The 62009-nt window shown below is 34.5% G+C and overlaps 3 protein-coding genes across 6 annotated transcripts; 2 read left to right on the forward strand and 1 right to left on the reverse strand.

Annotated features, from left to right (window-relative positions):
• The first annotated feature begins 10836 nt into the window (after positions 1–10836).
• Positions 10837–20008, forward strand: LOC120345147 (uncharacterized). Its single transcript, XM_039414567.2, has 9 exons — positions 10837–11084; positions 11433–11568; positions 13053–13243; positions 15625–15748; positions 16045–16134; positions 16887–17831; positions 18479–18581; positions 18702–18821; positions 19257–20008. The coding sequence occupies exons 1-9, from the start codon at positions 10932–10934 to the stop codon at positions 19441–19443; spliced, it is 2049 nt and encodes a 682-aa protein (XP_039270501.1). The 5' UTR covers positions 10837–10931; the 3' UTR covers positions 19444–20008.
• Positions 20009–24135: 4127 nt separating this feature from the next.
• On the forward strand, positions 24136–29392 carry LOC120325373 (uncharacterized). 2 transcript variants are annotated; one of them, XM_039391476.2, is made up of 7 exons: positions 24136–24548; positions 24807–24995; positions 25147–25289; positions 26006–26088; positions 26217–26294; positions 26571–26657; positions 27240–29392. In XM_039391476.2, the coding sequence occupies exons 1-7, from the start codon at positions 24546–24548 to the stop codon at positions 27401–27403; spliced, it is 747 nt and encodes a 248-aa protein (XP_039247410.2). In that variant the 5' UTR covers positions 24136–24545; the 3' UTR covers positions 27404–29392. The 2 variants fall into 2 exon arrangements, with proteins under 2 accessions (XP_039247410.2, XP_077967276.1); XM_078111150.1 differs by having other exon boundaries at positions 27226–27418.
• Positions 29393–38262: 8870 nt separating this feature from the next.
• On the reverse strand, positions 38263–59636 carry LOC120344451 (putative vesicular acetylcholine transporter-B). 3 transcript variants are annotated; one of them, XM_039413680.2, is made up of 18 exons: positions 59580–59629; positions 59157–59246; positions 48875–48976; positions 48247–48441; positions 47898–48016; positions 47098–47151; positions 46663–46843; positions 46096–46279; positions 45548–45686; positions 45096–45218; positions 44482–44580; positions 44059–44214; positions 43681–43831; positions 43405–43515; positions 41697–41786; positions 41387–41609; positions 40933–41166; positions 38263–40692 (listed from the first exon to the last, which is right to left on the reverse strand). In XM_039413680.2, exons 3-18 carry the CDS (start codon positions 48956–48958, stop codon positions 40505–40507), a joined length of 2331 nt encoding a protein of 776 aa, XP_039269614.2. In that variant the 5' UTR covers positions 48959–48976; positions 59157–59246; positions 59580–59629; the 3' UTR covers positions 38263–40504. The 3 variants fall into 3 exon arrangements, with proteins under 3 accessions (XP_039269614.2, XP_039269624.2, XP_039269633.1); XM_039413690.2 differs by having other exon boundaries at positions 38264–40692; positions 40933–41142; positions 59580–59627; XM_039413699.2 differs by lacking the exons at positions 38263–40692; positions 40933–41166; positions 41387–41609; ... (11 more) ...; positions 48247–48441; positions 48875–48976 and adding an exon at positions 52596–55062 and having other exon boundaries at positions 59580–59636.
• Between the last annotated feature and the right edge of the window lie 2373 nt (positions 59637–62009).

Below are 62009 nucleotides of genomic sequence, written 5' to 3' on the forward strand. Positions count from 1 at the left end.
CACTGTACAGTAACATTAGTAATATCGGTGTTCAATTAGAAAACTCATAAGCCGGGATGTCCAATTTGAATTTAATGTCAATATCGCGACCTTCGAATATTGTTGTTCGTGTTTAAAAGAATATCGAATATCACCCACACATTCTAGCGCCGCCGTCCTACGTTCAAATTAAAAGCATTTTACAAATATTTTCCTTCGTGGCTAATCGTAATCGTTGACGCAATAAGTCAAAGCCAACATGAAAGAATATCGATCAGCACCGACAAAAAGAAGGCCTACCTATAACCGTCGAGGATGTTTTTTTACTTTACTATTTTATAATATTCTACAATTGCTATCATATATTTTGAGACATTCTAGTAGAGGGATAGGCGATGTCGACGGACTAAATGACACGCGTACTTGACGACAAACAATCAGAATTTATACCCGTGCCAAAAGTATATGTGCCGTTAATAGGATTTACGAATCGAATCGATTCGAATCGCATCTTTTCCGAATCGATTAGAATCAGATTTACGCGATTCGGAAAAAGAGAGCGATTAACCGAAAAAAACAAAACATTGAACGTTTGTTAATAAATCGTTGTTTTCGGCGGCTTTAAATCTGCCGAATGCGTGCATGCGCACTCCAAATAACACCAAATTACGGGACCAAAAGAAATACATTCAACATTTGTTAATCGTTGTTTTCGGCGGCGTTAAAACTGCCGAATGCGTTTATGCGGCACTCCAAATAACATCAAATTACGGGACGGAAATGAATGAAAATGAATTTTTCGTGATTGACTTTTTCACTTATCTGCCGTCATTTGTTTCAAATTCGGCACAACACACTCTTCTACGCATCACTCGAGATGATGTGTGGCGTAATTTCCACCAAACTGCAAGTTCAGTTTTCCACTAAATAGCCTAAGTTTCTATTATGCGCGAATTTAAATAGATCGTATACTTAAAAATTCGTGATAATTTTGATGAAAATTTTCAACAGCACACCTGCGCTGCGACTGAGTTATTGTACGCCCTGTCATGATTAGATAAAGAATCAGCTACCGACGTCTAGATAATATTTAATTTTGATTGAAATTTAATTTGAACTTTGTTATGAGTGAATTATTTTTCGTACAATTGAAGAGAACTATTACTGAATGAGTTCATCGACCGGCAATGTTAATTGACAATCATGTTTCTCATCTTAAAATATATATTTATTTTGTTTGCGTTTGTCAGGCTTCCACTCGAGTGGCGGTAAACGAAATCAGGGGGGCATAATGTAATAGCTAATACAAAAAAAAAGTAGTATATACTTACTTTTAATTCTGTTAGCGCGATACAAGCGGGAATAAAACATTTCGGATTATTTCTAGCAAATGTCATAACGGACAGGTGGGAGTAAATAATACTTGAGGTAAGGCAACCTGTGCACTGTTTAAATCAACACGTGCCAGATTTCATACCAGACCAAGCATACTGTGCGAATGTCGTCTTACTTTAGCCCTGTTTGATCGAGATGAAGCGTCGACCAATTATCGCTGGTCAGCGCGGCGTCCGTTATGCACATTTGGACTTTCTGAATTACGAAATTAAACGTAGTCCACGATAATAATGAAGACCTAGTTAGCCAATAACGCTGTTAGCCACAAATAACATTGTCTGCAATATTTATGGAAAGTTTTGTTCGCAATCGTAGTCGGGTGAACGATTGTTTTTCTCGAAATTAATGTAATTAATCGTGGTTAATTTTATTGTCTTCAGTCATATTCTTGCAAGCATTTCCCATTTATAGTAATTCAGATGCAATTAGAATGTTTTTGGCGTATTACTCTATGTTGCTAGCATAAATATAAAATATTGTACTGAAAATTTTGAAGATAAAGAATCGCTAATAAGGCCGGCCTCAATTCAATATAACAAGAAGTGAAACACCACATATACTGGTGTGGGACTAGGGAAAGCAGTGCTGTTATTGTGTTTATGGCATAACGGTACAACTGTTTCCTGCTTATTTTCTTATATGAATTCCGTCAAATTGCCTCAGTCCTGATACAAGTACAGCGTGTTTGGAGCTCAAAGATACACAATAATAACTCAATATTGTAAGACTCACAGATAAGTTGCAACAGCAAGTTTTTCCTCAATGCATTTATTGGGGATATCTATGACCTACATCTTTTTTTATCATGATGGAAATAAGTGTGGCTTATTCACTGAAAAACCCTTATCATCCTTGCTATATAGCTTATTTCACTTTCAAGTTTTTCTCTTCTAGATTTGAGCTTTTTTGTGACTTTGAGCAAACATACGCATTCAATAAACAAAAAAAAGTTTAATGGAATCAGATTCGGAAAGATTCGATTCGAAAATTTTTGATTCGAGATTCGATTAAAAAAAAATGTATCCAGAAGTGGCAACCCAAGCCGTTGATAAGGACCCCAATTCCACTGTATGATTTAAAACTGGGCGCCTATAGTTGCTTTTCGTTATGTGCTGTGTTGATATATTTCTTCATAATTACTACGTAATATTAAAAACGTCATTGCCGATACCGTTACCGATATATCTCTAGTTCTATTACGAGTTTGGGGACTAGCCAAATGACTCCTGTAGTATTTGTACCTGAAATTATGGCCTAACCCTAACCTGGTACACATACTACGTTACGGTGTACGCCGTCACGGTGCACATAATACGGGAGTACCAAAATAAATTTTATCTTCTTTAGTATTTATCGCGATTTCATTGTTTCTGGCTACAAAACTAATCGCGAGTGGCCTCAATTAATACCTATCACTTAAGTCGTCCAAAGACAGGTCGGGTGTAGAAATGCCGTATGCCGAAATCTCTCGTAAGCTATTTTCCATGCACGTTATCCAATAAAATGATTTTGTTGCTCATCCGCTTACTATTCAAACCAGGTAGATGGCTATGCAAACCATACGCATAAAAATGTTTGGCACGCAAAGGTGCTCATTATTCATAAACTGGCACGCCGAGTTCAAAAGGTTGCCGACCCCTGTGCTAGAGGTAACATGCATACTCTTCTCCCAACCCCAACAAAAAATTTTTAAAGCTATTCACCTGCTCGAATTATTATTATTTGTATTATTGTTTTATCAGAAAGTTGTTATTTAGGGCTGCGAATTCAATTTTTCTGTGTGCACGATCCCCGGAGGAAAACTTTCACATGGAATTGCTGAGATTTTACATGCCACAGTATTTAAAATGTGGATCTAATTATTTTGGCCCTGGGTATCAACGATTTGAGGGGGTCGTGCGCTTCTCATGCAAAGTTTATAGAATTATACTTTCACTTTTAAATGTCGTGGGACAAGTATCCGTCAAAACAAATATAACAAATTGTTTGTTATTAACCTTTGTAGCAAAATTTGCGATGCATATGTTAACGACCTGCCAAATGTTAGCCCTAACACTTTTGCTGCTACGGACCACTATAGTGGCCCAAGAAGCTGACTTCCTTTCTTGCACAATAAATCGACGTTGGATGGATCAATTTTAACAATATTCACATCGACAAAATCTGCAATCAATTACCTTGCTAACTTACAACAATTCTGTGAAAATGAGCAAAATAGGCACGGCACGGTTTAAATATATTTCCATCGATTCCAAAATGAATATTATATCTTTATTTGTCGCTGAGTTATAGTCAATCAAGTTTGCCATATTCAGCTGTTATTGGTAATTTTGATGAAAAGGGGTATCTTCAACTGAGGAGTACTCCCTTTTCTAAGTTCGAGTAGTTTTAGGTTCAATGTGTGTGGTAAATTTTATATATTCCACTTTGATATGAAATTATAAAATCCCGTGCCTCTTGAGCGGAAGATATTTCTATTAATATTTGAAAATTGCAAAATTTACCATTTTTACGTTTCACGTAATTTCGAGTAATAGAGGTATCTTCAACAAGGGAGTACTCCATTTTCTAAGTTCGAGTAGTTTTGTTAGGTTCAATGTGTGTGATAAACCTAATATATTCTACTTTGATATGAAATTATAAAATCGCGTGCCTCTTGAGCGGAACATATTTCTATTAACATTTGAAAATTGCAAAATTTAACCCTTTTTCGCTTTACGTAATTTTGATGCAAAGACGTATCTTCAACAGGGAAGTACTCCCTTTTCTAAGTTCGAGTAGTTTTAGGTTCAATGTGTGTGATAAACTTAATATATTCTACTTTGATATGAAATTATAAAATCGCGTGCCTCTTGAGCGGAACATATTTCTATTAATATTTGAAAATTGCAAAATTTACCATTTTTACGTTTCACGTAATTTCGAGTAATAGGGGTATCTTCAACAAGGGAGTACTCCATTTTTTTACTTCGAGTAGTTTTAGGTTCAATGTGTGTGATAAACCTAATATATTCTACTTTGATATGAACTTATAAAATCGCGTGCCTCTTGAGCGGAACATATTTCTACTAATATTTGAAAATTGCAAAATTTACCATTTTTACGTTCCACGAAATTTCGAGTAATAGGGGTATCTTCAATAAGGGAGTACTCCATTTTCTAAGTCCGAGTAGTTTTAGGTTCAATGTGTGTGATAAACTTAATATATTCTACTTTGATATGAAATTATAAAATCGCGTGCCTCTTGAGCGGAACATATTTCTATTAACATTTGAAAATTGCAAAATTTAACCCTTTTTTGCTTTACGTAATTTTGATGAAAAGGGGTATCTTCATCAGGGGAGTACTCCTTTTTCTAAGTTCGAGTAGTTTTAGGTTCAATGTGTGTGATAAACTTAATATACTCTACTTTGATATGAAATTATAAAATCGCGTGCCTCTTGAGCGGAAAATATTTCTATTAACATTTGAAAATTGCAAAATTTAACCCTTTTTCGCTTTACGTAGTTTTGATGAAAAGGGGTATCTTCAACAGGGGAATACTCCTTTTTCTAAGTTCGAGTAGTTTTAGGTTCAATGTGTGTGAAAAACTTAATATATTCTACTTTGATATGAAATTATAAAATCGCGTGCCTCTTGAGCGGAACATATTTCTATTAACATTTGAAAATTGCAAAATTTAACCCTTTTTCGCTTTACGTAATTTTGATGAAAAGGGGTATCTTCAACAGGGGAGTACTCCCTTTTCTAAGTTCGAGTAGTTTTAGGTTCAATGTGTGTGATAAACTTACTATATTCTACTTTGATATGAAATTATAAAATCGCGTGCCTCTTGAGCGGAACATATTTCTATTAACATTTGGAAATTGCAAAATTTAACCCTTTTTCGCTTTACGTGATTTTGATGAAAAGGGGTATCTTCAACAGGGGAATACTCCTTTTTCTAAGTTCGAGTAGTTTTAGGTTCAATGTGTGTGAAAAACTTGATATATTCTACTTTGATATGAAATTATAAAATCGCGTGCCTCTTGAGCGGAACATATTTCTATTAACATTTGAAAATTGCAAAATTTAACCCTTTTTCGCTTTACGTAATTTCGATGAAAAGGGGTATCTTCAACAGGGAAGTACTCCCTTTTCTAAGTTTGAGTAGTTTTAGGTTCAATGTGTGTGATAAACTTAATATATTCTACTTTGATATGAAATTATAAAATCGCGTGCCTCTTGAGCGGAACATATTTCTATTAACATTTGGAAATTGCAAAATTTAACCCTTTTTCGCTTTACGTAATTTTGATGAAAAGGGGTATCTTCAACAGGGAAGTACTCCCTTTTCTAAGTTTGAGTAGTTTTAGGTTCAATGTGTGTGAAAAATTTAATATATTCTACTTTGATATGAAATTATAAAATCGCGTGCCTCTTGAGCGGAACATATTTCTATTAACAATTGAAAATTGCAAAATTTAACCCTGTTTCGCTTTACGTAATTTTGATGAAAAGGGGTATCTTCAACAGGGGAGTACTCCATTTTTTAAGTTCGAGTAGTTTTAGGTTCAATGTGTGTGATAAACCTAATATATTCTACTTTGATATGAAATTATAAAATCGCGTGCCTCCTGAGCGGAACATATTTCTATTAATATTTGAAAATTGCAAAATTTACCATTTTTACGTTCCACAAAATTTCGAGTAATAGGGGTATCTTCAACAAGGGAGTACTCCATTTTCTAAGTTCGAGTAGTTTTAGGTTCAATGTGTGTGATAAACTTAATATATTCTACTTTCATATGAAATTATAAAATCGCGTGCCTCTTGAGCGGAACATATTTCTATTAACATTTGAAAATTGCAAAATTTAACCCTTTTTTGCTTTACGTAATTTTGATGAAAAGGGGTATCTTCATCAGGGGAGTACTCCTTTTTCTAAGTTCGAGTAGTTTTAGGTTCAATGTGTGTGATAAACTTAATATACTCTACTTTGATATGAAATTATAAAATCGCGTGCCTCTTGAGCGGAACATATTTCTATTAACATTTGGAAATTGCAAAATTTAACCCTTTTTCGCTTTACGTGATTTTGATGAAAAGGGGTATCTTCAACAGGGGAATACTCCTTTTTCTAAGTTCGAGTAGTTTTAGGTTCAATGTGTGTGAAAAACTTGATATATTCTACTTTGATATGAAATTATAAAATCGCGTGCCTCTTGAGCGGAACATATTTCTATTAACATTTGAAAATTGCAAAATTTAACCCTTTTTCGCTTTACGTAATTTCGATGAAAAGGGGTATCTTCAACAGGGAAGTACTCCCTTTTCTAAGTTTGAGTAGTTTTAGGTTCAATGTGTGTGATAAACTTAATATATTCTACTTTGATATGAAATTATAAAATCGCGTGCCTCTTGAGCGGAACATATTTCTATTAACATTTGGAAATTGCAAAATTTAACCCTTTTTCGCTTTACGTAATTTTGATGAAAAGGGGTATCTTCAACAGGGAAGTACTCCCTTTTCTAAGTTCGAGTAGTTTTAGGTTCAATGTGTGTGAAAAATTTAATATATTCTACTTTGATATGAAATTATAAAATCGCGTGCCTCTTGAGCGGAACATATTTCTATTAACAATTGAAAATTGCAAAATTTAACCCTGTTTCGCTTTACGTAATTTTGATGAAAAGGGGTATCTTCAACAGGGGAGTACTCCATTTTTTAGGTTCGAGTAGTTTTAGGTTCAATGTGTGTGATAAACCTAATATATTCTACTTTGATATGAAATTATAAAATCGCGTGCCTCCTGAGCGGAACATATTTCTATTAATATTTGAAAATTGCAAAATTTACCATTTTTACGTTCCACAAAATTTCGAGTAATAGGGGTATCTTCAACAAGGGAGTACTCCATTTTCTAAGTTCGAGTAGTTTTAGGTTCAATGTGTGTGATAAACTTAATATATTCTACTTTGATATGAAATTATAAAATCGCGTGCCTCTTGAGCGGAACATATTTCTATTAACATTTGAAAATTGCAAAATTTAACCCTTTTTTGCTTTACGTAATTTTGATGAAAAGGGGTATCTTCATCAGGGGAGTACTCCTTTTTCTAAGTTCGAGTAGTTTTAGGTTCAATGTGTGTGATAAACTTAATATACTCTACTTTGATATGAAATTATAAAATCGCGTGCCTCTTGAGCGGAACATATTTCTATTAATATTTGAAAATTGCAAAATTTAACCCTTTTTCGCTTTACGTATTTTTGATGAAAAGGGGTATCTTCAACAGGGAAGTACTCCCTTTTCTAAGTTCGAGTAGTTTTAGGTTCAATGTGTGTGATAAACTTAATATATTCTACTTTGATATGAAATTATAAAATCGCGTGCCTCTTGAGCGGAACATATTTCTAAAATTGCAAAATTTAACCCTTTTTCGCTTTACGTAATTTTGATGAAAAGGGGTATCTTCAACAGGGAAGTACTCCCTTTTCTAAGTTCGAGTAGTTTTAGGTTCAATGTGTGTGATAAACTTAATATATTCTACTTTGATATGAACTTATAAAATCGCGTGCCTCTTGAGCGGAACATATTTCTATTAATATTTGAAAATTGCAAAATTTCCCATTTTTACGTTTCACGTAATTTTGAGTAATAGGGGTATCTTCAACAAGGAAGTACTCCATTTTCTAAGTTCGAGTAGTTTTAGGATCAATGTGTGTGATAAACCTAATATATTCTCCTTTGATATGAAATTATAAAATCGCGTGCCTCTTGAGCGGAACATATTTCTATTAACAATTGAAAATTGCAAAATTTAACCCTTTTTCGCTTTACGTAATTTTGATGAATAGGGGTATCTTCAACAGGGGAGTACTCTCTTTTCTAAGTTCGAGTAGTTTTAGGTTCAATGTGTGTGATAAACTTAATATATTCTACTTTGATATGAAATTATAAAATCGCGTGCCTCTTGAGCGGAAGATATTTCTATTAACATTTGAAAATTGCAAAATTTAACCCTTTTTCGCTTTACGTAATTTTGATGAAAAGGGGTATCTTCAACAGGGAAGTACTCCCTTTTTTAAGTTCGAGTAGTTTTAGGTTCAATGTGTGTGATAAACTTAATATATTCTACTTTGATATGAAATTATGAAAACGCGTGCCTCTTGAGCGGAACATATTTCTATTAATATTTGAAAATTTACAATTTTTACGTTTCACGTAATTTCGAGTAATAGGGGTATCTTCAACAAGGGAGTACTCCATTTTTTAAGTTCGAGTAGTTTTAGGTTCAATGTGTGTGATAAACCTAAAATATTCTACTTCGATATGAAATTATAAAATCGCGTGCCTCTTGAGCGGAAGATATTTCTATTAATATTTGAAAATTGCAAAATTTAACCCGTTTTCGCTTTACGTAATTTTGATGAATAAAGGCATAATCGACACGGGATATTTATAAAAAATTAGTTGCTAACTATTTATTATGCTTATTTTACCAAGCAATTAATGCTTTTGCTTTGTAAATGGTAATTTTAGTTATATTTAATAAATAACTTTCCTTTTTTGTTATGTTAATTTTACCTGTCTACATTTTTTCAGTTGTAAATAATGACACGCCTATAATTCTGCCAAGAATTTTAACCTTTTCGCCTCGCCGCACACAAAGGTCAAATTCTACTAGCTTCACAGCGGTATAGAAATGCGTTTTTGATATTTTTAGTGCTCAAATGTTGAGAAAAATAAATAAACATGCTCTAGAAAGCATTTTTATTTGTATAAGTGGCTTAGTTTGATCATGTTGTATGGATACAAATACAGTCTACAGACAGAATTGGAGTAATGTTACCGTAGCGAAGTTAGACTGTTGACTTATAGGACTGTGTTCGTTTAATTTTTTGAACTTTATTGGTATTAAATGTTTTGAATGAGCACCTTCAAATATATTAAAACCTTTATACTTCACAGACACACTTAAATATTTATGAATGTGAGCTCAGTAGTCTATGGTTGCAGTAGTCTAAACTCGCCCTACGGCAGTCGCCCGACAGGCCGTCAACTCACCAGTCACCAGTCAAGCAAACGCTCTGCGACGTGACGTCATCGATGCTCGAGGTGAAGACAACTCGACTACCGAGCAACGAGAGGCAATACGCGCCGCAGGTACGGTACTTATAGTTGGCCTTTCTGGACAATTTTTGCATATTTAATTTCTAACCCCCACATGACTACCGGTGCGTCATCCGGAAATTACATCACTGCATCACCATCGCGTCATAGAGCTTTCTAAAGTATAATTACGATCGTCCGAAATGGCATCTGTGCAGCGATCTCTCTTTTATCGCTGTATCGATATCGTTTCGACGACAAAAAATAGGCTAGTTTGCTCAACTTCGGATGATTGTCTGTGCAACCATCGGTATACTTTTAAGGGCCGTTTTACGTCATTGCGACTTCGGTGTGATGTAATTTTTGGATGACGTAGTCATGTCTGCATGTGGGGTTTAGAAATTACATATGTAAATATTGTTAAGCCAGGCCAACTAGAAGTACTTGCGGCGCATACTTCAGGAGACCCGATACGGTACGGTAATGTACAAACAAGGGCTAAATAGCGGAAACAGTGTGCCCAGGTTTCAGAAAGACAGGGTTGTGTAGTACAGTAGTATGATAAGAAATAAGGGGTCTGGTATAGTTTAGTACCACATGCACTTCTAGTTGGCATGGCTCAACAATTTTTGCATATGCCAATCCTAACCCCCACCTGACTACGTCACCGAAAAATTAAGTCATTTCGACGTCACATTGGCGTAATAAGGCCCACCAAAGTATGCGAATGATCGTCCAAAACGCGCAGTGGATCGCCCGAAATCGAGCAAGCTATTTCTCTCGTTTTCCAGTCATAATGATCATGATAGGAGAGAGATTGCCGGCGTTAGCGAGTTCGTTATCGGCGCCGCAGATGCCATTTCGGGCAATCATAATTATACCTTGACAAGCCCTATGACGTGTTTGTGACGTCGTATTGACGCAATTTTTGGATGGTATAGTCAGGTGGGGGTTAGGAATAACATATGCAAAATTCATTTTGATACGCCAACTGGAAGTACTTGTGGTACTAAACTATACTAGACCCGAAATAAGATACGGTTTTATAACTGTACCCACCGTAATTAGGCATTCTTACTTATCCTATTTTGTCACACATAGTTTATTCATTGTGACATTGATAGAAAAGGGTCATTGTGCATGCATATAAAAACACGTTATTATATCATTATAAAGCACAAGAAATAAGAATGAGAGTTGCATGGAATTTCAAAATTATTGAATTACGTAAGCAGGGTATTTTTTGGATGATTTCAAATCTTTGGAGGGAATTTTGTCAACGATCCAGATCAAACCATATAAATGTAACCAATTTTTGATATGTCTGGTCATCCTTTTTGAACCAACTACTGTCGGACGGTAGTAACTATATTTATTTAATTTTCAGTATTTAAGTCTTGAGATTTTATTGCATCGTATCGTAGCCAGCTATTCATATTATATATTTATTAGTTTATTATTATGTCGAAAAAGTGGACAAGTATATTTCGTAAAAAAAACAGCAAGACTGACAGCCATGGTACAACTGCGGCAGATGAAGAATTACAATTTCAACCCGTTCCTCCTGAAAGTAAGCAACCAATTCGGTTGTCATCAGTTCAGTCAAATACACAGGTATATTTGGTATAAAATATCTTTTCACATAAATTTAGTCGTAAAATCATGAAAAATAGTTTTTTTGAATATTAAGGGTACAAATATACGTTTATAGTAAAAGTTTTTAAAACTGCTTTTCAACGCTGAGTATTCTCCAATAGCTGAAGAGTATCATCTTCGAAATCTTGTTCTTCTCTTCTATTCATTCGTGGTAATGGCGGAACCAATTGAATGATGCATCATTAATACTGGTACATCATCGACACATTGTGTATCCTCTGTCTCAATTTCTTAATACAATCTGTTAAATATTCTGTAAGATATCATGGATAATTTATTCGGATCTCACTTAATTCTCTCTTCTAGATGCAAGTAGCTCCTGCTCAATCAGGATCATATGGAAGAGACATCTCTGAGAATATCACACAAGACATGCACAAAGACAAGCCATCTCGAGGAAGTAAAAAAGGAAATAGAGATTTGGATAAGAAATTACCAACAAGTATGTACATGTAGAACTGTAGATGTAGATCTTGTAGAACTACTAAATTCTCATCACCCGATCCAAACCTGTATGAAATTATTTGACTATTTTGGTCAGAGGTGCACAACTTTTTTTCAATGGCTGGTCGCATTACGTTTTTGTAACAAAAGCACAGCCACCGGAGAGATCAAGATTTTTTTATGCGTTAAATTCAATTTAAGATTTAGTTTTTCTTGATAAATCTCATTTTCTGAATAAATTTTTAAGTCTTTCTTATTGACGGATAAGTGTGCAAAATCCAACAAGAATGAGGGTTTGCTTTAACTATTATGGTAGAGCTTAAGCGATAGATGTGCCAACTCAGTACTCACTGTAAGTCAATACTGCAAGCCGAAAAGTGTTACAGTCCTCTCAATAACATGTTTGGAGGGTAATCTGAAGGCGCTTTTTTGGAAAAATTACTGTATATTTTCTGAAAGGCAAACTTGCATAATAAAACCCTTCACAGACCAAACTTAACCCTTTATTTGACAATGTGTTGCGAATCATGATACATTACAAGTATGATGGATTATTATCGGTTATGATAAAGATATCGGTTATAGCGACTAGTTTGCTGATAAATTAGTATTGGTCACAAAAAGTGATATCAGTCGAGCCCTGAACTAAAGATTCATAACAGTCATGCATTGTCACTATCAGCATAAATTCCCTTATTAATCAAATAGCCTACCAATTGAATAATGATAAAATAAGTCAATCTTTTCTACAGAAATTTAAAAGGCATCATGTTTACTGGGTGTACTTACGGTAATTTTTATCAAATAAACAAACCTTTCGTCATTCAAATTTAACTTTTGTGGGGCTAGAGTCGGGAGTCTCTATTATTTTCATGTCAGAGTCGAAATATTTTATAAACCGGGAGTCAGGAATGGTAATTTTTTCCAACTTCACAGTCTTACTGGCCAAGAGTGTATATAACAAAGAGTTACAATCATATGGAAATTCAATGACACCAATTCATAATTATCATATGTAAATTTTAAGACAGGTGATTAATAACTAATGGGGTTGTAGTACGTATTCTTTCCCTGTGCTTAATTTGTTGGTAGAACTCACACCAGCACGGCCACAGATTTCATCTTAGACTGCTGTGTACGTGCACCTCTGAGCTAGATAGCTACGGTAGTTCAGGACTTGTGTATTTCTGCTGTTTCCTTCAAATTTGCAGTAGTATCTTTTGTTGTTATTGTAATTATTAATCTTTTGTAATGAAATTACTGTGTACAATAACTATTCAGTTTGGCATAACAATCAGTAATCTCAATAAAAGAAAACTTTCATTGGATATTTCATCGAGTTTCAGATATTTTGAAATGCTTTTACCAAATTGTAAAATGTACATATTTTTATTACAATTTCACCTATATTTCATTTAAATTGGAGTTCGAACCAATATTCAAGGTTTTTATCCTGCTGTTAATTCATTGAATATTTGACAGGTAATAAAGAGAATTTAACAGAAAATTGGATAGCAGATAGATTTCAAAATCTCAACTGTAAATCAGAGGAAGATCTTCATCATAATCAAGGAGGTAATGAAACAAACAAAAACGAAAATATCATTTCTGGAATTCAGCAAAAACCTGGAATATTAGAACCTCCAGCCAAAGATTTCCATTCCCAGGGAAAGGTAATTTATACCAATAATTATTTGTAATGATTATATTCAATGGTTGGTAATATACCATTTAACCAGCTGAAATTTTATATATACAGTTTCTTATAAAAGATCAATGACACATATTTTAAGCCTATTCTGATTGCTGAGCTGAAACATTTGCCAGCGCGACACTATGCTTGATATAAAAGTTGTTTTGTTTGTTTCCATGTCTTCACAATTGCATTTTTGCTATCAGTTTGGTTTCTTGTTGCAAAAAAATCAAATAGCTGTTATTGTGTTGAATATCGATATCTATCAAGATTATAATTTGTAAATTTGTTATTCTAACTTTTTGTACATAAAATACTGGATTGTGACTTGCAAATAAAAACGATTGAAACAGACAGACAATAAAATATTAGTGTAGTGTTTCGGAATAAAATATATGTCTGTTATGATATTTGGTATTCGCAGTAAAGCTTAGTGTTTAGATTTTTTTTTGTGTGGGTATTCAAATAAATTGTTCAGATAGAAAGTTAGAATATATGTAACATGGAAAATTAACGTTTGAATTACCAAAATACTATATGCAATAAAATACTTTTCACAGACTCAAATTATGCTTGATGTCAGTTTATGCCAGCATGCTGAAAAACATAAAATTCTATAAAATAATCTATTGTATTATGAATATTTCAGTCATTTTCTCAGTATATTTCATAATAATGACAAGCAAAGTCTGAGGTAATTTTTATAGCTATACCAATGAATGTTTCGTCTTCAAGTAAACCAGACATGTAATAAGGTGTCATTACTCGGTCATACAAGGGCGTACTCAATGTATCATGATTCATTCATCAAAATTCCTTAAGTATAGGAGAAAATCTCCTCTATATGTACTTTGTTGTTACAAAGGCTTTTTGCCTATTTAAGAATAATGAATGGCAGACGATAGGTTTTATTTCATACTCAAGTTACTAACAAACACAATAATCTATCAATGGACCATAATTGCTGTACTTGTTAATGTTATAATACGTTATTGACCTATATTTAATCATTCTGGCTTTTTATTGTTGTTATTAACTACCCCAATGAATAGATTTGCTCTTTTGAAGATCTATCTATAGTTCCGGTCAGCTTTTTGTGTTTTGTTTAGGGTTTACACAAATGAAATATTTCTTATTTCAAACTGTAAGTAGGCTAAATAAAATTTCAAACTTTCTAAACTTCATAAATCATAATGCCCAGTATTATTTTCCTGCTTTATTTGCTATTTTATTAAAATCTTAATTATATATCGAATGTAATACATGGAACAGGTTGCCAAGATAATCTATTATTTACACATAGTTCATTACATTATCACAATTATGTGAATGTACAAACATGATTATGTCAATATTTATTTGGAATGCCCATAAACCTATAATTTGTGTTGCCTGCTCCTACCTACTAAATAGGAAGTAATTAAATGTATACAGGAAGTTGTTAGGAAGTGGTTGTAATTATCTAATTGGCCCTTTGTTTATATAGGTTTAATTTTCGTGTACATTAAAATATATTAGGTGCGTTAGTGGGGATTAGATAATATATGTATATGGAACTATGTTGTACAAAATAATGGGTGAATTATTAATAAATTTTTGAATATAGAATTTACATTTGTTATATGTAGGTTTAGAACTTTATTATTAATAAAATTGTTTTTCTCCTATGGTATGTATAACTCATAGCACAATTTCCTCAATGTTGGTTTTGATCAATATTTTCAAATCAAATATTTCAAATCCACAAATCTTTCAGAACAGGGGTGAGCAATTATTTTTGTGGGTGGGCCAGTTACAGATAATAGACTTTATTACTTGGCCATGGGCTCAAACCTTAATATGAAAAGCTATGAATAAAAAACAGTATATTTACAAAAGCTAGGCTAACATTAATATAATAATAAAAAGCACAATGTAACAATTGGGGTCTTTATGACAGGATTTTTATCAAGGTTTTTAACAGAAATTTAATTCATAAAAACTATAGTCCTGATTTTAGCAGACACAAGTAGGTCAGATGAAACACTTCGAATCGCTGGATCTAGCCCGCTGGCCATAATTTGCCTACCCCTGCTTTAGAACAATAGACTATCAAGTGCGAGCCAAAAATAAAAATCCAAATCATAATTGTTCATCGAGCTGTGGTTCAAGTTTGATTGAGCACTCAACTTGTTATCTACAACTTATACTCTTAAGATTTTTAATATTTCCTGGGGCTTCTATTATATTATTATGCCATGTCTCTTTCATTGCCAAGAATGTTATTTATCACTTGCTTTACTCCATGAAAGCACAAAATGCATATCTATTATAAATTAAATATGTACAGCTTATTATAACTTATTATATTTTATTGTGCAGGATGTGTCAATATCTGACGAATATTCTGATCCGTTTGATGCGTTACAGCAGAAAGCACTTGCAAGAAAAAATAAAAGTGCAGATGGATATACTGAGCCATATAAAGCCCAAAGAATGCATTTGGGTATATTCATGTTATTAATTGAATTGAATATAATGATGATAGGCAGTTACATTTTTTTCTAATTATAATTTAGGGTTTTGTATAGAATTATTTAGATTATAATTGAATTGGTTGACACAGTATTCTAGTGTCTTCTATTCTTATCTTCAAGCTCATTGATTAATAGCAATAATTTTCTAAAAACCTTTTTCCCAATATAGACTTGCATGTTGCATCTATTTAAACCTTACATGGATAAAAATGGACCTTGTGCCAACTTTTCTGCCAATATGTAAATTTTGTTTCTCTCTTGACAGAGGTATCTCAGGCGGGGTCAGACGATTTTCAAAACGCCAGGGAAGGTACATTTGAAGACAATTATCATGATCCTTGGGATAAAAAAGCAGGTATGTTTATTGGCATTATTTTACATAAATCTTTTTTTTACTTTGCATGTATGTCTGTATGTATGTCTGTTAGATGCACGCGATATCTCACGAAGGCGTGGTTGAATCTGCTCCAAATTTTGCATGTGCATTCATCATATCTCGGACCAGAAGCCTATTGATTTTGGATGAATTATGTCGCATAAGTAGCGAGTTAATAATTAATTAGTGATGAAGAGATCTGGATTTTTACAAAGCGAGAGATTTTTGAGACGCGCTGAATGTGTGTGTGCGTGTCCGATGCGCAAGTTTTCCTGCTAGTGAGTCAGAGCGAAGGTAACTTTGATGCACAAGTTTCCTTCGAGAAATTTTTCACATTTTTCGGGGTTGCAGAATTCCTTACCAAAATATCGCTAGGCTGTGTTTAAATAGCCGTCGCAACCCGGGTTGGCGCCGTTGTATTTGATTAAAAATATAGCATTGGTAAATAGGCTATTGGCTGGAAAATAATCAAAACAATCCAGTTCGGATTTGCAGAATTCTTCATAAAAGTATTTCCTCGATTAGTATTTCGACGACGACATGGGTAGTTGGCTATTGTTTCATACATTTTTGATATTGGCTGAAAACTAATCAAAACAATCCAGTTCGGGTTTGCAGAATTTTTCGAATCGAAAATGCAGTTTCTGTTTTGGGGGATCCCCTAACTTTCGATCGATAAGTCTTCGGTCTCTGACCGATATTCTCGTTAAACTTTTGTTTACTTTCTGCAGCGGAAAATATGACTGATTATGAAGATCCATGGGATTCAAACAAAGAGGCTACGCTTCCATTTCCACGTAAAATGTCACATGATAGCCACTTGTCCCATGATAACTTGGAAAGACAGAACCTCCACCGAAAACTTCACAATGGGAAACCACACAATGATTCCTGGAGTTCTGTTGCGTCATCAGCCTCATCAGCATCGCCAAGCACTGTCGCTCGTCGTCTTGTACGTGTTGAGCATCCTCGAACGTCACCAAGATCCTCGCCCCATTTCGACAGAAGATTGATATTGCCTCGTGAAGTCACCTCAAATAATTATTCCGAGCCGTGGGGAAGTCAAAGTGCAAAATTCCGTCCAATTGATAAAAGACTTATTAAAGCCGAACCTTCTTTGGAAGAATTACGTCGAATGTCCCCGAGCGGCGGAAGTGCTGGTACTGCAAGTCCACTCAGCAGTGGACGAGGTTCTCCGGATTTAGGTATTTCACATTTACGAACTTCACCATCGACAAACTCAAACAGCAGTCAAGTAGGATTGCCTCCTCACATGATGAATATGAGATCAAAGAGCCGATCACTTGATATGAGAAATCATGCTCAAGTGCTTGTTGCTTTAGCCAATCAAAATTCACATCAGATGTTACCTAAGAGCGCATCCGATGATCATCTCACCACTGTGTCATCATATCAACAACACCGTCCGCTAAATGGACTAGGTGAATATGAGGAACCCTGGGATAAGCCTCCCATATCTCATTCAGCATCGTTTACTAATAATTCTAATAATATATCACATTCTCGGTCCCGGTCATATGAGCTACAAGGCTCACCATTAGCGCGACAACGACCAGCGTACAATCACATGTCAATGAGACCAAGAATGAACCCAATGCCTACTGATGAATCTTTTTATGAACATCCATGGGATAACAAAGCTCCTGCTAATCACTGTGAGTTGAATTTTTGAGATATATTGATTGAAATAGCTCTAAAATTTTATCTCAGGATTTTCAGAATCACTCAAGGTTCTAGAAATTTATCATCATAGGGAATGTGATAATGATAAATTTACCTCATGTAAAATATTTTCATTAAATAGGCCTATTATGCCAAGAATATTATGAGTGTGTAGTACATAGATATTGGAAAATATTGAACTATGAAACAAATGCAAAAATGTAATTGGATAAGAAAGGCACAGTTTCTGTAAACCTAAAACTTTTAAGGAAATTTCATCATTTTGGTTGAAAACGGTAATTTTAGTTTCTGTATTTCTGCAGAATCGAACCAAGATAATTTTTTAATTTTTAGGTATTGTTCAACTGTGTATTTATCTTGACACCAATAGATAAAAGAGCACAACCATTTAAAATTATGCGAATGTGGTATTATAATAGATTATTAGATTCCCAGAAATAAAAATATCAGCTACTGAGATGATTTCATGATAGTCATAGCTTATGAAACAGCTTTCTAGCTATAAATATATCATTGTAGTTTTTTTAAGAAATAATATTTTTCATACTGACTTGAATTTTGTTTTATATACTTACGAACATTGGCCATTCATTGAAAAGTTTTAATTTTTATATTCCAGTGCAATCAATGCAGAGATTTCAGCAAAGAAAATTGGAACTTCATCCAACAGAAGCAATAAATACTCGTGATTTTGACCCGCTTTTACCACTGGAAAATCAAACGTAAGTCCAGTTTTATCAACATTCTTTTCACTAGAAGTTTGCGAGAACAGTCCGAAGAGTCATGAACATTCAGTACACCTATTACTATGATTATTAATGCTATCTCCTCTGAATTTTTAGATGGTATCATGGAAGTGTTACCAGAGATGAGGCAGAATTCAGACTTCGTGATAAATTAGAAGGAAGTTTCCTTGTAAGAAAAAGCGAAAGCACAAGAAATAGTTACAGTCTCTCTGTTCAGTAAGTAATATGTTATGTAAACACTGTTACAACTAGAATCAAAATCATGTCATGAAAATAGTTAGCATTAAGCTGAAAGTCTTGGACATCTTTCACCAACTATTTTATGGTATATCACCTCAATTATTGTGGATTCGGTCAAAGATATAATGAATGTTGGATCTTTTCCATTTTGAATGATTCATATCATGTATGGTTTGGATTTGGTAGTAGCTTCTATTCATCATCTTCTTTTTTTCTAATTTCATAAACATACTTTGATAACTAGACATAAACTGAATGACTGAAAAAGAGTAAACATGAGGCGTGGTATCTAAAGTATATTTATCAGTAAGATTTATGAATTATGAAGTGACTATTTGACAAAACTTCCCATTTCATATCTCTCTTGCAACACGCCCTTCTTCATCATCTTATGATTTCCACATTCTGCAGATCATCAAAAGGTTGCATCCACATGCTTCTTCGATGTACGAGAGATGATAGCTGGATTCTGGGAGAGTTCAGTTCTCCTTTTCTCAGCCCGCCAGAAATGGTAGCTTATTACACAAGAAATAGATTGAAAATTAGCGATTCCGATTATGTCACTCTTTCTTATCCAATTGCAGATACAATGATGTAAAAACATGATGCAGTTTTTGAGTTTTTATTAAAATTTTTAGCATTGGTTTATGCTTGTCAGATTGTATGAATTATTGTCCCTATTTATTATTCTTATTCAATGTCGTCACGCAGTGTCGTGGCCAGGTATTTGCAATTAGTAGAAATACTGAGAGATTCAAATCTTGTATATTTTTATTTTCTTCACCAATGTATCAATGAATGAATCCTGCACTTTTCTATGAAATAAATCTAAAATATTATTTAAATTTTGTGGTATCCAGCCAAACATGAAATATCTAGTTAAAAACACTGTTAAAATGGCAATCGACTAAAGAACTCACAAACAGTAGTGTGGTTATTTTTTTAATTTGCAATTTACTATTGTGACGGATTTGGAGAAGATCGAGTTGATGTCAAAACAAAATGATATAGTGATTGAAAGCTTGCTATGCACTGTGTGGCGGGCATAATCCAATGATAATACTTTGATGAGATATATTATGTCTATGTAATAATGAATCAATTTTTTGTATTTATAAGTTCCTGCACATTTTAAGTATGAAAGAATTCTGGTTTAAAATGTGTTCCTGTGATTATTTTCAGTTTAGTAGTAATTTGAATAGAAAGTGGAGCCCCACTGGTTCGCTTTGATATAATATATGGATTTTGAATGCGTACAGTGTATTAGGTTCAAAAGAGAACGCAATTTTAAATTTGATGAATTTTATGTGCATTTCATTGATAAAGCATAAGAAATGAAAGATTTTGTTAGGGCTAGCTGTTGTGAATGCAGTATGTGTCCTATCTACTAGGACCTGCCAAGACTCAGCTCCACCCCAATACTGATAGTTCCCACTTAGTTTCATTATGGTTGACCTCAAATTTTCTAATCCAAATAACATACGTACCATTGAGCCTAGGCCTTACAGAATTCGTGGAAGACCAAATGCAATCTTTGAGAGATAAAAGAAGACATTGCCTCAATCAAGAAAACCTATAATTTTCAGTCGGATATGTAGCATAAATTATCTGCAAAGCAGGAATTGATGATAGAAAAAATTATAAATTATGTCAAATGAATAAAGGAATTAGAAGATTTAGTTTATAATTTCAAGGAAGATCTGTTTTATGCCACAATAAAATGGAGGAACAGGAAAGACGTGGTCTCGACTCAACAATTTAGAGTTTCACGGCCTTGCCCCAACTGTGAATGAGGACAGATCAACTAATAATGGAGATAGGAAAACTGATTCATGTAGATATCAAGTCATCTGATATCTCAGTTACCGCAGTCTTACAACTCGAATATCCACAAACCAATAATCGCCAAGTTCACAGACAGAAAAATCCAAAGCAAATTTTTTAAGAATCAGCACCTCATAAGAACTGCCACCAACAAATCATCTATAGCCAATTTATCGAAAGCTTTTGTTGCGCAGAACTTGACGGAAAAATATAAAGACCTGTTCTATCAAGCTAAACTCCTGAAAAAACGATGCGGGTACCCTTCTTTTGGACTTCCAATGGGCGAGTGGTGGTGAAAATCAAAATACCAATATTCGATGAAGAAGATTTGTAAAAAATCAAATAAGTTGAATAATTTTTACAACCGTTATAATTTCCTACAATGGCTAATTTAAACATATCTTTATTGCTGTTAGGTAGTGAATTCCCCTTTAGACAAGTTTTTGTGTATCTTTTTATTTTTTTAATGCCACGCACATCCAATGTTACCCGTCCATTTACCTATATATTTCCGAATACAATTTATCTTTTATTAAAATGATATTCTCATAAATTGCTTTTAATAATACATTTCAAAATCCGTAATGAATAGACAAAATGTTTACTCGTGTGATATTTAATTTATTATCCGCGCTATGACTAGCAAAATTTGATACGCGATACACCTGAATTTGCCTACGGAATGTAAAAACATACTACTGGTACTCTAACTTTTCAACAAAAGAAGTCTTCTATGTGCCTCGAAGCTCTCATGGTAGTTCGCCCGTTGAAAAATTTTTCAAAAGAAGTGAAATATTATGTAGAGAACGAAGCGGTTTTACATGAAGGCGATTTGCGACTGATGCATATATATCTAAAATTACACGATGACATATGTTTTTCTTTCGAATCGTTTATTCTTGTTCAGGATAGGCAATACTCTTTTTCATGTTATTTCTCATTGGCAGAGGGGTATTCCTCAAGAGAGTGTGATTAGTCCACTGCTGTTCAATATAATGATAAACTATATGCCTACTACCATTCGATCAGATAATGTTGGATTATTTGCAGACGGCATCGCTTTATGGCACACCGGACTCAAAATTGAAAATTTAATCATAATTTAATCAATTATTTTTCTCTCCGAACTTTTTAGAACTGAAATTGGCAAACTACGACCGGTGGGCCAAATCCGGGGGATATATATACTCATTATCTTGATTGTATGTATGCCATTCACGATATAGCCTGAACAAAAACTCTGATAAAACAATTAAATTATCTTCAAACCTTCAGAGATGTATTTTTGGGTTACAGGTACAAGGATGGAAAATCACTTGACCCTGTGCTCCGGGACATACTAGCATACGGGTTACAAAATCACGAACAAAATAGCAAAGCAAGCTGCGACAAAAGACCTTGTTGATAAAAGAATATGACATTCACATTCCAAGCTACTTCGAAAATTCGGCAACTATGCGCTGATGCATAGGACAAAAATTTTATATAGTGACCAAGCAGTACATTATAAGGCAATTTTTCCTCATCTGAAGACAGCATCAAAGCTGCGCTTGAGTACCAAGAAAAATAGGTACAATTTTATTCTCGATTTCCAGCGGGACATTGTCATTTTAGCAGGCACTTCCATAAAATAGAATGTTATAATTATGACATTTGTCATTTTCCACGAACTGTGGAATTTTTCTAATTAACTGTCGTGCGTTCAGAAATGAAAGACAAACACTTAGGCTGGAATGCCGCGATTACGGAATTCATTTTCCATATTATTGATCATTTGGAATAGTGCCTAGACTTTAAGGAGAAACCAAATGCGTGCTATAAAGCAAACAAATATAAGAATTTGCATGCGAAAATTCCAAAAGTCTAACGATATTATATATGAAGATGTTCATTTTTTTGTGTAATATCAGATAAAATTTGGCAATGCTTTGTATTAGGAACTTGTATTGATGTTTCAAAATTTACAAAACGGCCTACTGAAAAGTTGTTGAAATTCACGTGACATTGGCGTACATTATGCTCATTTAGGAACTGAAAAAACATCACAGCCACTGAAATCGAATAAATAAAGAAACATTATAACGTGAATATACCACTCAATTTTAACGTCTTTGTCTGTTAGCGAAAAGTGTGTACAGAGTGTGTTCGTCAGAAATTCGCAAGTGCGTTGTGCTGTCCAAGCGTTTACGTTTACGTTTTTGTGCTATCAGTATTACCAGTTATTAGAACAGCAAACTGTTACTCTAATATTCGACACGATATTCGAATATTCTGCCCAGTTTTATTCTAAACTTGCTCTCTATGTATTTTGTAAATTATAACGTAAATCAGAACTTGGCTGGTGTTCAAGTTTAGTAAAAACGTTTGCGGCCCGCAATGAACTTCCTCGAGTGAAAGTGGCCCGCGACAGTAAGAAGGTTGGGCAGGTTAGATAGATGTAAAATGCAGTGGTTTTCAACCGAGCAGCTTTGAATTATTGCAACAATTAACGTTTGGGTTGACTAAATTATGCCAGCAACGCTTCTTTTTATCTCTCATACTGTATGTATTCGCTGGACGAATCTATAGTGCTACCATTCCTTGTTTTTGGAGATCGCTACTGCCCACCTAAAACGAAGCGAGACCGGCATGTTTTCGCCCGTTTCACGTCCACAATGCATTGAAAAACAGCAACGAAGGGAGCGTTCGACGGGAATGGTCGACGCGTGGCGAGATGATATCTTGATACATCATCAGATGATACTATTGCTATCTGGTATATGTGTTAGCTGATAGGCATAATCTTAAGTTTTACGTCTCATTTAACAGTAAGTTTTTGAATAAATATTTAAGCCTGTCGAAGCGAAAGCCTTTCAGTTCTGACCGTAGACGTCGCAAATTCTTTCGCGATTTTGCATGCAATTAATACGTTGTTACTGCTCAAACTTAATATATATATATGTTAAAACTTTGCACGACAGTCAAAAAAAGAATATGGTACAATAAAAGACTTTCATAGCACGTTTCTTGTTACGTTGATCCCCGCTCCAAAATGGGGGTTTGTTGGTGGTACGCGGCCGGATTAAAAAACACAAAAATGGTACGTTGTCAGTAAGAGGTTGAGAACCACTGCTCTAATGAAAGGGGCACTGAAAACAAAATTGTCATTGCCCTCAGGATGAGTCCATGGGACATTGCCGTTTAAACAGGCACCTTCATAAAATAGAATGTTATAATATGGAAATCTGTCATTTTGTTATTTTCCACAAACGGTGGAATTTTTTCTGTCGTGCGTACAGCAATGGCAGACAAAAACCTAAGCTGATATGCCGCAATAACGGAATTTGTTTTCCATATTATTGATCATATGGAATAGCCTAGTGCCTATTCTTTTAGAAAAAAACAAAGGCTAGTTATAGAGCAAACAAATATATATAAAGATTTTCATGCGAAAATGAATTCCAAAAGTCTAATTCTAACGATATTGTGGCGGGACTGAATTGTTCTATTATTTATTTGTTTTTCTTGTCTAGTTAATGTATATGCATTGGTGTTTGGAGTCTGAGCCCTAATTCGCCCGATAGTTTGATCCAGTGACTCGACTCCAACCACCACTGCGTATGTGAACTGTGCTGCGTACGAAGTGTTCGCTCTTCTTGCTTCTGCTGTCGCTGGGTAAGGAACGTATTTTTGTCGCTCTATTTTATCTGCTTTAAGCGTGGATTTTACACTATTTTAATAAAGTCTCTTCGTTTGCATCGTGAACTTCGAACCTACTTGTGTGTCTTTGCAGCACATTGGATCTTCTGAACTAATTATTACAGTATTACTAGACTGTATTAGTGGCGAGCACCTACCGGTATTCCGGTTAAGTCGTACCGTTGCAATATTATAAGGATGGTAATTTTTTGTTCAATTTTAGATAAATTTTGGCAATTCTTTGTATCGCTTTTTAATGAATGCTTGTCAACAATATATACAGAAATTCATCGTGTCATTTTTCTCTCATTTTTCAATATACCATACCATACAAAAAAAATTATTTGTGCCCAGGCTAAGCCAAAGCTAAGTTTCCCATTGGTGCATGCGTGTTTGAATGACGAAGTTGGATGTAATTGATTGCATTACAATAGAATATAACAATAACGCTTTGGACAGATGGCATCATATGCGGAGAAGTCGGTCATGTCATCTGTCGTTTACAGCAGTAACTGCATCAAGAATTGTAGAACAAACATGGTGGCAAATCTGACAACAATTTTTATTGTCATATGTTTCACGGCCAACGTTTGCTTTGGACAGCTTTGTGGACAAAATGTGAAGCACGAACAACTGGATGTTGCGAAAGTGAGTTTTCGCCAAATTTATAATGTTTTTACGCCTTTCATTCGGCGAGTTCTTGTTATATTTAAAAAAGTTTGTGTTATTTAAATGAAGTATCGGAACAAACAAAAAAATGATAATTGATCACTGAAACATTAATATAAAACAATTTGAGGCCAGTAAAGTGATACACAGATGGTATGATGCCATGGACATTGTTCCTGCCAGAATACAGGGAATTGTCTTTTGTTATGATGTTGGAAATATTACAGAAGTAGACGATGGCTTCCTACTCACAAGGACACTTCAAGTCAAAGGGTAAAAATATATGTAAATCGTCAGACAAGTAAGCGCCGCATTGCATTTGAGCAAGATTAAACATATATATATGCAATAACAAAATCCAAGCCCGTCTGTTTTGTGGTATTTCTTGCCACCAGGCTGTTACTCTGATAACGTAAGCTTGAAGGGCCCTGTGTCCACTGGTATATATTAACATTGTCATGGCTTTTTGGGTTGCCTATTAGACTTGCCCAAATATACTTTCATAAAAAGGGTCGACAACATTTTAGGTGTATAATCACGTCATTTTAAAAATATTTACAAATACTTTGTACTGATTTCTGGTTTTTGAAAACGTATATTTGATAACGATCTAATATTTGTCGCTTTGACACACCTTACGGCAGAAATAGGCAAGAAGAGAGACTGCTTGAAGATTGATACAAATATGAAAGATATTTGTTAGTAGAGATCGAAATATAAAAGATTCATCTTTTTCTGATATAAAATCGCAATTTTGAAATATAATTTGAAGCAATTTGATTTCATCTATACCTACAAATGGTTCCAGAAAAATGATACGATTGACGTTCCATTTTAAGATCCGATTTTTCCCATTTTAAACTCTTGGAATTTACGCTTGGAATGAGGTAAAGCGCAATACTTGGGATACATGAAAAAAGTTGCATAGTTTCAATAGTTGCATGAATCGGCCACATTATTCAAATGCTAAATTTAAATTCCTTCTGTAGCCGACCAGCTGAAGAGTCGATAGATAATTACGTTCACTTTATACACAACGGAGATGGAACATATACATCAAATCAGGAACTGGGTAAGTTACAACTCTTTTCTTTAATATGCGTGGACGAGTAGTCGTACAGAGCGTTTCTATTAACATCTGGATTTAGAATTTTCACAAATCACTAATTAATTTAATTCTATGATTAAACTTGTTCTCAGTTCCTGCAATGGCGAAAAAGGCTAGAGAATTATTTAAGCCTTTTCCTGACGAAATCGGCCTGCAGAAAGAAGAAGCAAGTAAGTGGTGTAATAAAAGCAAAACATGCATTCGACTATTTCTAATTAGAGCAAATCATTTGTCAGATGCAATTATATCATGAATAAATATTCCATAATGGCAAAGAGTAAACTTCTACAGGAAAAACAAATTTCAAAGAAATATAAAAATTGTTAATCTTGCAAAGATAATTAAATATATTTGGTACACATATAGGCTCTAATAACTCGCGATACGGTAACTGTAGACTTGATAATCCGAAATTTTACGAGGATGGTTTTAATACTGATTTTTAGGGATATATAGAATGATGAGTGGAAACTTTTTCTTCCTTACCGACTACGATGAATACTTCATCATAGCAAAATGTGCTTCTGGGTCAAGTGAGTTAATTTTTTTTTATATATAAAGCCTTTGCTTCCACTCCTTAATACAATAAACAAAGCAATCTTATGTGTAACAAGAAACAAGCATAGCGTTTGCGTGGCCATATTCATAATTTAGATCTGGTTTCTCAAATTGAACATACTCGACAAATTTTTCAAGCAACACATCACACTCATCTCATCCACCCCACGAATAGGCAAATACAAATTTTTTAAGCGCAATATCAAATGTGGCCGTAAACCTCATACAGTATAAGATTGCAACAATTATGGAACCTCAATGGACTCTGTTGCACAATGAATTCGGATGCTATTATGCTTTCTTTACGGGGACACCGTCGATCCTATCGCGACTTATTTCATATTTATTATTTTTTTGGAGGATATGGTGTTGAATTTCGATCTCAAAATTCGCCCATAGGTACACACGCGTAAAGAAGATGCAAACTTTTGATTTAGATATTTTGAATGTTTACTATTGACGTATATTACGATTTTAATACATTTCATTTTTATCCTTCCCTATAACATTGTTGTTAATATACCTGTGCAATGAAAAACGCAGTCAACTTCATTCAGCTCTGTTCAGCTCTGCCATCAAACACAAGATAAAGCAACCTACTGGGAACGACGTTGTGAACATATGGAATGTATTTTCCAAGTATGGAAAAGCTCCCAGCCCGCACTGGGAAGGTTTGTGCACCAGAAGAGGGCTCACAAAACATGAAATCGGAGTAAATTAACTCTAAAATAGGGTTATAGAAATTCCAGTCAATGATATCTAGTTGACGAACTCGAACTTTTCTTTTTTACTTTTACAATATATTCCGGGAGAATAATTAATTTTGTCACGAAATAATTGATTGTAACATAATTGAAAAACGGAATATAATTGCAAATCACCCATCAAGTATAGACCATATGTTGCAAAACGTAACATCTATTCGTTTAAGCCAGGGGTCATCGAACTACGGCCCGCGGGCCAGATCCGGCCCGTGGCGTCCTTTCATCTGGTCCGCAATAACACGAAAGAATGGCAAATTTTTTTCCAAGAGATGTTTCCCCGAGCATCGACTTCTTCGTTCATTTCGTAAGGTTGTCAATCAGTAAGATGCAAAAAGTGACTTAACAATGGACCCATTCGTATCCGCTCAGACACTTTTGTCACTCGGACATATTTTCGGTCGTGGTTTCAATTAGTAGGCCTACCTCGTTTTTGCGATTTTGAATGCTATTCGTTAGTTTTTGGTCGTAATTCCGAAATTTGAGTATGAATCAAATAATTCAATCATCATTATGCCGTCTTAAGAGTTGTAGTTTAATTGCAGTAATCAAAAATTGTCTTGAAATGACTGTGATAAAATAGGATAAAATTCACTACCCGTACGCAACGTTTCCTGCGAAGGTTGTCCTGGTACACTTGTGGCGCGTGCCTTCAGCGAAACTGTTACTGTGTACGTTTCTCGTGCTAGAATGAACGTCGAACTTGCATTTTGCGCTAATAGTACAAGTCACGTTAACTTTTGTACTGCTAAATGCGGATTTTCATGACAGCAATTGTTTTGCTAACACCTAACCTCAAGATAGTTGTCTAGAAATCTATATATATTTTTTTTGTTATGATGTTCTTGATCTATATTCTGCGATATAGAATTTAATATTCAAGACTTTAGAAATGTAGAATTTTTATTGTTGAATAAAATGAATGGATTTCCCAACCTTTGGGAATTTATTGTATTACATTGACAAAAATAATTGTTCGGCCCGCTTCAGCACAGTTTGAGTCATACCTGGCCCGCGGTCAAAAAAGTTTGATTAGCCCTGGTTTAAGCTTTCTAAACTTTGGGTACTTGGGTTATCTTTGAGCTAGGTTTTTCCAGGTAATTCATGATGAATTAGAGAAGAATGTGCAATTTTCCACTACATCACGAAGTCAATCATTTCATCAAACTGCATAATTGTTTCACTAGCGAATTCTAACTACGTCCCTCTTTGATAAATATTGCGATTTAGAGAATCATGTCAATGATAAATAATCCCTTCAAAATTTTACTTCAAAGCTTAGTGATAAGTCAAGCAATGCGGTCATTTGTGGCTATCAATAAATTTAGAAACCTTCGAATATTACCTATCTTTTCGAATTTGATTTTAATAATATCCAAACTATCTTGAAAATTATGATTCAAATGAGCTTAGTAATAAGTCAAGCAATGCGGTCATTTATGGCTATCATTAAATTTAGAAAGCCTTCGAATATTACCTATCTTTTCGATTTTCAATTTAATAATATCCAAACTATCTTTAAAAATTTATGATTCAAATGAATCTAAAAAAGCATAGGATGGTATTTCTATGAAATTGAGTCTGTTCTGTTACTTTTGAGTGATCGCGTTATGGAATTTAGGAATATCTCGGAGCTAAAGTCTCACAGCTCACATTGAGATATTTCATATATATAACTATTTGCATTTTTGTAGTAAATTTTCGAGTAGGGTAACTGTAATGTTTTTCACATTTTTGGGTGGAGATAATAATCCAATTTTTTTGTGACAGCAAATGGATTCGTCTTCACGTTTTGTTACGTTTTAACTGAGTATAAAATAACAATCAAAAAACTTTACATGATTATAATTTATAGAAATTCTGATGCTTGATTTTATGATCGTTCATTTATTAAGTTTATATTAATAAATAAAATTTGATGTGAAATGAACATGGCCTATATGAATTTCAGCTACATATCTTAATAAAAGCAAAACAGGCGTAGTGTAAAATAGAACTTTAATTAAATAATTCAAATTCTCTGTATAACGACAACAATAAATAAGACAACGACAATTTAAAAAGAATCACAAGTGCACTTGGTGTTCAATAAGTGAGCGAAGATATTCAGGTTCACTGCAGAGGGCCAGTCTAAAAGGTCATCAGGAGTTATCAGAGACATATGACGTCATTTTCAAATGCGAATTTATCTGAATACTTGTACGTCGGTTTGTTTGAGCAAAGCTGTTGACATCATTTTCAATATATACAGCTAAAATTACGTATACAGCTAACCATTATGGATATATAGCCAATTAAATATATATAGATAAGTTTATTTCGACATCATAATCAGAATAAAAGGCAATAACATAATATGATTGATAAAAACAAATAAATAAAAACTGATTATGAAATCAGGAAACAAAGCCTTGAATAAGGTTTAAAACGTCCAGAATATAAGATGGAAGAAGGTATTGCCAAAAAGAAATGGTACGTGTTCACTCACCTAAAATTATGGAATCGATTCATACACACTCACACACAACCACAAGTTAGAGAAAAGCTTTAGATAAATTATATGGTAAAATATAAATACACACACAAAAAAAATTAGAATAACGGATAAGAATTATATTAAAAATGAGAATTGTTTACCACACCATTTTAATAATTTTATAAAATTTTCCAAACAAGAGTGAACAGTATTTAATATAAAGACGAAAAAGATTTCGCCAGGCTGGTTATAATTGGGGTCAAATGCCAAATTGCCCAACCAAAGTTGAGTACATGAAGAGGTGGCTAAACCGCTTCATTCACCAATGAAATGCCAAAATATTGCCTAATTGTAGTCCAGATTACATCAATTATTAAATGCTATCGGTAACAGTTTGAGTGAAATATTATTAAATTAGGGTATTGATACTGAGGTAGGTATTGGATTATATTGGTTATAAAGGGTGTGAGCAAGGACAAAGGATTTGAGGATGTTTTTTTTTCACAGGATCCCTTCAGAATTAACATGGAAGATTCATCATAGTCAATCGATGATTGTGATGTAGCTTGAAACACTAGAAAACAATCTGCGAGTAGGTGTTTAAATGAATGCGTATAAGGAAACATGGTGACCTATTATTTATTTAGAGATGTATGAAATTGTTAAATCGATTTTACGGGGTATTCATCATTAAATTCTTATCACTTTATTTTTATGGTTGGAGGATCCAAAAGCAAATTCTGTTAGGGACACAAGAACTTATCACACAATGCAACAAACTCAAATATAGTCATATCACACTATCTACACTTTGGCCAACAGTTTAACTCCACAGCCCAACCTTACCTAAACATAAAGTACATGCTTACTCACTAAAAAGGTAGAAATCTACATCAAGTTAAAATCTTCAACAGAAAATTTAAAGGGAAGAATATAATGTAGCTCGACTGCTCCTCCAGTTACAATATTTGGATATCTTGCAATCCTCATCCGGATATATCACTACTCACACAGAAAACAAAAGCCATACATGCTGTGTAATAAGAATGATCCCACACCAAAAAAGAAGCCTGACCGTTGACCATGCAGTTGTGAAAAGCTATTCATAGAATGTACCAGATCAAGTATGTCGGTTACCCTATGATAAAACAAACAATGAAACAACATATATATATATCTTGATAACGTACATTAATAAATTACCTGCGTGTGCATTTGGCATTAGCTGTAATCACTTCATATTTTGGCTTTATATATATATCGTATAGCACCATTTTACTTCAAAATCATGATTCACCAATGGGGCTTCATTTTTATTTTATACCACCAACTACAAAATCCATCTCATATCCAAAACCGTTTGTGGTGCTCTTGACACAGACGCAAACCAGCAAAAAATTGCTACAAAAAGTTAGGTGGAACACTAAGATTAACCGATGCTCCCGAAGTAGGCCTATATATAATTTAGTATATATAATAATAAGATTTTGAAAATACACTCATTTATTTCTTGTAATATTAAAGCATGGACGGCGCTCCGGAAGTATTCGTACCAAGATGGCGCACAACCTGAACATAGTATGTGGGGTTGGGGTTCAGCAGGTTGTGCGTCATCTTGGTACGAATACTACCGGAGCGCCGTCCATGCTTCAATTTTACAAAAAATGAATGAGTGTATTTTCAAAATCTTAGCTAATGTGCGCACTGTTTAAATATTTATTAATTCTGAAAAAGCCCGGGGATATTGAATGGAAATCTTGATTCGAAATTCCATAACCCGTCCCGACATCCCAATCTTAACTTTTAGCTAAATTACTATATGGAATAAATATACAAATCCTAAATCTAATGAGCATAGAATGTAATACCATGCTATCCCATAATCCGAACAGTTCTTATCTGAACGTTGAAAGTAAATCGAATATAATAATCAGTTGATTTTTAAACAGTTGCGTGCACTATTTATTTTGCTCGTTCAGGAAGTCATCACCATTAGGCATTGTCTATTGTTACGTAACATATACAGGGAATAGGAATTATAGGAAAACAAGAAATTTGACTTTTTTGGGAAGGGTTTGCATTATTAAGTCTCTCATTCTACCCCAGATATTATACCATGCTGCTATTTTACCCATTAATGTTCCTGAAAGTTTCTTAACTGAATTGAATAAAACTATATATGTATTTGTATGTGGTTCAACCTGGGAGTGGATCAAAAGGAATACATTGATTGGCCCCCCAAAAAAGGAGGTATTAATATGATGGATATAAATGTAACACATTTTTTTTCGCGCGGCGCTAAATTATCGGGGGGCCAACGACGAACTTTCATGAAATAAATGGTGCTTGTGATTAAAACTCAATTTAGTGATCGTTAATGTTTACTCTATGCATTTTAAAGTTTGTAAAGCATGTAGGCCTAAGGAGTAAAGGCGAAAGGTCAACTCATCTTCCTCATCTCTGCCTGATTTTTAACGTTCACTAAATTCGTTTCAGCAGATGAATAAAACATAACTCAAGAAATTGTAGTAATTATTTTTTTTATTTAGTAATATATAAAACACAGTTGATCGGTACATCTACAACATTATAAATCACTAATCATAGAAAACACACAATCACAAATATTCCTATAAGATATTATTGTGCATACATGTATATTCATATAAATACAATCATTGATACATATATCTTGAAATTTTTCATTTTTGATCATGTTTCTTCATTTTGCCATTTTTATATGCAATGAATCGTTCAATTTACCTTACTTCATACAGATATGTGGTAAAAACATTGAACAGTGGTTTCCTCTTCTATATCTTACAACGATATAGATAAACCGGGCAGCAAAAAGTATATAATTACACAATTTGTTATAAAAATTACAAACATATCACAACAAACAATCTCTTTTGGAAAAGTTAAAATTAATCCCTGTTTTTGAATATATCCACATGTTCAGAGATTCCCAAAACTGTTGAACAACTATAAAATCATAGAAAAAGTGGCTATTAGTTCCAACATTAGAATGGCAGAAATCACATAACTTAGATGAAACAAGTTTGAATTTATACAATATATCGTTTAGTACAATGGCACCTTGGAACATCTTCACATGAAAAGATCGCAATTTAGTTTCAGTAGTGCAATAAAAGATATCCATATACAATTTGTTCCATTTAAAATCACTCTCTAAAAAAATCTGCCGATCTACCCATTTTTTTTTTGATTTATCAGAGGATATAGAGGACTTGCACGGGTCACGTGCCTCTGTTTACTGGACGGCAAAAAAAAACAAAAACGTCCAGTTCGATTCTGTCATTTGCAAGTCGGATTATACGTTTCCGTTTTGCTTGGCTGTTGAAAATGGTTATTTAGTATTGTGCCGTTGGCTGGGCGTATAGTATAGACAACGAAATGGATCTTCAGTTATATTCCACTGTTTTCAAAAGATCCGTAACGTCGCGCAATGTAGATATTATCTATTGACAGAACTGCTTGGTGTCAAGTCCAGAAGTCATCTTGCTTGTGTTTCACTGTTTGCGGACAGCACTTCGTTGATGGTGAGTGATAATGTGCCGTTATCAATTTCCTTAAATATTCATAAGCTCCCTCATTTCAATGGAAAGCAGATGTAGAGGCAGTCACTTCTCTGTAAGCATAAACATGTGTGGCATAGATGTGAGCGAGCGCTACCATTGAAATGAAAAACAATAAAGTTAATTTCTTGAGATAACGAGATAAGGTAATTTGTGTAACTATCATTGAACGTTTGTGCCATCCATCTTGCTATTAAACAATTTCTCATCTCACTTGACGCATTTCTGATGACAAGAATAAACAAGAGAGCTATGCTCAAATATATGGACACGTAGAGTCACATAATTTTGATGACGTCATAGCGAAAAAAGAAGTAATAGCCTTCTGGAGAAAATTTTTATCTTTAACCACTAAAAATTTCAAAGCAATTGGTCCAGTATTCGAAGAGAAAAGCGACTTTTTAAAAACGTGTCAAGCGGTACTGAGTTAGCAGTCAGGCAGCATCTTACCTGTACACTGTAGGCCATATACGGTAATTGATCACAGAACAGTTGTTCCCTTGCAAATTTTATGTTGTTTACACTTTAGGACAGATAATTGATCACAGAACAATTCTTCCCTTTCAAATTTTATGTTGTTTCCAGTAGACTCTCATCAAAATAAACAAATATAGTAGGCTACAAGTGCTACAACGCTTGCATTACTGCACTGGTAGGACCGTGAAAGAATAAGTTACGGTAATTTCATTGTGGTAAGACACCGGTACCGGCACCAGTACCAGTATCGTACTTGCGTACTGAGCTACCAGTACCGGTTAGCAGTCAGCCAGCATCTTACCTGTACACTGTAGGCCATATACGGTACGGTAATTGATCACAGAACAGTTGTTCCCTTGCAAATTTTATGTTATTTACACTTTAGGACAGATAATTGATCACAGAACAATTCTTCCCTTTCAAATTTTATGTTGTTTCCAGTAGACTCTCATCAAAATAAACAAATATAGTAGGCTACAAGTGCTACAACGCTTGCATTACTGCACTGGTAGGACCGTGAAAGAATAAGTTACGGTAATTTCATTGTGGTAAGACACCGGTACCGGCACCAGTACCAGTATCGTACTTACGTACTGAGCTACCAGTACCGGTACCGAACCTGTAGGTCTGATATTCCGTTCCGCATACGATAGGCTATAAAACTTGCATTGCAGCATTAGTAATACCGCGGAAGGAATAAGTCAATTTCACTGCGTTACGGCACCGGTATGGCAACTTACCAGTACCGACCTACAGTAGCTGTAGTACTGAGCAAGACAATCGATCGCGAAACCGCTTGAAATAAGTGTAGAACAGTGTTCCCATGAGTAAAAATAAATACCGCGAAATTTTGTATGAAATATCATATCTCATAGGATTCATATAAAATTTAAGAATAAACAAAAGTAATAGCCTTCTAGCGAAAAAATTAATCTTCAACCACTGAAAATTTCAAAGCAATTGGTCCAGTATTCGAAGATAAAAGCGACTTTTTAAAAACGTGTCAAAGAACAAGAACAACAACAAGAACAACAAGAACAACAACAACATAATATTGAAACGATCGTTATGTCCACTACGTGTCCAATAACCGATGAACAAATTGAAATTAACCAAAGAACAATGCCAAATTTGATACTATTTGTAATAAATATTGCTCATATGTTGAATGGTGCTACGGCCTATACCCTGCAATCGTTTAGCCAGTCTCGAAGTAAAACGGCCTAGCCTTATCCAAAATCATGCTTTATGTTATAGAATATTCATATTACTGCATTGACCGCTCTGTGATAATTTTAACCATTTTTATCTTATTCAATCCATTACTAGTCGAACTTCAGTACTAAACGTTAAAAAATAAAAAATAATCTCCACTTCGAAACATTTTATTTTATTTTTTTAACTAAATGCAATTCACGAAGTTGGTGTTTAGTTAGTAAAATTTCCTGTGATTTGTTTTTGGAGCAACCTGAACATAGTATGTGTACCAGGTTAAGGTTCAGGTTGTGTGCCATCTTGGCGCACATACTTCGGGAGGCGGGAGCGTCTTGTTTTTAAATTGAAATGATTTGCCACCACCACTAATCTACGAGTAGTGCAAGAGGGATAAGTGACAAAACATACAAAATAAAATTTAAGCCTATGAGCTCGAACTGAAAAAAAAAATAAATACATAAATGAACAAAATATGCTTGTGTGAAAATAGGAATGACCAGGAACTCTATAAGAATTGGTTGACGTCTCACATCTTGCCAGTGGTCAAACATCTAGTTTAAGAACTATGAAGAGGTTTATCATTCCAACAGCGATGACAGCAGATGGAAGGCACACAATACTGAAACAGTGCTACTTTGGTATGCGGTTGTGTGATCTTTGGTATGCGATCTCAGCGGTTGTTTTATTTAGGTTTAATTATTCTAGCTCAAACCGCAGGCTTCGAATTAGAAACGAAAACAGAGGCTGTACTACTTCTATGTCCAACTGCGTGGTACGACGGCTTATATTTTTTACAGCGCATTATTTGTTAATGTTCTGTAGAGTGTGGATCACATCCCGTCCAAGGCTCTGAGGTGAATGCGAGACCCCATACCAAATTTTTAACGCTGCATTGGCGTACAATTTCTCTTGAGTTGGATGTAGATGAGTGTTATAGGTTAAAATTCAATTTCATTGCAATGTCCGAAATGCAAGTAAGGAATATTAATATTGGCAAGGGTGGTCTCAGTTTGACTTTCACTGGAGAAATGATCACAAACGAAGGGGAATTTACACTATTATTATATGTCATATCTCAGTGTCTGCTTCCAATGACACCAATAGCTTTCACTTATCTACACTGTTGAAAAATGTTCAGATGCAACAGCAAATGGTTTGGATTCAATTTTTTGCGTGCTTGATGCAAACCGGCATTCTAGGGAATGTATCCGTTAGACAGAACAGAATTTAAAGACAATATATATTATAATAGAAAGTGGAACAATTTCAGATTTCCATATTTAGTACAAACGAATATAGGCTTGACGATATAATGGTAAAATACTGTATTCTAGGCCAGTGTCATACTTGAGAATCTATATTTTTATCAGCAGTAAATTTTAGTCACGCACGTTGAAATGCAAACATGATATAAATGTTTTGATAATTACGTTGGGAATTGTGCTGTCGAATGACGCATCTGATCGCATAATGACGTTTCGAACAGGATTATATCAATGGATTACATGTTTAACGAACGAGATGTCTAGGAGGAATTCATCCAGTGAAAAACGTATAAAAAAAACAAGAATAGCGGTTTTCGAATAGCAGTAAATACCTCATATGACATATGAAAATTCAATTTGTATTTAAACACATCAACATTATGGTACTGTGTTGTGCTTTGTATCATTTAACATAGCCGAACCAAGTTTTAACCAGTTATCTCAGCTCATATTCCTGCTGGTATTGACATCGGTACGGCATATTCTTAATTGGAATTGGATATGTTTGTGTTATAGTGAATCCCCGAGTGACAGATGGTTGGTTAAAATATTTATTGCTGGACAGAACGAAGTATCAATGTTTAAAAAATTATTGAAAAAATGAGAAAACGTCATAATAACCCGATATGGAAAATTCTAGGTCAGAAACAAAACGCTTTCTTTAATTTGGAAGAAAAACTGCATGGAGAGAATTCAGAAATATGGCTGCACAGGTAAATGCCCTAATTCTTCCATACCTCGTGCTTCCAACTTTTCACTGTACAAATTTTCCAATCTCATTTTTCAATTTTAAAGTTCCAACACCCATTTCACGTTTACATTTATTGAATACCAAGTGGACGTAACCGACGTATGGGTCGTTTTGTTATTGTGTTCTCGTTCATTTCTTTGCTAGTATTCTCCTTGTTGTTATGAAAAACTCACTTTTCTATTTAACTTCTGGGTGAATTGCTTTTTAATTTTCAGTGGTTAAACATTGCTGTTGTCGCTAGATAGTTCAATCGCGCATCGTATGCACATTGCCTCAAATAACCGATAAGGCCTTACTTCGTTTCCCAAACAGCATTGGTTTGGTTCATTGCTTGCTGAGAAAGGTGATTGTTTCCTAAGAACAGCAATAGAAACCACTAACAAAGAAGAAAATATTAATTTGGTAAATTGATCCATTGGTCTACGTTGGATCAAATAATGCGTTAAGTCCCTTCTAGGAAGTGTGCAATTCAAACCCTCAATTGCACCTCGCAATACTCGTGGGAGTGAGATATGCATCGTTTCAATCCTATTGATTTCGTATTTCACGCAATTAAAAAAATAGATATAACGTTATACAATTTACTTATCAGTGATTTCATGAAGTCCTTATGAAGAGGGGGCCTCATAAATGCCGTAGCCAAGTGCCTCTCATTGTGTAAATCGATTACATTTACACAGATTACAATTCTAGCCTTTGTTCGGCAGGTACAGCCACTGCTGGATTCACAACTTATTCGGTTATTTGTTTGCATCCATGATCGACAAATTTAGGAGATATAATTTCAATATCGACAAGGCAGTAATAACCTTATTTTGCGAATTAATAGCATGTGATGAGTTTTCGTATACTTTAATTTTATATCTGCCAAACGAAGCTGTCAAAAATCTTGCTCTCAAAATCTACAAAATATGTGAATATTGACTATTTTTGATTTTGAATCTGAAGAGAAAATAACTTTTTATTGCATGATCACCTTTATCCTGACTAAAAACTGGATACCTAAGAAAAAATTAGACACTTCTTCAGCATGCAATGCATCATATTCCTGGGTATACAAACCTAGCCCCTGAATAAACAAATAAACTTGATCAGAAATAATATATAGAATTATATCTATCGAGATGTCTGTGAAACATTATAATATTAGATATAAATTATTGAAATTTTGCTATTAAAATGTGCGTATACTTAAATCAAAGATCTATTTACGGTTAAAAAAAATCAAGCAAAAAATACCATTTAAATGTTATAAGAATTGTAACGAAAGTGATGGGAACGTGTGCCCTTCAATTAATATATAAAAAAAACGGCGGAACGGAACGAAAAATTTGAAAATAATAAAAGTCATAGTTTTCTAATATCTTCTTCTATCTTTTTGGTGATAATTTGTTTTTGAATAAATTCTTTAGAATCCGGAGAAACGGATTTTTTCATCGGAACACTTTAACAAAACGATCCATGCATCTTCCTGTGTCTATACCTGAACAATTGATTAAATGACAATTCTTTCATGCATTCTAGGCGTGAGCATATGCCGGCTTGTGGTTGATGATGATCATTAGTTATTACATCACTCGGAAAAGGTTATCGAGTGTATATACCGAAAGCTCGAAAAACTTTTTGTCAGAATACCATGCGAAAAGAATTGGTTCCAGCTGTTACCGATGTTTTCCTCATTCTGGCAGCCTATACCGACTGCAGTCAAAAGTTAGTCATGGTCTTATTTTTTTTTTCAACCATTTCACTTCAAGGACACGCAGTAGTCTTGAAGTTTATTTCTTTTTTATTTCGTTTTTCTTCAGTTTTATATAAATTTAGTCTGCTTTCGTAAACCATCATTCATGGAAGTCCTATTTCCTGCTCGGTATCTTTACTGACAAGACAATGGAAGTCAGATACTTTGTTTTCTGTTATTGTACACGAAGCATTCAGTCATTCAGTATAGCATGGTAGACATAAGTCAATTTTAGGTTCGTGCGAGTCGTTATCATCACGCGATAATATGTTTGTTTGAGCAGAATTTATATCTCACAAGTAAACGTTTCTTTTAGGTCCCGATACGGAAGCAAATGTTTCTGATCACTCCAACACATTCTCCGGTATTATGTTTGAAATTTTGCAAACAACAAGTCCCTTTACTGGAGTGAAGTGATAATATGCGTTATAAAAAATTTGTAGTTACTTCAATTTCTATTCGCTAATAAAATGTTTATTTACATATTATGATCGACTTTTATAACTGCTTATCTTGCTACCACAAGAGGATAACATACAAGAGGATAAGTACCTTTGCGGTTCGCTGCGTGAAAATATACTTCAAGAATATGTTGTTTTACTGCACCAGAAATTTCAAGACTGGTCTTGCTTGTCCCAATTGTATTAATTCCACTTCAGTTATGCTGACCCTTTGATAAAGTATCATAACCCGGAACATAGCACACATTTCATTTCATATGTAATGTATATGCTTTACCTATTCCAACTGCAAATATTCTAATTCTAACATTTTTTTGAGATACTGATGATGGATTGCGTCGTTTTCAGATGAAAGAATCTGGGGAAATTATTCGAAAGATTTGCTTCATGTAAGCGAATAATAACGAAATTGTTTCTGTGCTAACACAGTAGCTTGAGAATCCTTAGGCGGGGATCAGGGACGCCATAAGTAAACGCCCGTCGGGCCTGATTTAATGGCATATTACCTTCAATAACTTGACATTCGCGTAATAGGCCCGACTTTAATCGGAAAATGTTACTATAAAGAAGTCTTTATTTTACGAATGATTATATTTTAAATAAAAGAAAATAATAACAAGTATAAACGATGAAAGATTAATATATTTCAAATAAATATTTATGATGTATATAGAAGGAGTATATAGTTTTTAATTAGGGAAACAACGAATTAAGTTTTATTTTTGAAGTACTAAGTTTTTTTAACGACTGTTTAAGCTGATTAGACTTCAAAAGCTCTTTGATAATTGGAGAATTTTACTTTAATTTTGAGTAACCGACTAGTCCACAAGTACAGTATGTCACCATGCTATGGGAAAGTTGAACACATCGATAACAGATAAATAAGTAATTCAATACTTCCGATTTTTTTTTGGAAGTCAACTTGAATTGTAGGCTACAATCAGATAGTGTATAAATTAACACAGCTTCATGCTCAGAAGCATGTTAAAATATTCTAGGAGAGTTCTTCAAACCAGTAGTGAGGAATAGATATATGAAAGATGAAGTTTCGCTAATTGAAAAGGGGTTAATAGAAATTATCATAGCGAATGTTTAGAGCTAAGACGAACTTCACCTATGTGCTGTTCGCTCATGCTATGATTATTGTTATTTTTGCAAGCATCAATATTGCATTTCAAATGTAACAGACGCTCGTCACTGAGTTGTCGACTGAGTGCATGGTGCATTTTCTCTCGAGCTAATACTCCACCCGATCGACGCTTGCTATCTGTAAGAAGATATTAAAAAATGTTACCTAAATATGTGGATGACGAGCGTTAAGAAGATATATAATTCTTATGTTTATACTATACTCAATCTTACTCAGCTTTAGGATCAAGGCACGCCCAAAATAATGCTGATTTTCTTCATTGAAAATGTTTCATCGGTGTTTTTGGCATTGGTTTTTTTACTTTCAGTTACCTCTAATAATACATATATGACATATGAGAGATTTTATAACACTTACAAAGGTAATAGTTCTTCTTGTTCTTTCTCGCGTCGCTCAATTTCCTGTTTAGGAGATTTTCGCTTCCTTCTTCCGGTAATGATTCTATCGTCAAACTTTTCAGGCCAACCAACGATCTTCCACGCCGTCGAAGATCATCGTTATCTACAGAGTAACTCCTGGGTGACATTTCTCGATTTATTGCTTGCTTCCGCGGTACTACGATTGTTTCTGATATGAAACGTTTACACGAAGCTATAAGTAGGTTGAAAAAAGACCACAAAAATACTTTTTACACTCCAGAATAAAAGATACAGAACCTAATATGAAGCAATGGTTTACTGGTTGTAGCGCTTCGCGCACTCCCCGCATTGACTTTAGAAACGGATTTAAAAATTAGAGTTCAAAAGAAAAATATATTTGTATTTCTTGGACATATTTTTAAATTCAATACAAATCGTTTTTCATTCCTTACCAAGACTTGAAGATCGCCTTCTGTTCCATTGTCGACATAACTCGTTCATGATACGAAAGCTTTCCGTAATCGCTCCTGCAAATTTTTCTGATGATGTACTGGGACAGCTGCGGAAAGAGGAGATGCAAAACACAATTCTATCGGGATGAGGATTGTATGAAACTCCGTAGCCATCTTCAACTACCGCACCGTAACACATGAAAGAATCCGTGTTAGTAGGGACCTGTTGTTCAATACGAAACATTAAAAATGGAAGAAAAAGCGGAATAAAAGAATGAAAAGATAAAACAAGATAGAAATGGAATCTCACTTGACTAGTTGACAGAGTAAAATAATTACAAATATCGTACGAAGGATCTGAGAACAATTCAGGAATTGGTAGCTTCAGTTCTTTGGATGCCTGAACAATTTTTTAAAAGTAAAATATATATATTATACTACAATAAATACTACTGTTTAAAAATTAGGCAATGTTGTTGTCAATATATATATATATCTCTCTTCCAGCTGTTGACCCAATTTATTTGACATCGTATTTTTAAAGTTATTTTTTTTGTCAACCACTAAGCCCTAAAGCTTCTCTTATGGATTTTTAAAAGCGTGTGCTAGAGTCCTATTCAGCAATATATCTTTAAAACACACTCCGAAAAAAAAAATTTTTGCAAAAATATCTCAGAAATTTCTAAAAAAAAATTGGACCTTGAGAAATTCTGTGTACAGTAGAGGGTTAAAAATTAATTCCTAATTAATTAATTTTTTTTTCAACGTTTTCGTCAAGTTTTTCCTAACACAACATCACCGAAATGCCTATTATAGCATAAATGCTTATTACTCTGAAATTCACAATTGTATTTACAGGTGTATCAAGTTCAAGGCTAAAATTACTGATTTTGATGACGTCACAGCTCTTATTATTACTGCACAGACCACCCCCAACGCAAAAAAATTAAATTTTTTCGACGGAAATGCGCGTAGAACGGCGTAAACAATCCCATACGCGCATTTACGCGTTAAAATTACCATTAATTTTACGTTTTTTTTAACTACAAAAAATCTCCATACTTCTGCCAACTATGGAGCAGTCGAAATCATATTTATCAAAACAACACAGCGCCAGGGATGGTATATATGACTGAAAATACATGCTAAACCAACAACGAGAATATCGGTTGGAAACCGAAGACTTATCGATCGATAGTTAGGGGATCCCCCAAAACAGAAACTGCAGTTTCGATTCATCCGCTCTTGTAACTTGCGCACTGCGCATCGCACACACACACTCGGCGGGTTTCAAAATTCTCTCGCTTTACAAAAATCTAGATCACTATATCAATAATTGATTGATAACTCGCTAATTATACGACATAATTCGCCCAAAATCAATAGGCTTCTGGTCCGAGATAAGATGAATGCACATGCAAAATCTGGAGCAGATTCAATCTCGCTTTCGTGAGATATCGCGTGCATCTAACAGACACACACACGGACAGACATACATACAGACAAATACCTATCAATATACTTACCGATCTTAAGATCGATAAGTAATAAGTCATTATAAAGGAGTATTTCCTGTCTGAGCTGAGTCGACATTTTCAGACGTCTGACAGGCGATTTTGAAATCCACGCTATTTATAGAATTCGCACTTTGCGTCACGGCTGGAAGGTTCTATCGCTTCTCTCATATCAGGCGATAACGTCAACAAAGAGCTAAGAGCGATATTAACAGTAGTTTACCGAGCACAAAATTAAGCGTAAATATTCTCTCATATGAGCTTAGCCGCTGTAAGAGGGATCCATTTTCTGAAACGGTGAATTTATGAAAAAAAGACACGTTGGTTTCAGATATAATAATATTTTAAAGTTAATTGCCTTTTGTCATAGGTAGTTAGACTACTTGAAACACACTCCCTGTAGCTATTATAAAACAAGTTTATGAGAAACAATGACATGTTGAAAATACTTATATTTTACTTAGCTGTTTTGTGGATATAACGAAAAAATTTGACAATACAAACCTCTTTCAATCCAACAAGATGACAATCGATTGCAAGACCCGTGATTGCGGCTATGGTGTAGTCTGTTTGAGCTTTTATCGCTTTACGAAGTAACATCATGTTTCGTGCGTTCTGTTGTGAGAAAAAAATATATTGATAATCAAAAATTGCGGTGGAAGATCTTAATTCTATGCATATATCAGTCTGAAATTACACAGAACAAAATTACGTCCCATTTTACATCACTCTCATAATCGCGTATGCTAATAAACTTTTATTCAAAATAAAACTTCTTACCAATGCTATTTTTCCATTTTCATCTGGAATCGTCACACTCTTTGCAAAGTCCAATGCTTGGACGGTTGCTGCACGTATATTATCAACACGTCCTTCTCTAAATCTTCTAGTAGACGCACTTTCATACGTTGAGACCAAATGGCCATATAATCTAATGATATAACAGTTTTATATACTTGCACGAAAAAAATGTATTTGAATCAGTGTGAATAAATATGTAAAGCGTCACAGACGAATTTTATACCTTGGCCACATTCTTAATAATTGTCAGCAACGCTTTCCAAATAAAAGCTTGATATCAATGAAAAAGTTGACCAAAACCTTACCCTATTTTATTAAACTTTTAAACCAAACGTGTCAAAAGCAAATAAATATTACTTATAGAATGAAAGTTGAAGAGCAACTTGTATATAAGCATCAGGGCTGATGTTTTGTCTTTTTATAAATTCCTTCCCATAATCAGAGAATCTGAGTATTTTCAGATCCAAATTATTTGCCACCTTCACCAAACCTGTCCTGGCCAAATCCATGTATCTGAAATATAAAATATGCAACAAATTTGTCTATATTACATTGAATTCTGGAATTGTGGGTACTCCCGAAGTATGTAAACCAAGATGGCGGACACGGGAACGTAGTATGTGTACCAGGTTAGGATTAGGCCATAACTTTATTATTTCAATTTTTCTTATTTATTTATATTACGGGGACTAGCCAAGTGACTCCCGTAGTGTTTGTACCTAAAATTATGGCCTACTTCGTATACTTCGTGAGTAGCATATTGTGTGCAAAACATATCACCTTTTAACCTTTGCACTTTCAACTTCCCATCTGAGACATTCGGGAGGTAACAGAACTGGCGACATTTCAAAGTTTACTTCCTCTGGGTTAGACTCTTCACTACAAAGTAACAAATTTTGAAAGTTTATGTTGTCCTCCAACTGCTTGGAAACTTTACCAACGCGACTTCACGATATTATTGTTGGCCTGACAGACTAACGATGCTATCATCATGACTTAGATTAGAGGGTTGAGTTTAATCAAAAGATTGCCGATGATCAAGTCATGCAAATTATAAAGTCAGATATCAATCAATCCAAAACTATAGTATAATATCTATCTGCCTCTCAGTGGATATATGAGCAGAGCCTTGGTTAAAGCGAGGGGATTTGAAAATTGTATAAAAAGATGCTTGTATATATGGTTTCATAATTATTCTCAGTCTGTCGAAAATATCTTAATTGCAAAATCATAATATCTTAATGCAAAATATTACATGCATATTTATAGGTAGCGTGCACTATATTCCACAGAAAACAGTTTGTATCCAATTTGTGGATGCAATAAGTTGATCTGAACTCTGAAATACAATGCTATGTTTATTTAATCACTTGCACTACTCAATATATACCTACATGTGTTTCAAAAGATGCTCAACCAGGCTAATAACAGCAATCCCTTCTGATACGGAATGTTCATAAACCAGCCCCGTTACTCCGTCCGATCCGATGATGAATTGTATTGTTTTATCAAACCATCTGTTTAAAGTAAAAATAATAATAATTAAATTGCAACTTTTTATTTGTATTTGCTAGTTTGCGGTAGGATCAATTCATTTGGCTTTTTCTGGATATTATAATGCACTGTATGTAACTGTAATCTCCTAGATATTTTTTTTTATATATTTGTTGCATGTGTTTCTACTTAATAATGAATTTTCTTGCAGTTTTTGACAAATTTTTGAGTTTGCTTTACACAATATATTTCCCCGACTGTAGGCTATTATTTTGAATTGAATCTCACATCAATCAGTGTTTAAGTAGTAAAGTATAACACCTCTCTAGGTAAGAATAAAATCTCTTCTTACCTATTGCACGAATTCCCCATTCCATGTAACATTTGGTGCCCGAGATTGACGTCATTTGCCTCTACTTTCAAAGGTTTATCCAAACACACAACCGCAATACTTTTCTCTATCGATTCAATCGATTTACGATTGACGGGGTCTGAATAAATTAGTACCATTGAATTTAATAAATTGTAAGTTCCATTATTTCATTCGTTTATATTTGGAATTTTCTTAGATAGACTCATTTTGAATTGAGGTTTGTCTTTCATGTTAGGCCGTAATTTGTTTTGTCTGGGTTATGCTTTCTCTCTCTCAATTTCTATACGAGTCATACGCGAATATTTTGCTTTATAATTCATAATTGTCATTGCATTATGGCTATGATTAAAAAGATTTACCCTTTATGATATACTTTGCACCTCCGCTACGAACAAAGTTCTTAATGAATTTCTTTGTCGTGGCCGCTCATTTGAAGTGACGTATACTATAATAACATCAACATTCATAAAATAAAATAAATAGGGTTTGAAGTATTCCCGCAGTATGAAATGAATACAATTCTGTACTTTGCATAAGAATATCACGAGCCTCCGCCCACTCTGATCTTCCCATTGAGGTTAGAACTCCAACAGAGAAATTGGGATTTGTTCTGTCATCAATCTTGTCATCTACAATTTTTTCAAGTAGGTCAACGATATCTGGTTCCGATATACGCTCGCCTTTTGGCGAAATGGCGTTGAGTACATGAAACTGAAACAGATAAACAGTTTTTAATCGGTCCATAGAAGTCATGTTCATTTATTTTTGTTTGCTGGATCGAACCGCGCACCACTCTTAAAGTGATACTATCGTACTGAGTAAAACAGAAATCATACTTGAATGTTCAAATTGCGTTTTGAAGTACTTAAAATTGTGTACCAAGATTCTAGAAAGTATTTTGTGTTATTTTGCCTATAGCCTTGGCTTGTTCTATTTCGGACCAGAACCGGGCAATATTCTATTTTGTGCTCTGAAGTTGAAAACACCAATGCATTATTGACCATTATTTACCATAAATGACTTGGATTTATATTGTGTACAACGTATTTGGTTACTTAATTTAGACAAACATATCTTCTGCATTGCTATCCAACCTTGTTGTTATGTGCGATTACAAAATGTCCTGCATGATTTTCTTCTGTTGACGAAACCTGTACGAGTCTGTCACTTGGTTTCCCTGGTAAACGACTGGAACATAATAGTCTGTAATATTGTTTCATACAAAGTGGTTGTCCGGCTAATTGTCCGTGTGCGATGTCAACCGGTAACGCTTCCCTGTAAATATGAATAGTGCTTTTTATGATTATATACGACGTTGAGAAACTACTTTTAAACCATTTTAATTCTTCATGCCAACTAGACAAAGCCTCCTCTTGTGCTCAATATTAGATGTAATGTTGTGTGACTAACAAGACATACACTGACACATCCAACACCCGGGAGCGTCAATTTCCTCATAGTGGTCTGGCACGTATAAGGTGATTATCCAGATGGATGTAAAATGACCAGAAATCGATACAAGTACTTACGAGTCTAATATTTTCTTGTAGTCCATAATTCCTGCAATCAACTTCCCAGCAAACCTTTTCACGAGTTCATAAATAGAAATGAAAACATTAAAAGGGAGTAACTATTCTTATCGTGTGAGACGATTTATTACTTATCGATCTTAAGATCGGTAAGTATGTTGATAGGTATTTGTCTGTTTGTTTGTTTGTCTGTTAGATACACGCGATATCTCACGAAATCGAAGTTGAATCTGCTCCAAATTTTGCATGTGCATTCATCATAGTTCGGAATAGCAGCCTATTGATTGAGCCTATTTCGATGAATTATGTCGTAAAATTAGCGAGGTATTAGTTAATTAGTGATGGGACACACGGTGTCACTATAGACTAGAGTAAGAGCGCTGTTTTGGGGGATCCCCTAACCTTCGATCGATAAGTCTTCGGTTTCCAACCGAATTCTAGTCTCATTGTTCAAATGTATTTCTAAATCTTTTGGAAATTATTATGCCTATATTGTGTTATCAAATCACGATTTCGTGAATAAGAAAACTTCCACGAAATTAAAACATGTTACTTAATTTGGTTAATAAAAGTTCAAGTTAAAATTGAGCATTTTCTCGCTCACAAGTAATTCAGATTTTTCATGAGAAATATGTCATATTGCACATGCACATGTGTCCAAAGTTCGAATCATGAAATATAATCTGAATATTCCAGTCTAATCTGAATCTAGTCTATCCGATACTTAGAGTCCTGTAACCTGTGTGGATTTGGAAATTGCATGCCTGTTTTTGATTTTACACAAATAGACGTAATCTTACCTCAGCCGTTCACTTTCCGTTTTAAAGTTTTGCTTTGGTAACAGCATTCCAGGGTTAGAGTTTACCGGTAGAGGCGCGCGATTGTTGAGATACATGTCGTCGAGCCACCAATCATACGACTGTAAAATGGGTTGGAAGATGATCAAGATTCGTTGGAATTATTGAATAAGAAGATTCAATATTCTATTGCAACATTTTTTTTATTTCGTACCTAATCTCACTGGAGTAATCGCTCAATGTTTTATATCCCAGTTTACGTTTTTTGTTCCAAGTATCGCATTGTTAGATATATTATTTCTTCTTTGCGAGAAAGAGTATAATAAATATGTGTTAGGACATTGTAATTTACCCAATTGACAACATTCTTCGCTCTTTTTAATAAATGATTTTGCAGTGTTTCACCGATGCCACCATCAGCTCCAAATTCTTCTACAATCTGTTTTGTTTTTTCAAACTGTATTTCAGGGACTAGCGGCTTAACACAGAGTAAATATCTTTCCAATGTTTCCGTCAGGTCTGGAACGGGTAGACGGGGTAATTGAGTCTGACAAATAAAGAAAAATTATAGCTAAAAAAAAAATTGAAAAATTGTAGAGACAATTTAGCTGCAGTTAATCTTTTTTTTAGATGGCATTGCTATATAGCACGTAGCGTATTGTTCCTTTTCTTATGCTTAAAAGTATATAAAAAGTAAGTGGATCTGTGTGTTTTTGTGTTCTATTATGTGCTTTCATGTTGAATATTTGCTTTGTTGTTTGTATGACAACTTCTTTACAGCAAACATGTGAAGTATGTCATAACAATCATTTTTTTCCCCGAGTAACTGTGCCTACCCCATTGATTTTTATAAAATATTATATTGCGTGGTTCCGTTAGCAAAGTATAAAATAAAATATTAAACTACAAGATTTAAACCAAATGTTTTTTCATTTTTATTTCTGAGTAATATCACTATTCACCATAATCTCTCATCATACCTGATACGACATTGATAACCTCCTACTACTGATGCTCCTTGCAAAATTTGGTATCGCTTTATTTGCATCGTTCAATATAGGCATTCCGATTGTTGGCTTCGACTGCTCAAAAAGAAATATTATTCATGAGGAAAATGGATGAACTTTTTGTATTGTCAGAAAATATTCGCATAGTCTATTTAATATTTCATTTATAACCCCGACATTAATTAAACTAGATAATCCAATTATTATCGGACTGAAAAAGACGTCACGTTCTATGATATGGAACATTTCAAAATAGAAATGACGGATGCATTACATTTGACCGAGCATGTAGATGAGATATCATAATTTTGCTCTCATCCAATTTTGTCTGGAATGGGAAGTTTTCGATCTCATCAAAAATTCTGGTAATTAAGTTATGTGGATCAGTTAGAGTCATACAAAACTTCCATGCAAATGAGAGAACAATGATTAATACACGACATTCAACTGAAACACTACCAAATGGCCTTAAAAGCCTTCAAAATTATAGAAAATCATACCACCAAAATGCTTGTGTTATCCTATTAACGATTTATGTTCTTAATCAATAACATTCTTGTATTCATTACCAGAATCGTTTTGCTTAAAAGGATTTTCGATTTGCAAATTGGGATGCCCAATGAAAGTACAGCCCAGTACAAAAACGTTATCTTTAGATACTGTTCAACTTGTAACTAACTGGGATATATTAGAGTTACCTTTGCCGTCTGTCAAAAAAAGACTCAACTAATAATACCCATGTGTTGTAACCTTTTCACTGGTTTTTCCGTATCACTATATTTCAATAAATGGAAACTTTTTGATAAAAATCGAGCTATGACTTATTATTAAAAATTAATCCAGAAACAATCTGTATGTGGTTCAAAAATGCCATCTCGTTAGATTGAATTGCCGGGAATTTAGATGCCCAGTAAAAATCCATTTTCGGCCAGATCAACTGCAAGAAATCGGTTCAAAGTCGGTATTGTGAAATCTTCCCCTTGCTGAGGAAGAACGAAAGTCGATTCTAATTGAATGTTGTTAAGGTCAGGATTGTTCGTTATTGATTTTAAAGACTTTGAAATACACAAGAAGGAAATGGTAAAACATTTCTATTTTTTCGAACAATGAACCTTTATCTAGATTTATGTTGTTATATCCGAAGTTTATATAACAAACTCGTCAAAGTTGGCGATTGAATGTTATGATTCAATTCAATAACGCTTTGCACTTTAAACAACTAAATACTTAACATATACGAGTAGTTCTAGACCAGAGTTCCCCAAACTTATTGGGCCGCTGACCCATATTTGAGAATCTTAGTTTTGACGGACCCCCATACTAAGTCGTAATAATGTCTGTGCCTAACCAACGAGAAAAGATAAGGTTTCATTTACAAAACAACAACATAAACGACATTAACGTGATGGATGAGGTTGCTTTTCACTGCACAATTTATCAATTCTGGCAGGAATTTGTGAAAAGCAAACTCATAGGTCCGACTATACTTCAAGGTCGACCTGTATTTTGTCATAATATTAGTAAGAGCTGAAAAAGCTTCCTCACCCATGTAGGTCGTTAATGAAAATGTAATTGCCTTTTCTGACTGCGATGGATATTAGCCCGCAACGCTCAACCAAAAAGATGTAATGGCTTTTTGATTGAAATCAATCATTAAAGATCGATCGTAGTCTTTTCATGGCGTTGTGGATCCCCTGTGCAGTCATCACGGACCCCAGTTTGGGAAACCCTGTTCTAGACAACCGATACCAAAGGTTTTTCAAATATTATATTATTTGTCATTACCGATCCGATATTAATAAAACAGGTTGATGCCGACAATCCGACACCTGATAAAAGCCTTTAATATATACAGTCTCTTTTATCTACCAAGTTTCTCACGTTAACCGATATCTATGGCCAATTATTGAAAAGTATAACTTGAAACGTTGCGAGTACTTAATTTCGAAAATGATAAACCGAGTAAAACAGAACTCTCACTAAAAATACAGCAAGTCTCTGATTTTATATAATATGGGTTAAACGAGAGATGTCCAAATTCAATTTATCTCGTAAGGATTGAAGCCTAAATCAATAAGAAATTACAATTACCGATTCGCTTTCTAGTTTTTACTATGTTGGGCCCATTTGTGATCCAAGATTTCGCGGACCCTTCAAGTAATACACGATGTACATTTGGGTTACGACGACCTGTCATTTGAAGGAAAGTGCGTAAAATGGATCGAATCTGGTACGTTTTTAACACCGTTCGTCGGAAACTTTTCTCCAATTAATATTTTATGTTGGCATCGTGCGTCGTACGTGATTTATTCTAACGTCGTCTCGATTGGCCCGCGTGGAATTGAATATTGAATTAGTTTTTTGTCTTGTTTGACACGTCTTGATCGCTCTCCCGGTTTTCTGATTGGCGTCTCGCAGTGATCAAATTCGTCATGCTTTAACGTGTTTTAGAAATAATGTAGGTAGGCGACACGGTCGTGAATTGATTCGATAAAATGTCATTTTTGGCGCACTTTAGCTGCTCAACATTTATTTTATTATCGATGTCAAGAAAAATTGGGAATACTTTATAAAAATACTTATACTTACCCATATAAATTGGATATCAATTTTTAATGTAATGGTTTGACCAGTCCTAGTATTGAACTGGAGTCCACCACTTAAGAGTTAAATACTTTCACCACAATGACATCTTATCTGTTAATCTGTTTAAATTTAAATTTTACATCTTATAAATGCGTCGGATTTTATTTGGCACAAAACCTATAGAGGCGCGTCGGGATTTTTTTTCTCTGTGATATCTTCAAAATGTCATCTAAATTTATTCGTTATTTTTTCGAAATTGTATTAAATGGGTGTACCTGAATTATTGCCTGTGAATTGTGAAATTGTAAAGACCTCTTGTATATCTTTCTGATATCGATCTCAACCCCTGCCAAAAACATTTTGACCTAAGTTTTTTTGAAAAGTGCTTTTGTGGCATTTATAGTGGGACAAAGACACGCACATCTTTTGCAACACTGTTTTTCTCCGCTCGTAAACAATTCACTGATAGTACGACGTTTATGGTTTACTATCAATAATTTCCCCAAATGCTCGTTCGTAGCGAGTAAGCGTCGTATTACGTCATATTAATTACAATTACAGACCCAAGACAACCATCACATTGAATATGAACAGTTCACAGAAAAGATATGAATGTCTTCTATGCTATAAATTTTGTGGCTTCACATATTGTGAAAAGGATCGCGACATGTAAGAAAATATTCAAAAGGGGTTGCGAAGCAAAAAAGGTTGGGATCCACCGCTTTACAGTTTAGTGAAGAAGTTTAGTTGGAACAAACAAGAAAAAGGTACCATTCGCGGGTATTTCATATACTGAAATATTACCTCAAATCATACAATCCAAATGTTGGAATATAACGCCATTTATTCTGCTCATTTCAAAATAAAGGATAAGTCTTTTTAAAAATCGGTCAGATATTAGCAACCTACGCGAAAATTACATTCAGTTTGTAGACTTCAATTTGAGTTTGTCGTCCTGATGCTTGCTGGAGGACGTACTGAAGACTAATCACCGTAGCTGTATGTTCCTCTCACTGTGTTGCGATGCCATAAGCTGGTTGTGAGACACTCAAATGATACATTTTGCATAAAAGCAATGAAATCTGACTTAACATCTACGAATATCGTGTACAGATGAACAACATCATGGAAGGACCAAATATTTATTAGAATGAGTTTATTAGGATGCTGTGTTATGTATGTGCGTAAAAGATAATATTTGATAGTAAACGAGAAATTATAAAGTGGATTAAAATGATGTAATATAACGTTAAATATATTATTAATATGTGAGTATAACGTCCAGTGTGAGTAATACATAAGCTCGATGGAATTGCAGTGATATTACTACCATCATTTGAATTCATCACTTAATCAGGTTGACTCGAAATTTTCAGATATATCCTAATCTAACGAACAAACTAACTTCGATATTCTAAAAATACATACATTGCATTTCTATCGGTAGTCACAAGAGATCACAGCTTCCAGAAATAATACCAAAAGTTCTATGACACCAAAAGGTTGGAACAATTTTCTCATACCAATAAATGCTATAAACGTATGCATTTGCAATCTAATCCTAAATTAATAATGAAAATATAACATTTAGCTAACTTTCATTCCCCGTCAAGAGTTTTGATAGCTTCATCATGTTCATTTTGAATATCATTTGACTCTTCAGTCTCTAATCTAGCTTCCCTTGATAGACGACGTGGGCGTGGCCGAGGACGTGGGTTTATGTCAGTTTGAACTATCTTCTGTTCTATTTGTTGAGCGGCCGCCAAGGATTGCCGTGATGTTGCTGTTCTTTTTTGACTGTCTGAAGTTAAACGAAGATCCGATTTTTCACTAGGAAGGGATTTTAAATGTTCTTCAGCATCAATCACACTTCCATTATGATTGTTGCCAACAATTGTGTGCTCAGACTTAAGTTTACCTTCGTCTAAACTACCGGTAGAGGTATGGCCGTTGTTGTTGAAGCGATGATATTCGCCAACCTCTGACAACAACATATCTCTTTCTCCTCTGTTGACGTTCCAATCATATACCTTCCTCAGAGTGAACAAAACAGGCGCAAAGCACACGTTAGCCATTCCGATGAGGACGTTCATTTCTGTGTATCCAATAGACTGGACAGCTTGTCCAGCTAAAATAGGTCCCAGTGCGTACGCCACTGAATATGAAATATCAGCAATAGCGTACACGCTACCGTAAACACTGGTATGCCGTACGTCCACTAGAAACGCTAATGTTGGTAGAAGAGCAGTGTCTATTAGGGCTATTCCGAAGCACATAAAACATAGAGGTACAATTAGGGCGCCGTACGATTTACATACAGGAACTATCATAGCTGATATACCAATTGCAATAAGCCCCACTAGTCCGTAAAACCACTGTAGACGAAAGTACTTCACAGATAATTTTACTGTCAAATATACCCCGAGAACATGCGGCAAAAATGGCGGTAACCAAATAAGTCCGATTTGCCATGGAACAGCGTTCATGTTTTCTTGCATCCATTCTGCAATTGTTGGTTCCAGGAAAGCAAGAGGAAAATTGGCAATGCTCAAAGATCCGGCAATTACTAATATGTAGGGATCCATTAGTAATTTGTATATTGGTGTTCCTACAACTTTGTTGTCCCCATTCGCTCCTTCTTCATCATCGGTTGGAGCTTCCACCAGTAACAAAAGTGACGCGTCGAAAAGACATGCTATTGCTAGTATGAAGAACGGCATCGGTTTTCCAACGAATTCGTACAATATTCCCCCGAATGGAGGTGCTACCAAGCTTCCGAATGATATAAATGCCAATGCTATACCCAAAGCTTTTGACCTCTCACCCTCGTTCTGGAAACGATCAGCTATTAACCCGAATGATGCAGTATCGGCGAGAGCCGAACCAAATCCTTGTAAACTCCTTGCTATAAACAACCACGCATATGATTGTGCGAATGCGAATACAACAGTGGAAAAAAACATAACCATCAACCCCAATGTCAAAGGAGTGATATAACCCACTCGATCGATGAATGCCCCAGTGAATGGGTTTACTGTCAATTGAACGATGGCCTTTGAGGCGAAAAGTAACCCCATTAGGGCATCTTGGTTATCTTGGATTTTAACGGGATGTAGATTTCGAAGCTTATCTTCCAACTTGCCTAAAAATTTCGTGTTTTTACTGGTAACATAATTTGAAGTAGTATTAATTGTAACGATACTGTGGTTTTCGGCGAATCTGACATCAATCGGTCTGGTAGTGGTTACGTCTTCGAACGGTAGCGTGGTTTTTGACTCAGTTGCACTGAAATAATCGTCTATGATTGGTACGATTACCATATACAGCATGTTGTCGAGAAGTAAAGCCAAGCACACAATGAATTGAATTATTCGTTTTTGCCATCGCGGACTTGAGAATCTGGTTCTAACTGGAGCTGCCGATTGTCTGAGATAAGCAACAACACGGAAAGCACACGACTTTATGATACCTGGCATCATAAAAATGCCAGCGATGATTCCTTGTGGTGTCAGTGGCATGGTGGCGTGGCAATATCTACGACTTCTGTGTTCTGTCTCTCCTTGCACGATGTTGATCTGCGAAAGCACAAATGCACAAAGTGAATAAGGTTGCCAACCGTGACTTGAAATTTTCGGTGACACTAATGTCGAATTTTTGACGAAAATTCTCAATACATTTGTCAAATTAGAATTGATTTATAAAAATATGGTTGACGCCAACGGATTCACTCTGTGCATTTGTTACCTACTGCATATCATCACCGTTCTCTCTGCTATTTTAAACATAGTTAGGGCGTCACCCAAATTCCTTTTTTCTTTCTCAGTTACTGATTACTTTTTTATGGAAACCTAGCTCTGTACGGTTATTATTTACTCCATATGGCAGACAATTCAATCGATAAAAAAGAAAACGACATAAACTGCATGGACCTGTACATTTTAAAAAGTTGGGCGTCTGTCATATGGTCTAAACTGGGTTACTGGTTAAACCATCGCCAAAGCATAAATGTGGAACTTTGGTAGTGAGTGTGATAGCTTCGACACCATTGATGATTTTTGACATTTTGCTTGCTGATTAAAAATTCAATCTCTAACGCAAACTCGGTTGTATGGATCAGTTCAATGTGTACAGCTAACTTTAGAAAATACATGGGCGAGCTTGATCAATTACGAACAATTGGTGCCCTCGCGCGTAGTTAATGAAACTTCTATGTTCCACATGCACGGCATTTGGCGTTAAATCAATAAATTACTTATTTCTATTTTCGATTATTCGTTATTTGAATTATTTTTGGGAAAAAACAAGAATGTATTTTAGATACCCACTCAAAGTTTGACAATTTGAAAATTTACTACTTTTATAAGAATGTTAAAAATTTGCTTATATTTAGCAGTACCGCAATTTAGTTTATAAAAGTTAATGTCACGTCAATTATAGTTCCAGAAGCGTATATCTCGATTGCGTTCACCCACGATTCGATAAAGTGTCAAACCAGTATCATAGTCGACTATATCAGTAAATTTACCTATTGTAATTATCATAGTCGGTGTTAACCCAGGTTACTCGATGCAATTTGTTTTAACTTCAAATAGTCAAATTCTAAAAAGAATCTATGACGTTGTATTCATATTAGTAACTAGATGAGAAATTAATACTATTTATTTCTGAACTATGTTCTGAATATAGAAATCAGACGCTATTAGCCACAAGTAGCCTACGTTAAGTCTGAACCCGTGCCCACCACACTCAAATGTCCAATAAGTTGGGTATGGTATTCGACGAACCATAAAAATTAGTCTCATTTAACAGACGTTGTGTATTACTGCTTGGTAAGGTCTTGGTCAGAGTAAGGCCGTTGAATAATTGGTATAAAACTGCAATAGGTCATAGAAAGAATAAGTTATTGGGTATCGAATATGATATTTTTCACCTGCCATGCATCAAAACATTGATGGATTTTCTTGCAAATGTTCCATTAAAACTTTAAATGAGTTGAATTAAAGTCATTTGTCAACAACAAGCTCGAGAAAAATAGAATACGTAATATGTTACTAGCGAATCAGCAAGCCATTATAAAAGATTTCATCCTACCACGATGTCACGACTAGAAAACGAAACTTTATCACGTAAATATCAAGTTCTTTTATTCCGACTGCAAACTTGTCATTGCGCCCTTAAAGGAACATTTACATAAATTTGGCCGTCATTCTGACGGATTTGGCGAACAGTGTTTCGTACCCGAGACCGTAGCCCACTACCTATTGCATTGTCAACGATATAACCATCAAAGAAGTCATTAGCAAAGCCAGGAAACTTAAATTGGAAATGACTTTGGAAGAACTTTGTTATCGAATTTGTTTTGTCTACGGGCAGAAATGTTTAGAAATAATTACTTATTGTAATTGATTCAATTGTATAATTATATATTCGTATTAAGTATTGTATTATATGTTAGTATAGTATTTTTAAATTTGAATCGATCAAAGGCACAAAAGACCACTGAAGTTATAAGCGCCATAAAACATATAACAACAACAACAACAATTTATCCTCGAATAACCCGGAAACGCCTCATGACTTTTATGAGAGTTTCTTTAATTTCTTAGTAGCGGTTCTTGTAATCGTTTTATCATCAATATTTATATAATAAAATTATTCATCCAATCCATGAAACTTTAAATTGAACTAAATTTACAAGTTTCTAATAGAGTCTGATGTTGTTAACCCAGGTCCTACTTCAAATACACAATTATAAAACACACAGTATTGCGGATTAACTTATCATATTACGTCACTGACAACAGATTCGCTTTATAGAATCAGTATTTTGTACTATTTTTACGTGTTGAGCCATTTAGTATCGATTTTGATAGCCACAGAAAGGTCTCTTGAGAGCTTTTCTAGATATCAGAATTGATTTAATTGCAAAGAAATTCGAGAAAATGAACACCGACAGCGCAAAAATCAGTAAACACCATTAATCTTTCACAGTATCTCCTATCTTTACTGCTAAAAGTAGAGGATAACTGATTCTTAATTCAAATTTGTTCATAGTCTTAATAAGAGAGAAAATATCTCAAATATATGGACTCGACGATCAAATGATTTAGCCAAATTCCGGAAAATATTAAAAAAAAAATTGTACCTCGTGTCATATAAAAGTACGATATGTCATCTAAATGTGTCTCTATGAATCATAATAAAACAACAATATTCGAATTGAAATATCGGGCCCCGTGGAGAGAAGATAAAATATTCAAAATCAAATAGAAGGGATATATTTCTAAATACTCTTTTCATTTTTATGCGATGCTGTTTGGAATCGATTGTTCTATTAATTGCGTAGACAGAAGATTGTTTCAAAATACCAACATCCACAAACTTCCCAACAAGAACAACAACAAGAATTTTGCAAAACGATACATAGGCCTATTTCGTGTTCAAAAATATTAGGTTGTTCATATTTAACATAGATAGCAGAATGGTCTCATCGTTAGCGCGCTGCCGCCAGAAAGTAAAATATCGGCGAATATGCCTATTTTGATTCCAGGCTCAATAACAAACAGTTAAAACAAATTGAAGCATTAACAACTCACTTTTGAATGCTATTATCTATGAACATGGGTTAACGACTGAGACATCGACTCCAAGACAAAGAAATTTTCTAGAGAACATATCAAAGATAAGCGTGCTATCGAATACCGGTAAATGCATTTGGTTTTATTCTAAATGTATTGCCAGATGTCCAACTGGAATTGAATATTGATCGCATATCGCTGTCGTCGTTTATCTCAACTTAAGTCTCGTTAAAATTTTGACTTGGTTCAGCAAGCTTGTTAATCACGGTTGACAATCGCCAAGTTTTTCGTAAATAAAGAATAAACGCTTGTTTGTTTATAAAAAAATTATGCTCCCTATACATGCACGACATAAACTTAAATGTGGACAAATTAGGATGTTTTTAAGGGAATTAATCACTAACATATCCCATGGTGGCTCATTGGGCTGAATGGTAAGAAAAAACTCGGTTGCGATTGTATCGTTGATATCCGACACGGACCTAACAGGTACGAATACCACGAGGTTGGTGGTGTGTTGGATAAATAATGAACCCTTTGCGAGGTTTGACTTTCATTCATCAGCATCAATGGACTCAAAGTTAGTTACTGTCATACTCGACTTGGAACAGTAACAAGGCGAAAATACCCCATTTTATTATGATTACTGGATGTCTCACTAGATTTCCTATCCAAGGGATAAATAAAAATCCTTCTTTATCTTTTTTTAGATCTTCCTAACCGTTAAATGATTGTCAGATACTGACCGAATGAAACCGTGATATCTCTTTGTTTTATTCTGTTTTTTGTGGTATATAAAAAATTAATACAAGGCCGAGTAATATTCCGCGTGTTTGTGAGAACCGTACATGACTTACAAACTTGATAGTTTTGATTTTGAAATGTTAACTTTGGATACGCTACAAAGAAATATACTGGCAAATATAAATGACTCAATTGAGACGAACATGTTTTTTGATAAAACATGTCACATGTCGTGAAGCACTCCCCTGCCTTTTAGAACATTTTGTAATTCGAATTACACACTATGAAAACGGGAAATTACCGTATAGCACCAGATTAACTTTAAGCGTGAAAAATGAAAAACTTACCAATTTTTTATGCAGTATGTTATCCTTCAAAACCCCAGATATGACGGTTACTATAAATGCAGCTAGTTTATTTTAATTTCGAAATATTATCTGAAAATAGAAAATGTAGTTCACGGGTGGGACATTCTTTTATATTCCGATTGAAAACTAACCACAGAAATTTTTTATGCAATTTCATAATTGGTAGCTTACAAAATATAAATGATCATGACCTTTTTTTGATGATCACTCAGAAATAGTCACTGTCAGAACTATTTAAATTTGAAAATTAAAAAACACTTCAAGTACGTTTCAAAATTTTACAAGAATGTAAAATATTTATCGCATCAATAATATTCGATTGTATAATTACTCTTTAGTTTTTAAACGCAATTATGCATAACCTTCAAATAGTGGAAAATGAAAGGTTTCTAGCAAATTTACCATATTTTGTGAAGATTGTGTGATATTCTCGCATTCTGTCAATTTTAATTTGCAACGAATTCCTGCAAAAATGAGCATTTTATGCTGTGAAGATCAAGGCAATTTACAACATCTCACACCAAAAGGATAATTTAGGTTAGGCACAAATTTGGGTTATTAAAAAATAAAATATATCATAGGGGCAAAAAGTGAATTTTACGGCTTCCCTACGAACAGGCTTTGTGGAAATATTCAATTAGATATGGAAAATTTATCTTAAACGCAAATAAAGTAAATACGCAGTAAATTTATCTTAACACGTATCATGTACGCCGAGCACGGCCTATACGTGTAATGATTCGCTTCAGTATCACCGAGTTTTATTTTTGTTATATTCTGTTCCAATACCTTACTGCATAGAATGCAACACCGATTCGACAGTAAATATTCTAATTCTGCGTCTATCTGTCATCTACAATTTATTTCTTGTCGCTTCGAATCTGTTACCATACTTATGCCGCGATCAAAATATATAAACAACGGAGAAAAGTTTGCAAATTAGTGTGTTGTCAAATTTCGAAATCAAAATAAAAAGAATTGACGGCTGAAGGCGAATTTGAAAACAATGGACATATAAACTACCCGTGAATATCCATATATTATAGTTCTTCTTCAAAACTCATATCTGCATATACCTGCCTACGACTTTTTGTCACACTCTGACTTGTCTTTTCTAACTAACCAATTCGAGTGTAGATCTTGTTTTTGTTCCTTCTGAACGATTTTTTTTTCATTTTTTCTCTGCGATGAATTGCAACATTAACCTAGAAAGCTGTCGTACGAGATAATTTGATTAGTTTTCCAAAGTACGAAGTTTCTGTGTATTCTCTCTATCTGGTATACGCGCTACGCACATCATATGCCGTAAATGATTATTTTTTTCTGAAGCGTAGGTACCCGATCTGATACAACGCCTTACATGCTCATACCTGATTATGCTATAATCGGGCATGATTGATTTTTTATTTTTTTCTCTTCGCATTTCGAAGGATATTAATTAATCTATATTTCTGGATCTCTCTAGTTGCATCACTTTTTGACATTTTGGACAAGAATAAACGTCCATGTTTAGGACAATGAGAATACGTACTTTGATAAATATTATTACAAATAGCTATATTGAAGTACATTGCACCCGCCGATGAATGAACAGAAAAAGCCGGACATGGAAAAGCTCTTAAAATAAATCCTGATTTGGACAATCTTGAACTTCTTCGAATCAATATGAAATGCGTGCTGGCAGTTTTGATTCGGAGATATGACACGCGTGTCAGAAATTTCAATTTTGCTAATGATGTCTATGACTTCAAGTAAATATAGAAATAATCTGTTTCTCTGTTTTTGCCCAATTTTTTCATTTGACCAGACGGTTAACATAAGTCGCATTCCATCATTCGGTTCTGGTAGTTTATCACTAAACAAGTAATGGTAAACCTATACTTGTGGGCTGCTGGGTTCACTTACTCTTGTGACTGGTGTTGTGAGTTACGCTCATTTCTGTCTTCATAATAGTAGAATACACAAGTATAATACTCGAAGGCATGGGAAAGCCTCTTGATCACTGACTTAAATTCACGAATAACATTTCCCCGGAGGAATAGGGTTCAAAGACAATGCCAATTTTCAGAATAAATTTCGCATATGTGTCGCAGTATAAAATTATTTTCTACGTTTTTTATGCAGCAAATATTGGACAATATGCCATTGTTGACAATTTTCGAAGTCGCACATACAAATATGCCTTCGAAATGCCTCGCATACTTCTTCGAAAAATATTAATTTGAAGTACAATAACCATCGATCGAGTTTTCAATTAGATAAACCGTTGGGAAAATTTAATGAAACGTATGATTTCATTAGCAAAATAAAGTTTCCACTTGACGGCACATAGCCCATGCATATCATTTTATCACCTTTCGCTCGCTCTGAGAGTGGCTCAGTTGTAATTATATAAATCCATTTCCACATAGACTTCAATAAAGCATTATTTTAAGATCTAATTTAGTAAAGTAGGAGGAGACAACTTTCAAAACCCCAGGGTGATGAACGGATTATACTTATCAAATGAACTTGTACAGCGTCTATCATCAGAAAGAGTGTTCTTGCATGGGAGACCTGATGGTGATACTCTTCTTGGACTTGGTCAATGAAATGCGCCGACAATGCCTTATTTATCAAAATTTGAGTAACATTTTATATATTGCAAACGCGCTTCCCAACCATAATTTATATTTGTTTCGCTTGACGATAACCTCAGTACGCACCGGTATTGGATTGTGTTTCTCAGTTAGTTTATAAATTTCGACACACGCACGCCTCAATCACTTTCTATCATCGATCCCTCCCTTGTGAGTTGATCGATCGGTCGATCGGAACCGACAATAACCGTTA

This window comes from Styela clava, chromosome 1, assembly GCF_964204865.1.
Source record: "Styela clava chromosome 1, kaStyClav1.hap1.2, whole genome shotgun sequence".
Lineage (NCBI taxonomy): Eukaryota > Metazoa > Chordata > Ascidiacea > Stolidobranchia > Styelidae > Styela > Styela clava.

Bases quoted from the DNA above. Each gene is read 5' to 3' on its own strand.
- LOC120325373 (XM_039391476.2), top strand. The intron at 25,290-26,005 runs GTAAAAATATAT...TTCCTTCTGTAG, and splicing joins AGGACACTTCAAGTCAAAGG to CCGACCAGCTGAAGAGTCGA. The intron at 26,658-27,239 runs GTGAGTTAATTT...AACTTCATTCAG, and splicing joins AAAATGTGCTTCTGGGTCAA to CTCTGTTCAGCTCTGCCATC.
- LOC120344451 (XM_039413680.2), bottom strand. From the start codon at position 48,958: ATGCCTATATTGAACGATGCAAATAAAGCGATACCAAATTTTGCAAGG. The intron at 48,442-48,874 runs GTATGATGAGAG...TTTATTTGTCAG, and splicing joins GGTTATCAATGTCGTATCAG to ACTCAATTACCCCGTCTACC. The intron at 46,844-47,097 runs GTAAGTACTTGT...TCATATTTACAG, and splicing joins TACAAGAAAATATTAGACTC to GGAAGCGTTACCGGTTGACA.
- LOC120345147 (XM_039414567.2), top strand. From the start codon at position 10,932: ATGTCGAAAAAGTGGACAAGTATATTTCGTAAAAAAAACAGCAAGACT. The intron at 11,085-11,432 runs GTATATTTGGTA...TCTCTCTTCTAG, and splicing joins CAGTTCAGTCAAATACACAG to ATGCAAGTAGCTCCTGCTCA. The intron at 15,749-16,044 runs GTATATTCATGT...CTCTCTTGACAG, and splicing joins AGCCCAAAGAATGCATTTGG to AGGTATCTCAGGCGGGGTCA.